The sequence below is a fragment of the Sceloporus occidentalis genome, unplaced genomic scaffold (assembly GCF_023333645.1).
Source record: "Sceloporus occidentalis isolate IW3139 unplaced genomic scaffold, rSceOcc1.0.p SCAF_67, whole genome shotgun sequence".
Classification (NCBI taxonomy): domain Eukaryota; kingdom Metazoa; phylum Chordata; class Lepidosauria; order Squamata; family Phrynosomatidae; genus Sceloporus; species Sceloporus occidentalis.
Genome location: NW_028317047.1, coordinates 5,535,276 through 5,594,960, shown reverse-complemented (window position 1 = coordinate 5,594,960; position 59,685 = coordinate 5,535,276). Strand labels below are relative to the sequence as shown.

The window sequence follows — 59,685 nt, the reverse complement described above, 5'->3', positions numbered from 1 at the left end:
TAGAGATGTTATTATCTGTTTTGCCAACTCCAGAATCAAAGAAGATCTAGTTAAAGAAATGAGAAGGAACCCTACTAAAATTGCAAAATTTGCATCCCTAACTACATATCTCGATCTTTCACGTGCAACCAGAATACACAGAAAAAAATATTTTGATATTACTACTGTCGCTCGTGTATCACTAGAGGAACTCACCGCAGGAGTTATTCTGCCCAGAAAACTGCTGAATAGGGAGAAGCCCCAACAGTGGTAATCCAGGATTTAGATGATCCCAACAGTGAGACACTCTCCGTGAACACAGGTAGCAGGTAAGTACTGAGTATGGCAAACAGGTACAGGTGAGGGTGTCAGACAAGCCGGGTCGGTACACAGGAGCAGGTTAGCAGACAAGCCGGGTCGGTACACAGGAGCAGGTTAGCAGACAAGCCGGGTCGGTACACAGGAGCAGGTTAGCAGACAAGCCGGGTCAGTACACGGGAGCAGGTTAGCAGACAAGCCGGGTCGGTACACAGGAGCAGGTTAGCAGACAGGGCAGCAGGTAAGGGAACCCCTCTGGGAACTCCTGCATAGACGGGCAGCCTTAGATCTGCTCGTCGAGGAGTTCCCGGATCCGACCCTCCTTCTCCCATGTCGGTGGTCGGTCTGTTCGCCGCCGACACGGAGCGAACGTGTACGTCCCTCGGGTGCCCGTGCGCCGCGAGCGGTAGTCCGCTCGCCGACCACGGGTCCGGAGGGAGAAGTATCGGGTCCCCGTGATCTGCGAGCAGACCCCCGCCCGCGGCTAACAGGACCCGAGGACGTGACTGTGACAACTACCTGTTTACGGCAAAATAATATTATTTATTCCTGGGGTTTCCCCACAAAATTGCGAATTAATTATCAAGGGAAAATCTATATTTGCAATGATCCTACACAAGCAAAGGACAATTTACTGAAATGGAATCTTACCATTGTGGAAGTTGAAGAATTTTGCTGATTCTGGATGTCAGTGCAATGATCTTTACCTCATTGCTTATTCTGCTGATAGCAGATAAGATAACACTACAATCACCTGTCTACCTCATTTCTTAGTTTACTTATGTCTTGTTTGTGTCTCGGAAGAATGTGTACATATGGTATGTTTTCGTATGTTTTCTTTGCTCTAAGTGCCTTGTTGCGAAAGAATCAGAGTCCGCCACGACAAAGGACAAGTTGTCCCTTTCTTGACCTTCTGTAAGTAAAGATTGCACATGTCTGGGGGGGGGGGCTATTTTTTTCTTCACCTCTTTAAACCGTGTGTGTCAGCAAATCAAAGTAAATATACCAACAGATGGCTAGACAATATGCTAATAACTGTTTGCGCTTCTTTGCCTATATATTGTTAGAAAATTAAGGAGGGGGAGAGAAGTCTGCGAACTGGACTCTCCCCTGTGCGCACTTGAATAAAGAAGCTCTTGCTTACTCAACTCATTGAACTGGTGTCGTCAGATTTCTTGCCGACATTCACACTTGGGGGCTCGTCCGGGATCCCAACAGTCTCGGAAGCGGTAACCGAAGGAACGGACTAAACCTTGATCCACCTAATCCTTGGCCATAAAAAAGAGGTAAGGCACCTTTTGAAATGCCTATAGTTTAATTATTGGGTGGATGAGGGTAAGGTCGTCCTCGGTATTCCATCCGGGTGACGGGATCCAGAGTTGAGTAAGTAAGACCTATAAGATCTTGAATTGTTTAATTCGAACTATTGTTTACTACATGGTCAGGGACCATTGTAAAGTACCTAGTTGTGAGAGACTAGTGTAACTATTGTTTACTACATGGTCAGGGACCATTGTAAAGTACCTAGTTGTGAGAGACTAGTGTAATTATTGTTTACTACATGGTCAGGGACCATTGTAAAGTACCTAGTTGTGAGAGACTAGTGTAATTATTGTTTACTACATGGTCAGGGACCATTGTAAAGTACCTAGTTGTGAGAGACTAGTGTAATTATTGTTTACTACATGGTCAGGGACCATTGTAAAGTACCTAGTTGTGAGAGACTAGTGTAATTATTGTTTACTACATGGTCAGGGACCATTGTAAAGTACCTAGTTGTGAGAGACTAGTGTAACTATTGTTTACTACATGGTCAGGGACCATTGTAAAGTACCTAGTTGTGAGAGACTAGTGTAGCTATTTGAGTACATAATCACGGGCTATTGTAAAGTACCTAGTGGTGAGAACTAGTGTAAATATTTTGAAGTACATAGTCACGGATTATTGTAGCGGAGGAGATGGGGAGTTTGTTGTCAAAAAATGTGCCTAAGGGGACGCCCTTAGAATATATGATAAGGAAACATGGAAAGGAGGCAGGAAAATATATGTCTCATTGGAAGTGAATATCTGAAGAGGATAATGAAAGCCGTTATGTTTGGCCAGCTGGCGGTAGTTTGAATGTAGAAGTATTAGATAATTTGAAAGAATGTTTGAAAATGTGTGATGTGAAAAGGAATGAGAGAATGATTTTCTTGAAATGGTATCAAGAAGGGTGGGACAATGTTAAAAGACAGAAACAGCAGAAGTTACTAGACCCCACCTGTTCTGCCAATTCCCAATATCCTTGCCGCCCGGCAGGTAACTTTAAGAATCAAAAGGGTGCTCAAACACCTCAACCTGTTGAGACTTCTAGGAAAGCACAGGAGGTGTCTGTAACCCCAGGACCACCTAAGGTCCATAATTTGCTATATCCATCCTTAGATCCATATGATCTATGGACTCAAGAATTATTTGACCCACTCCCATATAATGGACCTCAACCAGCAGATCCTAATATGCCTGGTTCTAATTAACACCCTGCAGGTCCAGAAGCAGAGTTGCCACTTTCTTTGGAGCTTGTCCGATTTGTACCACCAGCTCCTATTTCACCCCTAGACCAAGAAAGGCAATCTGATCCTCCTAAAATATCAAGGTCCAATATTCAGCCCACAGGACCATCATGTAGAACTAGATCCAGAAAGCCCCATTTAGATCCTCATTCAGATTCTGATGCTGAGGAAAAGACATTTGTGCATGCTATGCCCATGAGAGAGGCTGGGGGGGGCTAGAGGTGAGAGAGTGTCCCTCTATCTGTCCATCAACCATGGACACCAGGGGAATTATTGCTGTTGAAAGATCGATTCCCCAGACCTGAAATTGTTGGTCAGTTTGTAAAGAATTACGTAGTGTGTCTACTGCTTATGATCCAGTGAAAAAGGATTTTATGCAATTGTTTGATTTGGTTATGACTGACGCATAGAGTAAAACAGTTAATTGAAGCTTATAACAGAATTCCTGATGTAACACCTTGAGCAAATGAACTGTTTATTGAGAGATTGAATACTGAGAGACAGCAGACAATAGATTGTATAATACAAGCTTGTGAGACTGCATGGCTACAGCGACCTGACTGGGGAAAGATTAACTCTACAATGCAAGGAAAGAATGAATTAGTAAGTTAATTTGCTGACAGAGTAGCGAAAGCTGTAATAGGACACAGAGTTGTGACAGATCCAGAGGAGAATGCAAGACAGTTGATTGTATCTTGTTTTGTAAAAGGGTTGTTACCAGACTTCCATAAGAGTGTCACTAATAATGTTTTAGGATGGGAAGAGAAGCCGCTTTCTGAAATGATAGCAGCTGCTAAACATTTTGAAAAGCAAAAGGAGTGAATAAGGAACGTCAAGAGAAAGTTAGAGAGAAAGAACAGAGAATGTTGATGGAAAGTCAGAGACAGTTCTATTCACAGAACTCTCCGTCTGATGTAGTGGGAGATAACGGACAATCTTCCTCTAGAAAGGAAACTAGAAAGAATGTTATTTGTTTTAATTGTAACAAGCCAGGGCAGTTGGATAGAAATTGTAGATCTGCTAGTAACAATTGCTGGCTCTATTGAACCTAATACTGAAGATGCTGAATTGATTTACCCTTTCAGTTAAAAGAGGCTTTGTGGAGTGCCCCTGCTCTTGGGCTCCCTAACTATGATATGCCATTTACTTTGTTTTGTCATGAAATACAGGGTAATGCCTCTGGAGTACTAAACCAGCGCCACGGAGAGAGATAGAGACCCCTTGCCTACTACAGCACTCCACTTGATTCTGTGGCAGCTGGATTAACCCCTTGTTTGCGGGCTGTGGCGGCGGCTGCTGCCTTAGTAGAATCAGCACAGGCCATAGTTCAGGGACAGGAACTGAAAGTGATGGTTCCTCATGCAGTGAGTGCATTGTTAACCTGTCGATCGACACAGTTTACTAATAGTAGGCGGACTAAATACGAGATTGTTTTGTACCATCCACCGGTGCACAGTGTTAAATCCTACCACTCTTTTGCCAGAACCAGAGGAGGGAACTCCTCATGATTGTGTGATTTTGATAGAACAATTACAAACTACTTGCGACTAATTGTATGAGCGACCTTTGACTGACCCTGATATTGAATACTTTGTAGATGGTTCCTCATTTATGGATATTGACAGCAGGCGTTGTACTGGGTATGCTGTAGTTACATCAGAAGGAGAAGTGGAAGCTAATGCTCTCACACCTCACTGTTCAGCCGAGGTGGAAAGACTCCCTGTCCTTGAGGACACTTCCAAAATTTGCAAATTAATTTTATTGAAATGCCTAAATCTCTACATTATCAATATGTACTAGTGGTGGTGTGTACATATTCCCGCTGGATAGAAGCCTATCCTTGCCAACATGCGGACACTCTAACAGTTGTTGAAAAGTTTCTACAAGAGTTCATTCCTAGGTATGGAATTCCTCAGCATATATACTCTGATCATTTTACTGCTGAAATAGTGCAAGAGATAGCACATAGGCTAGGAATTATGTACCATTTACATTGTACCATTTACATTGTCCCTACCATCCACAAAGCGCAGGAAAAGTAGAACGCGCTAACGGCACCTTAAAGAATAAGATTAGCAAGATATGTGCCGAGACAGGTTTAAAATGGCCAGATGCATTACCTAAAGCCTTAATGTCAATAAGAAATGCCCGACACTCAGCTATTAAAATGTTCTCCTCATGAACTCATAATGGGTCGACCCATGATAGCTGCTAATACTCTAGAGTTACTAAGACATGATCATGCTCTAACTGATGACACAATAGAAATGTATTGTAAAAAACTAATAAAATCTCTTGAGCAATTTAAATCCCAGGTTGCTGCTGTGCGCACGAACACCGAGGACGAAAAACCAATTCATCACATCCAACCAGGTGATTACGTGCTGGTAAAGCATTTCCAACGGAAAAAGACTCTTCAGCCCAGGTGGAAAGGTCCATACCAAGTACTACTGATCACTAAAACAGCTGTAAAGGTAGCTGAAATTACACCGTGGATTCATTGCAGTCATCTTAAATTGGTGCCAAAACCCAATCCACGCTCCTAAGTTAACCATTCCATCGGGCACAATAATCCCAGCTGGTTAACCAACATAAGACGAGATTGGCAAGAGCCCCTCGTGAAGATACGAAGAATGAGGTCATCAGGAGGTGCAAAAATGTTTGAATATATTATGGTTACCTGTTTTATACTAAGTGTATTTGTTATTTGTTTCTTTTTTCTTTGCAGTCCTTTTCAGGTGTTCAGATCAGAACCTACTAAAAATATGGCAGAGAATAAGATACATTCACGAATTAAACGTGATCTGCACGCTTCTCGTTGGGAAAAAGATAATACCTTTGTAGAAATGTTGAGAAAGGTGTATAATGCTTCTAATGTCTCGGAGCCTTGTTGTGTTTGTGGATATATTCCGCATACTCAGCAGAGCCCTGCATAGGAATACCTTTTACAGGGGAAGATTTACATTGTAGACAATAGTGTATCCATAGAACATGATATGGAAAAGGAGAGCGAACTTCAGGAAAGACTTAGATCTAGGGAGACTACTTGGAATCCTTTTGGTCTGGGCGGACTATTTGGTTCACTTGGAGCAAAGCTGATGTCTGGTATGTTTTTGTTGCTTGTGGCTTTTGTATGTGTCTATGTAATTGTTGTTTGTTGCAAAACACTTATTCAAAAATGTCTCGGACCAACAAGAGCAATGCCACAGATACAAGAGGAGAAATATGATTATGACTTCCCACTTGATGAGTTTCCCCTAGAGACTTTGTACAGTGACATGTTGGAAGATCAATATGAGAAGGAGCAAGGCTCATGGAATTGGCCAACTTATAACTCCACTGGACTCTGAAGAAATTGATTCTTACAGTGAGTCCGTAAGAATAAAAAGGGGGGACTGTGGAAGTTGAAGAATTTTGCTGATTCTGGATGTCAGTGCAATGATCTTTACCTCATTGCTTATTCTGCTGATAGCAGATAAGATAACACTACAATCACCTGTCTACCTCATTTCTTAGTTTACTTATGTCTTGTTTGTGTCTCGGAAGAATGTGTACATATGGTATGTTTTCGTATGTTTTCTTTGCTCTAAGTGCCTTGTTGCGAAAGAATCAGAGTCCGCCACGACAAAGGACAAGTTGTCCCTTTCTTGACCTTCTGTAAGTAAAGATTGCACATGTCTGGGGGGGGGGGCTATTTTTTTCTTCACCTCTTTAAACCGTGTGTGTCAGCAAATCAAAGTAAATATACCAACAGATGGCTAGACAATATGCTAATAACTGTTTGCGCTTCTTTGCCTATATATTGTTAGAAAATTAAGGAGGGGGAGAGAAGTCTGCGAACTGGACTCTCCCCTGTGCGCACATTCACACCATATAAGACTCTCTAATCTATAGAAGAAAATTTATGTTGTTTTTTATTTATTTTTTTTATTTTACATTTGTTTGTTTTTTTTTGTTGTTTTTTTTTTATGATATAAAGTATACGATATTACCATATTATTACCTAAAATACTATTCTAATTGGGAAATATTATGATTGGTTTATTCATTGAGTTGGCAATGTACTGGTTGGAAATGATGTGTTATGTGTTATAATTTTAGTCCAGTCACTAAGCTGGCAACGTATTGGTTGGATACGATATAAATGATATAAATGGTTGATAACAATATAAAAGATATAATAGATTACTTAGAATATAGATTATCACAAATTCTTTTTTTTTTTTTTTTTTTTTCTCTTAAAAATATTAGATAAAATTATGGGACTCACAGAGACTCACAGAGATATATAAGTATTGTTAATCTTTAGATAAGATATCTTCACAAAGTTAGAATTGAGATATTAGGATAGGAAAATTTAAAAGACACTAATATATACTCATGACACATTATATATATGGGTGAATAGTAATAGATTTATTAGAATAAATCACTTGAGAAGAAGGAGACTTCTATTATAGCTATTAACATAAATTTCCTTTCTGATATATATATTGACAAAAACCTATGATCATATACTAATATAGGTATATTTATATATATATATATGTATATATTTTTTTTTTCCTTTTTTTTTTTATTTATTTTTTTTTTTAATTACAATATTAGATAAAATTATGGAACTCACAGAGATTCACAGAGATATATGAGTATTGTTAGTCTTTGGATAAGATACTTTCCCAAACTAGAATTGAGATATTAGGATAAGAAAATTTAAAAGACACTAATATATACTCACGACACATTAGATATATGGGTGAATAGTAATAGATTTATTAGAATAAATCACTTGAGAAGAAGGAGACTTCTATTATAGCTATTAATATAAATTTCCTTTCTGATACATATATTGACAAAAACCTATGATCATATACTAATATGGGTATATTTATATATATATATGTATATTATTTCCCCTCCTTTTTTTTTTTTTTTTTTTTTTTCAGGATTAATGATATAAGATATAAGATATTATCACAAGCTATCACCTAAAATACCATCTCAAATGGGAAATATCATGATTGGCTATACTATCATGGTACTGGTTGGAAATGATATATTTTGTGTTATAATCTTGGTCTGGTTATTGAGTTGGTATGTACTGGTTGGAAATGATATATTACTGAGATGGCAATGTATTGACTTGAAATAATATAAATGGTTAATAACAATATAAAAGATGTAGATTATCACATTATTATAAATTATTTTATTTTTTTTGCTTTGCGTAATTTCATTAAATATGATATTTGGATAGATAGATATAGTTTATACTATTTTTATGGAAATAAGAGATGATTGTGCTCCTTACCTTCGTTGGCCTTAAAACACGTCCTCATTCCTTGCTGGTTCAAGGAATTTCTTCACACTAATGGCGGAAATAATGTTTTTCCTGCATAGTGTGTTGGGTTTGATTGTTTTTTTTGTTTATGAATGTTGTTGTCAGGTGTTTTCTAGTTGGAGATTGAGGGATAGGGAGCAGTGCTGGTGGAGGAGGGGAAAACAAATATTCCATGTCCCTTAAATTGATGACAATTAATGCACAGGGTTTAAATTCTCCATATAAGAGATCTTATTTGTATGACACATTAATCAAAGAGGGGATAGATATTGCATTTATTCAAGAGACACACTGGAATCAAATAATAGAAAAATCTGCTTGGAAATATCATAGATACCGACATATTTATGTATCTTCTGAAGCGGGGAGTAGCAGTGGCGTCTCCAGGTTTCATATTTAGGGGGGGCACATGGGGGGCCAGGGACCAAAGTAGGGGGGCCAATTATAAAACGGTACGTATACACTATATATATATATATATATATATATATATATATATATATATACACACACACACGTTAGATGTGCATTTTTAACTACATAATATGCACTTATCTCTTTGAAGTAAAGACTGTGATTAAAATATGATTTCAAAATAACAGCTAAAGTGACAGTTATTTTTCATTCTTTAATATTAGCCCCTGCTGACAATATATATAAATATTAGACCCTGCTGCAGATATATAGAAATATTACACCCTGCTTCCGATATATATTAATATTAACCCCTGCTGCGGATATATATTAATATTAGCCCCTGCTGCGGATACATACTTATATTATACCCTGCTGCCGATATACATACAAATTATACCCTGCTGCCAACATATATTAATATTAGCCCCTACTGCCGATATATAGTATTAGTCCCTGCAGCCAATATATATAAATATTAGCCCCTGCAGCCAATATTTATTGATAATAGGCCCTGCAGCCAATATATATTAATATTAGCCCCTGCTGCCGATATATATAAACATTAGTCCCAGCTTCCGATATATATTAATATTAGCCCCTGCAGCCAATATATATTAATATTAGACCCTGCTGCCAATATATTTGCCACACTGACTGCAGATCAGGGGAAGACAGTGAGAGTCAGTGCAGTGTTCCCTCCTTCTGACTGCACCGTGACATTGAGAGGTCCTCTCCCCTGTAATCATCCCCAGAGTCCCTTTGTCCCCTCATTCACTAAACCATAGCGTTCTTTTACTTACACCCTGTAGTTCAGGTATAGATCAAATAAACAACACATGGAAACAGCACATGCAACTGAATGAGATTAAAAAAAACCTTGTATTTGCAGGTATACATAAATAATGTATGGAAACATAGCATTGCAGGTATAAACCAACAGGACACACAAACCCAGCATTGCAGGTATATATCAACTGGAAATCACATGTACACTCAGCACTGAAGGTTTAGATCAAATAAACAACACATGGAAACAGCACTCCAGGTATTGATCAACTGAATAAGACATACAAATCCTATATTTGCAGGTAAGCATTAATAATGTATGGAAATATAGCCGATACAGATGAACAGAATGACACAAAACCCAGCTTTGCAGATATAAATCAATTGGAAATTACATATAAACTCTGCATTAAAGGTATAGATAAAACCCCCTAAATTACAGGCATAGATCACTGGTCACACACCCCAAAGCCAACCCTGGTGTCCACGCTGCCCACATAGAACCTGACCAGCACCTAAGTTACACATTATGTCAACTTTGTCCCCAAACAGCTGAACGTACACCGTTTTTGTCCCATAAAGACCTCTCCCTCCCAATCTATCCTATCTACCCCCTCTCCCTCCCTATCTACCACAACTGCCTCTCTATCTACCACATCTGCCTCCCAATCTATCCTATGTACCCCCCTCTCCCTCCCAATCTATCCTATGTACCCCCCTCTCCCTCCCAATCTATCCTATCTATCCCCTCTCCCTCCCAATGTATCCCATCCACCCCCATCTCCCTCCCAATCTACACCCTCTCCCTCCCAATCTATCCCATCTACCCCCCTCTCCCTCCCAATCTATCCCATCTACCCCCCTCTCCCTCTCCCTCCCAATCTATCCTATCTACCCCCTCTCCCTCCCAATCTATCCTTATCTACCCCTTCTCACTTCCTACCTCTTCTGACTCTCTAACCCCCTCCTAACTTTCTAACCCCCCCTTTGAAGTTCACTTACCTTGGGCTTGTCCAGCGGTGAGATCGCGAGGTCTCTGTATCCCTGGTTCTGCCGGCTTCACTGCTGGGCGACGGATATGACGACATATACCGGCGCTCGGCTTGAAATGCCGGCACTGCGAACCAGGAAGAGGCCTCGCGGTCGCGGAGAAGAGTGAGAGGCGCCGAACGGTTGCTGAGAACTTATTCCTCAGCAACCGCTCGGCGCCTCTCACTCTCTCCTCCGGGTCTATAAAAAAAAAAAAAAAAGCCGGCGTTTCAATTGGGGGGGCACACCGGGGGGCACAGCATGATGTAGGGGGGGCCATGGCCCCCTCTGGCCCCCCCCTGCCGACGCCACTGGGGAGTAGCCATATTGATATCAATTAAAAATAAATTTGAGTATATACATCATGAAGCTGATAAGGAAGGAAGAAGGATTATACTTGTCTGTAATATAAATGATGTTACCTATACCATGGTTAGCCTATATGCCCCGTCAGAAGGATCGACAAGATTTCTCAATTCAGCTATGGAAACAATAGAAAAAATCTCTAAAGGCTCATTGATTATAGCAGGCGACCTGAATTGCATAATCGATATTGAAAAAGATACTAAGACTTTGAAGAACCGTAAATCAGATGCGTGTTTAAAAACTAGGGCCAAAGCATTTTCCGATTCTCTATTTAAACATGGCCTTTATGATGTGTGGAGGGTGCAACATCCTGAGGAAAGAGACTACTCTTTCTTCTCGAATGTACACCAATCATATTCACGCATTGATTATTTCTTAATGCCTGGTCACTCTTTGGAAATCTCTACTACCTCTCTAATTGGAAATATCTCATGGTCTGACCATGCCCCAGTATTTATTTCTATCAAGGATAACCCTCAATATAGAACAAGAACTCGTTGGAGACTCAACGAATCTCTTTTAAAAACAGAATCCGATAAGATAGATCTGATAAAACAAACAACATCTTTTTTGGAGCATAATGATAATAATGAGACCTCAGATCTAAATTTGTGGTGCACCCTAAAATGTGTTCTTAGGGGACACTTAATAAAAAAGGGTGCTTGGATTAAAAAACAGAGAGGTAAAGAACTTGCCGATCTGTATATTGAGTTGGCAAAACTTGAGAGACTAAATAAACAATATCCATCCAGAGATTTCTCGAAGCAGTTAGAGACTATTAAAGAATCGATAATCATTAAACTTAAAATTAAAACTGAAACAATAATGCAAAGATTGAAATCTAGTTGGCATTATGGAAATAATAGAGTAGGGAAAAATCTTACTAAAAGATTGAAGGCACAAATTGAATCATCTAGAATAAAAAAAATTATACACAATGGAACAACTTGTATATCACCAACACAGATAGGCAATGCCTTTAAACAATATTATGAAACCTTATATAATTTACCCGAACCTAAGATTGCTACTACTGATATAGCTCAATTTTTAGAGACCTTGCATCTTCCAAAACTTTCTGCAGAAAAATTAATACAATTAAATCAACCACTAACAACTCAAGAGACTACTATTGCAATTCTTAATTTGAAAAAAGGGAAAGCTCCAGGCCCTGATGGCTTTTCAGCTATATTTTTTCCAATCTTGAACTCAGTAATTTCTCCCATCCTAACAAAATCTTTTAATTCTATTTCTACTGGAAGAAGTTTTCCAAAAGAGATGTTGGAGGTGAGTATATCGCCAATTCCGAAACCAGGGAAGGATCCTTCACTGGTTGCTAACTACAGGCCAATATCTCTCATCAATTTAGATGTGAAGATATATTCTAAGATCCTGGCCTCTAGATTGGCTCGAATAATACGAGATTTGATACATCCAGATCAGGCAGGATTCATTCCTGGTTCAATGTCATTGAATATATACATAGATATAAAATCTCTTCAGTTATAGTAGCTTTAGATGCCCAAAAGGCATTTGATAGGGTCAATTGGAAGTTCTTAGCTGAAACACTTCAAGCATTTGGTTTAACAGGTCTTTTTCATGACCTAACTATGGCCTTATATACATCTCCGGTCGCAAAGATTAGAGGCCCTTTTTTAGACTCAGATGTGTTTCACATTTATAATGGTACAAGGCAGGGCTGCCCGTTAGCTCCCCTGTTATATGCTCTAACAATTGAGCCTTTAGCTGCCTATATTAGAAACTCTTCTAATATTCATGGTATAAATATTGATAAACATGAATATAGTATTACCTTATATGCAGACAATGTTTTATTAACATTATCTGCACCCTTATTATCTATCCCTGCTTTTTTAAAAGGAATTGAAAAATTTGGATACTATTCTAATTACAAACTTAATTTATCAAAGACTCAGATGATTCCATTTTATCTCTCTGAGTCTCAGATATCTATAGCTCATGGGCATATTCAAAATAATGATCAGACACATCAAATTGATTATTTGGGGATTATAATCGGACCTATACTAGAAGATATCGCCAATATAAATCATAAGAAACTTTTTCTAGAAATAAAATCTTCTTGTCACGCACAGCGTATGGTAGAACCTGTAATCAGGTAGAGCAGTGTGTGCGAGTCCAATAGACAGAAAACCAGAGTCCAGTATAGAATAGCCAATGAGCAAGCCGAGGTCAGGAAGCCAGAAGTCAGGATCGTAGCAGGGTAAGCCGAGGTCAGGAAGCCAGAAGTCAGGATAAACGTGAGGAAAGCCAGAGTCAAACGCCAGGAGTCAGTATCAGGAACAAGCCGGGTCGGTAACGGGAAATCAACAGGAACGCGTACTGAGCAGACACTATACGAGATAGGTACAACCATCAGAAGGCAAGGCTGGAGTGTTTCTGAGGCTCTTAAATAAGCAGAGGAAGTCCAGGCAACAATTACTGAATTCCCGCCAAAAATTCAAAGTGCCGTTACGTCACTTCCGGTTCGCGGCCATCTTGGGATTGGCAGAACGTAAAAATCTAAAAGGAGCCGTAGTACCGGCTGGCGCCACTAGGTGGCGTGCAGCGGACCGCGTGCACGCAGCAGGACCGGACCTGGCTCCAACACAGGACGACCGACGCGTGGATCCGCGAGGTCTTCCCCTCCCTCGCGGCGGCTGAGGCTGTCTCGGAGAGGCGGGAGGTCTCCCTCTTCTCCGCGGCGGTTGCGGCTCCCGCGGCAAGGCGGGAGGTCTCCCCCTCTTCCGCGGCGGCTGCCGTGTAGAGGCGGGAGGTCTCCCCCTTCTTCTCGGCGGCTGCCGGGCCAGGTATGTGACACTTCTCTAGCAAATTGGATGAAACTTGAATTCTCTAGGATGGGTCGTATTAATATTCTTAAAGCTTACATAATTCCCAAAATTTTATATCTTTTTCGATTAATACCTTTTTAAGTTTCGAAAGATGTTATCTTAAAATGGGAAAACTTACTATCTCAATTTGTTTGGGCAGCTAAAATAATAAGATTACCCTCGGAGCTTCTTAAAAGACCTATTGAATCTGGGGGTTTAGGTTATCCTGATATAAAGGAACTATATGAAGCCTCTCAAGTAGCTTTTATGATGGCCTGGGGCTCTATAAAAGAGAAAAGCTCTTTGGGTTGGTATAATATAGAGAAATATAATCTTAAAAATCTCGACCCTTTCTTGTTGTTCTGGCTACCTCAATCCCAATTTCAGAAGAAAAAATTTCCGAGCTTAATAATTGCAGACATATTATCCTCTTTCTATAGAATCAAAAAAAGGTTTGCAAAAGGGATTCCATTTACAAAAAATTGTCCCCTGGATGTTCTATCATTTTACATACCTGATCTTGTACTGGACAATTGGAAAATCTCAGGAATAGAGCAGATAGGGGACCTTTATTTAGAGGGAAATCTGGCCTCTTTCTCTCTTATGACTGATAGATATATATTACCGTCAAGAGAAATCTTTAAATATATCAGATTAAAACATTTCTTAATATCAAACCCACCACCTGAATATAACCCTTGGTTGAAATTTATTACTTCGTGTATTTCTAAGGGAACACTGTCTAAGATTTTGAAATTTTTTAAAGATAATAAGACTCTTGATAAGTCTAAGGCACACAAACAATGGGAGAAAGAATTGGAAATTTCTATTCCCTTAGATTCTTGGTATAAAACATGGCAATTTACTAAAAAAGCAACTCACTGTATAAATCTTCAAGAACTCTTTTTTAAGATTATATATAGATGGTATATACGTATAGTTAAATTTCAACCAAAGAATGGAGACAGGTGCTGGCGATGCCATCTCGAATTAGGATCGCATAAACATATTTGGTGGGATTGTCAAAAACTAACTCAGTTTAAGATAAAAATATCTGAGCTTTATTTGGAATTGTTTGGGTCATATTTGGAACTCTCCCCTCAAAGATTTTTGTTTCATTTAGAGTTTATAGATATTAATAGTAATGAGCAGACCTTATGGGTTAATATACTTTTGGCGTTTAAAATCTGTATTGCTAGATATTGGAGAAAACAGGATTTGCCACATTGGCAAGAGATTAAATTGCAAATAAATTTACAAAGTAATGTAGAAAAATATTTTTTTCTGAAAGAAGCTAACTCAAGAGAGAGGTGTGAGTGCATTTGGCAGAAAAGGTTTCAAATAATAGATTAAAAATTCCCTGTGCAGTAATACAACCACAGCACTGCTCCAACGGCCTTTGTTTTAGATCGATTTTGGCCTTGATAATTTATAATCTCCCTCTCCTCCCAAAGAAACACTGAGCGTTTGAATACTTAAAATTATTATTTTTTAATGCTATGAGCTTTAAGGGAATACAACAAATATTCATATATGAATGTCTATGTATATGTTTCTATGTTGTTATGTACCATATGTATTTTAATGTTTTGTCTAACATCAGTCAGAGGAAGGACAGTGGTCATAAAAAGCATATTGTGGCATGTGAAGTAAAGGAAATATAGTTATGTTTCTCTATGAGAAACGTATCCACACATTTTTTCGCAAACTTTACATGCAGACCGCGTGACCTAATGGATAAGGCGTCTGACTTCGGATCAGAAGATTGAGGGTTCGAGTCCCTTCGTGGTCGGAGTTGCTGGAGCTTTGGTTCTGTTGTTCTTTAAAGTTCTTCCATATCAATGGAGGTCAGGCAAGTGGAAACCAAGATTTCAATAGTTTCTTTCCATGTTACGTGTCACCCAAGATCTTTAGTCTCTCTTGGTATGAAAGGCAGACATGTCAAAACTAAGATTTCAAATGTTTTTTTTCAATGTGCCATATGATCACCGAATGTAACCCCATCTTGGCCTACACGGTACCTCTACGGATAGTGCGTTGTTGCGAGATTTGATTCAATCAAAGTTGTCTGCAATTTACTCTTTCAAAAACTTTCAGCAAACATGAATTATTTTTCCAACTATTGTTATGAAGACTTTGGCTCAAAGCGGCTCCATAAGAGTCACAGGCACCCTTGATTTTCTGTTGTACACTTCCTAATCTCTTTCCCCCAAGAAATCTATGTGACAGCTATTGGAAAGTATCTACACCTGGGTCGTTATTTTCACCTCTTTCGGTATGTCTTGTCTCCAAAGTGCGGAATAAGACTCTCGCGTTCCGTCCAGACCTTGTGGCTTAATGGGTAAGGTGTCTGACTTTGGATTGGAAGATTGCAAATTTGAGTTGTCTTGAGGTTGCTGGTGGTTTAGATCCCCAGGTTACTGTTCTTTTGAGTCTAGAGATTGTACATTGCTGTCTTATGTTATGAAATCAATGTCTTCTGCAATGTACTCTTTCAACGCTTAAATTCAATCTTGGATTTTTTCTCAAAAAATTGTTGAATTAAACGAAGCTCAATGCACAAAAAAAGATGACTGTCAGAAGTGGGATTTGAACCCACACCTCCACATTGAGACCAGAAGACCCTCACAGAGAGAATATAGCATTCTTGTTTTTGGCACCTTTGACCACTCGGCCATCCTGACAAGCTACTGCTGCTACGAAAGAAGATATTTTTTTTACATGGTTTCAAGGCAAGGGACTAGCTCTTAGGGGACCTTTTGCCACTGCATTGGTTTAAAGTGGCTTCATTAGAGTCACAGGGTAAGCAGACTTGAGATCCTGCATGTGAAGGCTAAGATTTCACATGTGTTTTTTGATGTGCCATATGTCCATCAAACATATCGCCCCCTGGGCATGCAGGGTTCTTCTACGTATTGTGCGTTGCCAACACCTTTAATGAAATCAAAGTTGATTGCGATGTACTGTTTCAAACACTTAAAAGCAAACTTTAATTCTTTCTCCAACTATTGTTATGAAGACTTTGGCTCCAAGTGGCTCCATAAGAGTCACAGGGCACCTTTGATTTTCTGTTGTACATTTCCTTATCTTTTTGCCCAAAGAAATCTATGTGATCATCCTTTGTATAATGTGCCACAGGGCCCACTACTGAAACACATATCACACTAGAGTAAAATCTGTAAATTGTATTACAGACATTTTTCAGAGACAATTTGTGGATATTGCAACCTAAAACTAAACAAGCACATCAAATGCAGTCAAACACTGGAAAAAAAACACCACTCTAGTGGGACTCGAACCCACAACCTTTGAATATTGGCATTATTTTCGCATCAAAACTTTAATCTTACAAACGGAGCGCTAAACTGCTTTCCATACTTGTGTTAGATAGTTCTATTGTTTCAGATTACCATAATTTCTCACAGACAAATTGTGGATATTTGGAAATACAATTTAATGCTTCAATTAAAATCTGTCAGATTAAGATCTGTCAATAGTATTACAGAAATTTTTCAGAGACAATTTGTGGATATTGCAACTTACAACTAAACAAGAACATCAAATGCAGTCAACCACTGGAAAAACAACGACTCAGGTGGGACTCGAACCCACAACCTTTGAATGCCATGCTCAAGTGCTAGAAGTCCAATGCGCTATCCATTGCGCCACAGAGCCTAGATATGTAGTCAGAAAACGTCATGAATCCACCTATCTGACTCACGCATAATCCTTCGTACATAGATGTTTCAAATGCATTAGTCGTTTCTGTGTCCTATGTTTGTCTGCGTGTTCTTAATTAACATCAGTCAGAGGAAGGACAGTGGTCATAAAAAGCATATTGTGCCATGTGAAGTAAAGGAAATATAGTTATGTTTCTCTATGAGAAACGTATCCACACATTTTTTCACAAACTTTACATGCAGACAGCGTGGCCTAATGGATAAGGCATCTGACTTCGGATCAGAAGATTGAGGGTTCGAGTCCCTTCATGGTCGGAGTTGATGGAGGTTTGGTTTTGTTGTTCTTTAGAGTTCTTCCATATCAATGAATGTCAGGCAAGTGGAAACTAAGATTTCAACAGTTTCTTTCCATGTTACGTGTCACCCAAGAGTTTTAGTCCCTCTTGGTATGAAAGGCAGACATGTCAAAACTAAGATTTCAAGTGTTTTTTTTCAATGTGCCATATGATCACCGAATGTAACCCCATCTTGGCCTACACGGTACCTCTACGGATAGTGCGTTGTTGCGAGATTTGATTCAATCAAAGTTGTCTGCAATTTACTCTTTCAAAAACTTGTTTTTTTTATTTTTTTTTATTAGACCACATCACATACAATATAAAGAAAAACATATATATAAGCAGAAAGTGCCGATAATAAATATAGCAGCATATGTATACATATATTCATCATTCCACTTATAAATATAGCAGCATATATGTGCAGATATTCATCATTCCACTTACAGAGAATGGAACAAGTTTTCTACTTTGGATATATAAGTTATTGATGCATCTAAAATTGCAATATAAAACATATACAACACAATTAGACCGGGATTACAGCAAAACTTCCCAGTCTATACCCCACAACGAGAAAAAGAAGAAAAACAAAAAAAAAAACAAAAAAAAACAAAAAAAACCACAAGAAAAAAAGAATCACCAACAAACCATCCATACAATACATTCAAACTGTCAAGCCAAGTTGATATAATCAGTATGTTTATACGTTATGTTATAAATTTGGGAGAATGTCAGGGTGCCGAGTCAGCCACGGTCTCCAGATGTTATGGAATTTCTGTAAACACTGGTGAGATAGAAAAAAGCATTCAAACATTGATGGCTGATTTGATTCACCACATGATCCAAAGAAATAGATAATGATTGTAGCCATTGTCTAGCTAAAATTATCTTCATGGCTAGCAAGCATTGTACTATAAAAGCCCTTTGGTTAAATCGAAATCCGTTTAAATCAAAATGTAGTAGGGCTCTTCGCATAGTAGGTGCTATGTTTTGATTTAAAGTATCAGAAATGAGCTTAAATATATCTTGCCAAATACTTTGGATCTGTGGGCATTCCCACCAGATATGGGAGAATGATCCTAAAGAAGAACGGCATCTCCAACAGAGAGGGGACGCATTATAATTAAATTTACACTGTTTCACCGGGGTTATATACCATCTCCACATTATCTTGTAATGCAGTTCAATCATGTTGAGGCAATGCGAAATTTTATTAATTTCAAATAAACTACCAATCCATATATTTAAATCTATCAGACACTTTAAGTCTGATTGCCATGATTTTAATGCAATATGAACAAGGGGAGTTTCTATTTCTTCAAGCAGTATATACCACTTTTTTAGGCTTTTTAGAATAATTTCTGTAGAAAACATATCGCAGATCTTTTGACTCAAAATAGATGAGGACTGCACATACAAATGAGATCTAACATAGAAAGTTATCCTAAAGACATTGAAGGACTCCAGATTGCCGAATTCAAATTCCTCTGAGAGCTGAGAGAACGTTTTTGTTTTATCCTGTATCAAAATATCTATAATCCTTTTATTCCTATAGTTGGTCCAGTTTCTCAAATTTAATTGGGAGATATTATACTGGAGAGTTTCAAGCGGAGCTGTTGAAACTATTTTATTACGGAGGCCTAATCAAGGCTTAATATACTCCCAAAACTCCATAGAACTATGGAGAGTAATTGGTAGGTTATTTCTAATTGATTTAAGCTTAAAATGATGTAGCCAAAGTATGCATTCCAGATTTGAGAAGCCTGTCAGCTCTTGCTCAATCACAAACCAATCTAACAACGGGAGCCTGACCGGAATCATTTGAAGAAGATATAACCATTTGGGGACTATATAGGATCTAATGACATTCATTCTACCAAGCCAAGAAATAAAAAGGCCTTTCCACTCTTTAATTTGCTTAATCAATTCATCTCGTAATTTACTAAAGTTAACTTCTATAATTTCCGAAATCTTGATTGGGATTACAACCCCCAGGTAGTCGATTTTATCGGTCGCCCAAGAGAATTCGAAGGATTCCTCAATGCTAGTTTTTGATGAAGCCGAGATATTCATCATTACAGCTTGTGTTTTTGTGATATTCAATTTATAATTCGAGAAGCTGCTAAATAAATTAATTTCGGCCATCAAATGATCAACTGAATTTAACGGATCATACAGAGATAGTAATATGTCATCCGCGTATAGACAAAGTTTATTTTCCAAATCACCAATTCTTATTCCTTTAATGCTTTTATTGAGTCTAATTCTCGAAGCTAATGGTTCTAATGTGAGAATATATAGCAAAGGTGCCAATGGGCAACCTTGTCGAGTCCCGTTATTTAATCTAAAACGTTCCGATTTAAAGCCTTGACCAACTACCATTGCGGTTGGTGTTGTATACAACGCCATAACAGCTCGAATAAAGCCTTCACCAAAGCCATAAGACCTCAATGTCTGTTCTAAGAAGGTCCAGTTAACCCGGTCAAAGGCCTTTTCCGCGTCCAAAGCCAAGAGGATTGATGGAATTTCATGAGTGGTTACATATTCTACTATGTCAATAATCTTACGGACATTATCACTAGATTGTCTTCCTTTTATAAAGCCAGACTGATCTCTACAAATTAACTGTGGGCACAATGGTTTTAAACGGGCAGCTAGTATTGAAGAGTATATTTTAGTATCCAAATTAATCAAAGAGATTGGCCTATAATCGGCACTCTTTCCCAGCTTTAGGTATAGGAAGAATAATAGCCTCCAACATGCCATTAGGAAAGGACTTATTTGCGCTGATTTCGTTGAACATACTTGTTAGGTGCGGAACTATCAATTTGGACAGTTTTTTATAAAACAGTGCTGTATATCCGTCGGGACCAGGAGCTTTACGTACTTTTAGTTTTTTTATCGCTACATTTACTTCACTCTCCAAAAAGGGAGCGTCCAATTGTTCTATCAATGTATCAGTCAACTTCGGCAATCTGGAGTCCTGCAGATATTGTCTCATCTGTACATCATCTTGGGATTGACCTACAATATTATACAGGGATGTATCAAACTTACCAAAAGATGTCCCAATATTATCAGGACTAGAAATATATTTATCCCCATCTATAAGTTTAAGAATTCGATTTTTTAAATTTCTATTTTTTAATTGGTTGGTAAGCTGTTTCTCTGCCCGGTTCCCAGCGTAGTAGAATTTTTGCTTTAACTTAATCAAATTATAATTTGCTTTACTTATTAAACGGTCCTCAATTTCTTTTTTGATTTTAATCATATTCATAATGTCTTGTTCTCCATGAGATTGACCGCACTTCCTTTTTAAATTACTCAATGAAATATATAGATCAGACAATTTTTCTTTTCCTTTTTTCCTATTATATGCATCTTTTTTAATTAAATATCCTCTCAAGACACATTTATAAGCGCACCAGATATTACCCAGACTCATATTATGCGTCAAATTCTCAAGAAAAAACTGAGTGGTCGTCTGGGAAATGTAATCAAGAGAATCCTTACAGCCTAATGATGATTCATTTATCCAAGGGCGTAAAGTCAAATGAAATTTCTTTTCTATTTCCAGACAAACTGGATCATGATCTGTCCAGGCTGCATTTCCTATACTAATGCGCTTACAATCTGAAATCACGTTCGCTGTAGTTAATATAAGATCTATACGTGAAAAAGTCTTATGTCGACCCGAAAAAAAGGTATAATCTTTGTCTGCCGGTCTCAACGTCCTCCAAATGTCATAGAGTTTATATTTACCAAGAGTAATACTGAAAGCATTAGATAAATTAACTTGATTTCTGTTAGGAGTTCTACCTCGGGGACTGGGAGTGTCCAATACTGCATCAGGAGCACAATTAAAGTCCCCCATACACAAAAAGGTTCCCTGGGTATATTTCTGAATTTTTTGTAGTGTGCCATTTAAGAAATGGTTCTGTTTATAATTAGGTGCATATATATTCAAAATAGAAAATAATCTCTCGTCTAATTTACACACTATGAAAACATATCTAGCGTGAGAATCCTTCTGCTTATAGATCAACTCAACTTTAATTTTATTTGAGATTAGGATAGCTACACCTCGCTTTTTCCTGCTAGGTAACGATGAATGTTCAAGCACCATATATCTTTTATTGTTCAGTCTGTAGATATCTGCATTTTTCAAATGTGTTTCTTGGACGCAACATATGTCTATATGATGATTATTTATATAATTGAATAGCGAATATCTGTTATGAGGCAGATTTAAACCTTGAACATTCAACAAAATAATCTTAAATAGATCTTCCATGTTTCGGATGGTTATTATAACTAACATAAACCTGATAAGGCTTGACACCCTCACAATCCATACATCCTACATCCACACACAAATAACACAATTTACAAAAATTAATGGAAGCCCAAATACTATCCAAACATCGGAGAAAAAACCCAACATTCTCCCAGGACATAGTAACTCCACCTTGTTGAGGAGCTATACGGGAACTAATCTATATTGAGGAAAGAATAATAAATAGACCAAATGGGTGAGGGGGAAAAAAAAAAACAAAAAAAAAAACGAAAAAATAAACAAAAAAAAAAAACTAGTGTATTTGGCAGTTAATCATATTAATCTTGTCTATGCCAAAATTAATCCTAAGTGATCAATAAAGATATCTTAGGGAAATAAGATCCCGTAAAAATATAAAAGATTTAAGTTATAAGTATAATTATGTGTTAAGTGGCATATATCGTGAAATTAGAAACACCATACTCCAAATGGTAAAATGCTTTATATCTAATTACATTTTTTTTTAAAACTAAGTGTGGATTAAATTATATCATTATTGCATATGTACATACCCTTCAAATCCATTAATTCACCAATACCTGTAGTTTAATAATAGCACAAGTGAATATTCCTCCTACACTCCTTCAAAAACCATATAATATGAGATTACACCTATATAATTTTGTATAAATAACACACACTAAAAAAAAAAAAAAAAATCCCCCCCCAGAAGTCGCGCATCCGCGAGATTATTATTGCAAACCATGTACTACATTTCCTTTAAGCCAACTCCTAGCTTCATCAACCGTTGATAGCTTAACTGGTTGATGCTGAGCGGACATAATAAACAATTTTACTGGGAATCCCCACGAGTATCTAATATTTTGCTCTCTCAAAATCTTGGTCACTTCTTTAAATTCAAATCTCTTTTGTCTAGTAAATAGAGAGAGATCTTGAAAGAACATTAAGTTTTGAAATTTATCTACTTTCGGAACATATTTACTTGTTGCCAATAATATTTTGTATCGTATAAAGAAAGTTGAGAAGCGAATAATTATATCTCTGGGTTTTCCTTCAGCAAGATTCTTTGGTTTTAACGTTCTGTGTACACGTTCAATCATATCGTCTCTATCAACATCACGGATGCCCATATCTAAAAACAATTCTTTCAAATACGTTCTGATAGAGTCCTGCTTAATATCCTCCGAAATGCCATGTATCCTTAAGTTCTTCCTGCGTGTGCGATCCTCGGCGTCATTTAATTTTTGTTCCAGGTTTCTTATGATGTTCTCTTTATGGTTAAGGTCATCTTTAATTGATTTTAACTCTAATTCAAGAAACTCATTCTTTTGCATAATTAGATTGAAACATTCTTGCGTTTTTTTAAATTCACTTTTCCACTCCATGTTCACTTTCATGAGTTCATCTTTAAATGAGTTCAGCTGAGATTCCATACATAATTGCAAATATTCTTTGGTAATCATTTGAGTAGATTGTGCTGCAGGACTTAAAGAGTGTCTTCCAATTTCATCAATAGTGGAATCAGATAAGCACACAGATTCCTCCATTTTCCTATGAACCTGGGGTGAAAATAGCATAGAAATCTTTTTTTCTTTTTTTTGGTCTAGATCTCTTTTCTCTCTTTTTTTTGATTTTGGATCCTCTCTTTTTGACGCCATTGTGTCCTCTTTATTATTGTAAATATCGAAATAAACAAATAAAAAGATTATGACTATATTTTTTTTCTTTTTCTTTTTTTTTTTCTTTTTCTTTTTTACTTTTTTTTCCCTCTCCTTTTCCTTGTTTTTTTTTTCTTTCTTTCTTTTTTTTTCTTCTTATAACCACAGTTCAAGTATTGAGTGATAATCAAAATTTTATAAATTCATTAGTGAAGTATGTGTCAAAATTCATTAGTGAAGTATGTGTCAAAATATGAATCAAAATATATGATCCCAAAATCAATAATTTATATATAGACCATGATCCACTAGTTGATTAGAATCACAGAGACAAATCAAATTTCACCTCCTTCCAAGCTTGATTAGATTAAGGTGTCCTATTCCAGCATAATTATAATAATTAATAATTTAAATTAGATTTCAACATGATTAGAAGACGCAAGCCGTATCACGTAGTGGAGATAAACTGGATCAGTTAATTCCATCCAAATCTGAATTCATGTGTATAGATAATGGGTTGATAACATAATTGATAGCATGATTGATAGCATGATTGGTAAAGTTGAATTCATATAAAGGGATCAATTTTCTTACTCCTGTGTAGCTTGATTAAATTATAAAGTCTGTTTTCCAACATGATTAAGTTATAAAGTCTGTTTCCAACATGATTATAGTACTTTCAATATATTAGTATAATCATACATTTTTTCCCTTTTCCTTTTCTTTTTTCAATGGAAATATCCCTAGATCTGTTACCAAATTAGAATCTCCTCCACCATCATGATTGTAATATAGACAGGTTCCAAAAAATAATTCCAATCTTGATCCAAAAATAAATAAATAAATAAATAAATAAATAGAAAGTACTTTTGACGATTTCCAGGAACTCTGAAGATCCCACTCGGACACCTGCCACAGCTCCTCAGGATCAAAAATCTGTAGCGCGTTTCCCCGCCAAATATTAGATTTCTCTCGGTCTCATTCCAGCTTCCAGCATAACGGCAACATAGCCGAGTCCTTCAATATGGAGCATCAATCGGTAGCTGCCACACCTCAGGATGTTCTCCCGGGGTTGCTGCAACCGAAGAACTTCCAAAGAAGCCGGGGGAAGAAACCGTACGCTAGCCACACGCTGAGAGTTCGCAGCAAGATCGTCAGGCATACCGGGGAGGCAGATCGCAGGACGCCATCACCTGAAGTTCATCCCGCACGCTCCAACGCTCCACCCCGTGAGGGTCTCACGTCATCACACCACCGTCCAGTTTTTTTTTATCTTCTTTTTCCAACTATTGTTATGAAGACTTTGGCTCAAAGCGGCTCCATAAGAGTCACAGGCACCCTTGATTTTCTGTTGTACACTGCCTAATCTCTTTCCCCCAAGAAATCTATGTGACAGCTATTGGAAAGTATCTACACCTGGGTCGTTATTTTCACCTCTTTCGGTATGTCTTGTCTCCAAAGTGCGGAATAAGACTCTCGCGTTCCGTCCAGACCTCGTTGCTTAATTGGTAAGGTGTCTGACTTTGGATTGGAAGATTGCGGATTTGAGTTGTCTTGAGGTTGCTGGTGATTTAGATCCCCAGGTTACTGTTCTTTTGAGTCTAGAGATTGTACATTGCTGTCTTATGTTATGAAATCAATGTCTTCTGCAATGTACTCTTTCAACGCTTAAATTCAGTCTTGGATCTCAAAAAATTGTTGAATTAAATGAAGCTCAAAGCACAAAAGAAAGATGACTGTCAGAAGGGGGATTTGATCCCATGCCTCCACATGGAGACTAGGAGACCCTGGCAGAGAGAAGATAGCATTCTTGAGTCTGGAGCCTTAGACCACTCAGGCATCTTGACAAGCTACTGCTGTTAAGAAAGTAGATATTTTTTTACATGGTTTCAAGGCAAGGGACTAGCTCTTAGGGGACCTTTTGCCACTGCATTGGTTTAAAGTGGCTTCATTAGAGTCACAGGGTAAGCAGACTTGAGATCCTGCATGTGAAGGCTAAGATTTCACATGTGTTTTTTGATGTGCCATATGTCCACCAAACTTATCGCCCCCTGGGCATGCAGGGTTCTTCTACGTATTGTGCGTTGCCACCACCTTTAATGAAATCAAAGTTGATTGCGATGTACTGTTTCAAACACTTAAAAGCAAACTTTAATTCTTTCTCCAACTATTGTTATGAAGACTTTGGCTCCAAGTGGCTCCATAAGAGTCACAGGGCACCCTTGATTTTCTTTTGTACATTTCCTAATCTTTTTGCCCAAAGAAATCTATGTGATCATCCTTTGTATAATGTGCCACAGGGCCCACTACTGAAACACATTTCACACTAGAGTAAAATCTGTCAATTGTATTACAGACATTTTTCAGAGACAATTTGTGGATATTGCAACCTAAAACTAAACAAGCACATCAAATGCAGTCAACCACTGGAAAAAAAACACCACTCTAGTGGGACTCGAACCCACAACCTTTGAATATTGGCATTATTTTCGCATCAAAACTTTAATCTTACAAACGGAGCGCTAAACTGCTTTCCATACTTGTGTTAGATAGTTCTATTGTTTCAGATTACCATAATTTCTCACAGACAAATTGTGGATATTTGGAAATACAATTTAATGCTTCAATTAAAATCTGTCAGATTAAGATCTGTCAATAGTATTACAGAAATTTTTCAGAGACAATTTGTGGATATTGCAACTTACAACTAAACAAGAACATCAAATGCAGTCAACCACTGGAAACATAGCAACACTGGTGGGACTTGAACCCACAACCTTTGAATGCCTTGCCAAGTGCTAGAAGTCCAATGCGCCACAGAGCCTCGATATGTAGACGGCAAACGTCATGAAACCACCTATCTGACTCACGCATAATCCTTCGTACATAGATGTTTCAAATGCATTATTCGTTTCTGTGTCCTATGTTTGTCTGCGTGTTCTTAATTAACATCAGTCAGAGGAAGGACAGTGGTCATAAAAAGCATATTGTGGCATGTGAAGTAAAGGAAATATAGTTATGTTGCTCTATGAGAAACGTATCCACACATTTTTTCGCAAATGTTACATGCAGACCACGTGGCCTAATGGATAAGACGTCTGACTTCGGATCAGAAGATTGAGGGTTCGAGTCCCTTCGTGGTCGGAGTTGATGGAGGGTTGGTTTTGTTGTTCTTTAGAGTTCTTCCATATCAATGAATGTCAGGCAAGTGGAAACTAAGATTTCAACAGTTTCTTTCCATGTTACGTGTCACCCAAGATTTTTAGTCCCTCTTGGTATGAAAGGCAGACATGTCAAAACTAAGATTTCAAGTGTTTTTTTTCAATGTGCCATATGATCACCGAATGTAACCCCATCTTGGCCTACACGGTACCTCTACGGATAGTGCGTTGTTGTGAGATTTGATTCAATCAAAGTTGTCTGCAATTTACTCTTTCAAAAACTTTGAGCAAACATTAATTCTTTTTCCAACTATTGTTATGAAGACTTTGGCTCAAAGCGGCTCCATAAGAGTCACAGGCACCCTTGATTTTCTGTTGTACACTTCCTAATCTCTTTCCCCCAAGAAATCTATGTGACAGCTATTGGAAAGTATCTACACCTGGGTCGTTATTTTCAACTCTTTCGGTATGTCTTTTCTCCAAAGTGCGGAATAAGACTATCGCTTTCTGTCTGGACCTCGTGGCTTAATGGGTAAGGTGTCTGACTTGGGATTGGAAGATTGCGGATTTGAGTTGTCTTGAGGTTGCTGGTGGTTTAGATCCCCAGGTTACTGTTCTTTCGAGTCTAGAGATTGTACATTGCTGTCTTATGTTATGAAATCAATGTCTTCTGCAATGTACTCTTTCAACGCTTAAATTCAATCTTGGATTCTTTCTCAAAAAATTGTTGAATTAAACGAAGCTCAAAGCACAAAAAGAGATGACTGTCAGAAGTGGGATTTGAACCCACGCCTCCACATGGAGACCAGAAGACCCTCACAGAGAGAAGATAGCATTACTTGAGTCTGGCGCCTTAGACCACTCGGCCATCCTGACAAGCTACTGCTGCAACGAAAGAAGATATTTTTTTTACATGGTTTCAAGGCAAGGGACTAGCTCTTAGGGGACCTTTTGCCACTGCATTGGTTTAAAGTGGCTTCATTAGAGTCACAGGGTAAGCAGACTTGAGATCCTGCATGTGAAGGCTAAGATTTCACATGTGTTTTTTGATGTGCCATATGACCACCAAACTTATCGCCCTCTGGGCATGCAGGGTTCTTCTACGTATTGTGCGTTGCCAACACCTTTAATGAAATCAAAGTTGATTGCGATGTACTGTTTCAAACACTTAAAGGCAAACTTTAATTCTTTCTCCAACTATTGTTATGAAGACTTTGGCTCCAAGTGGCTCCATAAGAGTCACAGGGCACCCTTGATTTTCTGTTGTACATTTCCTAATCTTTTTGCCCAAAGAAATCTATGTGATCATCTTTTGTATAATGTGCCACAGGGCCCACTACTGAAACACATTTCACACTAGAGTAAAATCTGTCAATTGTATTACAGACATTTTTCAGAGACAATTTGTGGATATTGCAACCTAAAACTAAACAAGCACATCAAATGCAGTCAACCACTGGAAAAAAAACACCACTCTAGTGGGACTCGAACCCACAACCTATGAATATTGGCATTATTTTCGCATCAAAACTTTAATCTTACAAACGGAGCGCTAGAAGTCCAATGCGCTATCCATTGCGCCACAGAGCCTCGATATGTAGACGGAAAACGTCATGAAACCACCTATCTGACTCACGCATAATCCTTCGTACATAGATGTTTCAAATGCATTAGTCGTTTCTGTGTCCTATGTTTGTCTGCGTGTTCTTAATTAACATCAGTCAGAGGAAGGACAGTGGTCATAAAAAGCATATTGTGGCATGTGAAGTAAAGGAAATATAGTTATGTTGCTCTATGAGAAACGTATCCACACATTTTTTCGCAAACGTTACATGCAGACCGCGTGGCCTAATGGATAAGGCGTCTGGCTTCGGATCAGAACATTGAGGGTTCGAGTCCCTTCGTGGTCGGAGTTGATGGAGATTTGGTTTTGTTGTTCTTTAGAGTTCTTCCATATCAATGAATGTCAGGCAAGTGGAAACTAAGATTTCAACAGTTTCTTTCCATGTTACGTGTCACCCAAGATTTTTAGTCCCTCTTGGTATGAAAGGCAGACATGTCAAAACTAAGATTTCAAGTGTTTTTTTTCAATGTGCCATATGATCACCGAATGTAACCCCATCTTGGCCTACACGGTACCTCTACGGATAGTGCGTTGTTGTGAGATTTGATTCAATCAAAGTTGTCTGCAATTTACTCTTTCAAAAACTTTCAGCAAACATTAATTCTTTTTCCAACTATTGTTATGAAGACTTTGGCTCAAAGCGGCTCCATAAGAGTCACAGGCACCCTTGATTTTCTGTTGTACACTTCCTAATCTCTTTCCCCCAAGAAATCTATGTGACAGCTATTGGAAAGTATCTACACCTGGGTCGTTATTTTCACCTCTTTCGGTATGTCTTGTCTCCAAAGTGCGGAATAAGACTCTCGCGTTCCGTCCAGACCTCGTTGCTTAATGGGTAAGGTGTCTGACTTTGGATTGGAAGATTGCGGAGTTGAGTTGTCTTGAGGTTGCTGGTGGTTTAGATCCCCAGGTTACTGTTCTTTTGAGTCTAGAGATTGTACATTGCTGTCTTATGTTATGAAATCAATGTCTTCTGCAATGTACTCTTTCAACGCTTAAATTCAATCTTGGATTCTTTCTCAAAAAATTGTTGAATTAAACGAAGCTCAAAGCACAAAAAGAGATGACTGTCAGAAGTGGGATTTCACCCACGCCTCCACATGGAGACCAGAAGACCCTCACAGAGAGAAGATAGCATTACTTGAGTCTGGCGCCTTAGACCACTCGGCCATCCTGACAAGCTGCTGCTGCTACGCAAGAAGATATTTTTTTTATATGGTTTCAAGGCAAGGGACTAGCTCTTAGGGGACCTTTTGCCACTGCATTGGTTTAAAGTGGCTTCATTAGAGTCACAGGGTAAGCAGACTTGAGATCCTGCATGTGAAGGCTAAGATTTCACATGTGTTTTTTGATGTGCCATATGACCACCAAACTTATCGCCCTCTGGGCATGCAGGGTTCTTCTACGTATTGTGCGTTGCCAACACCTTTAATGAAATCAAAGTTGATTGCGATGTACTGTTTCAAACACTTAAAGGCAAACTTTAATTCTATCTCCAACTATTGTTATGAAGACTTTGGCTCCAAGTGGCTCCATAAGAGTCACAGGGCACCCTTGATTTTCTGTTGTACATTTCCTAATCTTTTTGCCCAAAGAAATCTATGTGATCATCCTTTGTATAATGTGCCACAGGGCCCACTACTGAAACACATTTCACACTAGAGTAAAATCTGTCAATTGTATTACAGACATTTTTCAGAGACAATTTGTGGATATTGCAACCTAAAACTAAACAAGCACATCAAATGCAGTCAACCACTGGAAAAAAAACACCACTCTAGTGGGACTCGAACCCACAACCTTTGAATATTGGCATTATTTTCGCATCAAAACTTTAATCTTACAAACGGAGCGCTAAACTGCTTTCCACACTTGTGTTAGATAGTTCTATTGTTTCAGATTACCATAATTTCTCACAGACAAATTGTGGATATTTGGAAATACAATTTAATGCTTCAATTAAAATCTGTCAGATTAAGACCTGTCAATAGTATTACAGAAATTTTTCAGAGACAATTTGTGGATATTGCAACTTACAACTAAACATGAACATCAAATGCAGTCAACCACTGGAAATTTAATAACTCTGGTGGGACTTGAACCCACAACCTTTGAATGCCTTGCTCAAGTGCTAGAAGTCCAATGGGCTATCCATTGCACCACAGAGCCTAGATATGTAGACAGAAAACGTCATGAATCCACCTATCTGACTCACGCATAATCCTTCGTACATAGATGTTTCAAATGCATTAGTCGTTTCTGTGTCCTATGTTTGTCTGCGTGTTCTTAATTAACATCAGTCAGAGGAAGGACAGTGGTCATAAAAAGCATATTGTGCCATGTGAAGTAAAGGAAATATAGTTATGTTTCTCTATGAGAAACGTATCCACACATTTTTTTCTCAAACTTTACATGCAGACTGCGTGGCCTAATAGAAAAGGCATCTGACTTCGGATCAGAAGATTGAGGGTTCGAGTCCCTTCGTGGTTGGAGTTGCTGGAGGTTTGGTTCTGTTGTTCTTAAAAGTTCTTCGATATCAATGAATGTCAGGGAAGTGGAAACTAAGATTTCAATAGTTTCTTTCCATGTTATGTGTCACCCAAGATCTTTAGTCCCTCTTGGTTTGAAAGGCAGACATGTCAAAACTAAGATTTCAAGTGTTTTTTTTCAATGTGCCATATGATCACCGAATGTAACCCCATCTTGGCCTACACGGTACCTCTACGGATAGTGCGTTGTTGCGAGATTTGATTCAATCAAAGTTGTCTGCAATTTACTCTTTCAAAAACTTTCAGCAAACATGAATTCTTTTTCCAACTATTGTTATGAAGACTTTGGCTCAAAGCGGCTCCATAAGAGTCACAGGCACCCTTGATTTTCTGTTGTACACTTCCTAATCTCTTTCCCCCAAGAAATCTATGTGACAGCTATTGGAAAGTATCCGACCTGGGTCGTTATTTTCAACTCTTTCGGTATGTCTTGTCTCCAAAGTGCGGAATAAGACTATCGCTTTCTGTCCAGACCTCGTGGCTTAATGGGTACGGTGTCTGACTTTGGATTGGAAGATTGCGGATTTGAGTTGTCTTGGGGTTGCTGATGGTTTAGATCCCCAGGTTACTGTGTTTTGAGTCTAGAGATTGTACATTGCTGTCTTATGTTATGAAATCAATGTCTTCTGCAATGTACTCTTTCAACGCTTAAATTCAATCTTGGATTCTTTCTCAAAAAATTGTTGAATTAAACGAAGCTCAAAGCACAAAAAGAGATGATTGTCAGAAGTGGGATTTGAACCCACGCCTCCACATGGAGACGAGAAGACCCTCACAAAGAGAATATAGCATTACTTGAATCTGGCGCCTTAGACCACTCGGCCATCCTGACAAGCTACAGCTGCTCCGAAAGAAGATATTTTTTTTACATGGTTTCAAGGCAAGGGACTAGCTCTTAGGGGACCGTTTGCCACTGCATTGGTTTAAAGTGGCTTCATTAGAGTCACAGGGTAAGCAGACTTGAGATCCTGCATGTGAAGGCTAAGATTTCACATGTGTTTTTTGATGTGCCATATGACCACCAAACTTATCGCCCTCTGGGCATGCAGGGTTCTTCTACGTATTGTGCGTTGCCAACACCTTTAATGAAATCAAAGTTGATTGCGATGTACTGTTTCAAACACTAAAAAAAAAAGGCAAACTTTAATTCTTTCTCCAACTATTGTTATGAAGACTTTGGCTCCAAGTGGCTCCATAAGAGTCACAGGGCACCCTTGATTTTCTGTTGTACATTTCCTAATCTTTTTGCCCAAAGAAATCTATGTGATCATCCTTTGTATAATGTGCCACAGGGCCCACTACTGAAACACATTTCACACTAGAGTAAAATCTGTCAATTGTATTACAGACATTTTTCAGAGACAATTTGTGGATATTGCAACCTAAAACTAAACAAGCACATCAAATGTAGTCAACCACTGGAAAAAAAACACGACTCTAGTGGGTCTCGAACCCACAACCTTTGAATATTGGCATTATTTTCGCATCAAAACTTTAATCTAAACTGCTTTCCACACTTGTGTTAGATCGTTCTATTGTTTCAGATTACCATAATTTCTCACAGACAAATTGTGGATATTTGGAAATACAATTTAATCTTTCAATTAAAATCTGTCATCTTAAGATCTGTCAATAGTATTACAGAAATTTTTCAGAGGCAATTTGTGGATATTGCAACTTATAACTAAACAAGAACATCAAATGCAGTCAACCACTGGAAAAACTACAACTGCTCGACTCGAACCCACAACCTTTGAATGCCTTGTCAAGTGCTAGAAGTCTAATGCACTCTCCATTGCGCCACAGAGCCTAGATATAGAAGCAGAAAACGTCATGAAACCACCTATCTGACTCACGCATAGTCCTTCGTACATAGATGTTTCAAATGCATTAGTCGTTTCTGTGTCCTATGTTTGTCTGCGTGTTCTTATTTAACATCAGTGAGGATAAGAGTGATGACGTAGTGTAAAAGATTCTAATAAACCTCAATTAAGAAATGGACCATATATAATTATTGGTATAGGCAATAGTCAAAGATATGTAATCATTGTTCATAAATAAATGATTATTAAGATATATTAATAGGTTTCAATAATAAGCTTCAGGGTTTCCTTGACCTTAAATATAGAATGAAGGATTTGCTGAACAGGCATTCTATAGATAGGATAGTAGCTTGCTAATGCGTGGTATAGTTGTAACTCTAAAAGGGCATTACAATATACGTACAGCGACCACCTAAAATAGGGTTTCGACGTGCAAAGATCTTAGTGAGCATGTTTACCCAATTAGGTGAAGACCAATACCCTGACATCACTATCCAATCCACATATAAGCTAGGCTTTTGTAAGACATGGAGAGGCATGGGAAGAGAGGTCGAGAGAAGATGTACTTGCCATCCACGGACTCTTCACGTCCCAACACTCCCTCCCTCCATCCTCAGGAATGCATAGGACAGATGTCATGAACTAAATTCCTCTCCAAGTTTTTGTAAGACTTGTTTCGTATTTTTGTTATCTACTTTTTATATTCTTCGTCTATTTTTGTTCGTATTAAATGTTTTACCTTTGTTTGCATCTAAGTGACTCTGCCTATTTTTGACGCACATACATTTATATGTGTTCCAATTATTTGAAGTTTGTATTTGGCCCTATATATATATTTTATTACATATCTGGCGAGCCAGCCCTGCGTATTTCTTCCTGACCTTTGCCCTCCAGCTTGCTCAGGGGGAAGGGCAGATATATCTGTACACTTTTTGCAAACTGTCGGGAGATAATTAAGAAAAGGACTTTTGAGGATACAGACTTTCAGATTTTATTGGAACCACAAGTGCTAAGAGACGCTATTGACGGCAGACGCAAGACAGCCATACAGCGTGAAACAACAGCCACTCACGGAGAGTTCACTAAACAGGGTAAGTCATGGATTTTATAAAAACTTATGCTAACAAAAGTAAAATAACTTTTCAATTTGATAATTGTCCTACTAATGCACAGTTATGGGCTAGTATGTACAAACAATGTGAGCTAGAAAATATGAAATTGGATAAGAAATTGTTTTGTATTGATAAACTTAAGAAGAAACTGCAAAATGCCCTAAGCATGTTTAAAACGTTTAATGACTTGATTGTGGAGGATTTACAGCCTAGACAAAGTATTTGCATGATTAACAAAGTTGTACCAGAATCTAACCCTGATGACAGTACTGACGACTTTAACAGCTGTCCCGACTGTTTTGTTTTAGCTCAGCAATTAGAGAACTTGGAGAGGGATATGGACAGACAAACGGCTAGAATTAACTCAGAATGACTGTCACAAGCCACAAACTAATCCTACTAATTTTGAACGATTTGATAATACTAACCAAAAGATATTCAGACCAAATGTTAGTTGTTATCATTGTGGTAAAAGAGGACATTTGAAGTGGCAGTGTAAACAATTTCTTAAAAATAGAAAATTTGTCCCTAGAACACAAAATTTTGGGAAAGAGAATGGGCTGGTGCCAACAGCCCCACCTACTGGTGAACAGTTTAAGTCAATGTCCCCATACACTCCACTAATAAGACAGGTGCAAGAGCTGACAACAAATAGTACTGCTACTAATGTAACAGGAAAGAATGTCAGGGGGGGTCTGACACCCTCTCAGTGACTAGATAAGAATCAATCACTCTGTAAGTTGACCCATGTAGCTCCAGTGTCAACTGACAACTGTGGCAGACCATATGTCAAGGGAAAATTACAGGGAAAAGAGATTACATTCCTAATTGATACAGGAGCTCAATTAAGTGTGACTAATCAAGCTTTGCCTATAACATCTAATTCACCTGTTTGCACGATTGTAGGTTTTAGTGGTAAAGGTAATACTTCACCAACTTTAGTTACTGGTGTTTTGTTTGAGATTCCTGGCTATTTGTGTACTGAAATTGATATCTGGCATTGTCCTAGCTCAGAAAATATCTTAGGGGCTGATGTAATGAGAGAACGAGGCTGGGTCATTGACTTAGGGAATCAAGTGATTTGGAGAAGTAATAACTTAAAAGGGCCTCTAGTAATTGATCCAAGTGACTACAGTGTAGTGGCCGTTATCAATTTAATTGAGGAGGTATCCCCAAATCATGTATGGCCACAAATGGATTGTAATGACTTGACTCTTGTAGAAATTGTGCAGAAACATCCCTCGTTATGGGCTCAATCTAAGAATGAGGTAGGGACGATGAAAGATGTTGTTGTCAAAGTGGAAGGAACAGATCCCATAGCTCAGAAACAGTACCGATTGCCTCCAGATTCAATTGAGCCTTTGTCCAAAATTATTGAAGAACTACTTCAACAAGGCGTCATACGCAAATCAAATTCGGGGACAAACTATCCGTTATGGGCAGTTAAGTTACCAGATAATTCTTATAGAATGCTTCTAGATCTGCGTATGTTTAATAAATGTACCCCAAATGTGGCACCAATTGTAGCAGATACCCCTGACATCATGTCTCGATTGAATGCTAAGGCAAAGTTTTTCTCGGTACCTCGATATCGATATCAGTAATGGTTTTTTCAGTATTCAGATAAAGGAGTTGTCAATACAAATTTGCTTTTACCTTTCTGAATGAGCAATATGTATTTTGCAGATTACCACAAGGGGCGCACATGTCACCTAGTCTGTTTCATCAGGCATTGGCAAAAGTGTTATCAAAATTCTCAAGGCAAGATTGTATTCTACAGTATGTGGATGATATCTTGTTGGCAACAGAGAGTAGAGAGGAACACCTCACCTTGCTAGCAGAATTGTTTGATCTGTTGTACGAGTCAGGATTGAAATTAAATCCAAGGAAGGTCCAATTACTGAAACAAGAGGTTCAGTACTTGGCAGTTTTGATAAGTCCAGGCCAGAGACGTCCTTTGCAGGAAAGAGTAGCAACAGTAGCAGCTTTGCCTGTACCTACAACTTTCAAAGCTTTAAGACAATTCCTGGGACTTGTAAATTTTTCTAGAGACTTCATAGAGGGCTTTGCTGAAAAAGCTAAACCCTTATATGACTTACTAAAAAGTACTGATGATGACAATTTGTTTGGTCCATGGGGAGATGAGCAGCAGAAAGCGTTTGAACAACTAAAACTTGATTTACAGAGAGCACCAGCTTTGACAACTGTGTATCCATCTAAGCCTTTTGCTTTACAAGTTCATACCTCGGAGACGGCTGTCTCGGCAGTTTTACTGCAGCTACAGGGAAAGGAATGGAGAATAGTTGGCTATTTTTCCAAACTCCTTTCACCTGTGGAAAAAGGGTTTGAAACGTGTGCAAGACATCTGGTGGGTGTACACTTTGCAGTCAAGGCGACTGAACATATTGTTGGGTTTAACAAACTAATTCTGCAGACCCCTCACTCCACCTTGAAATTGCTTCTTGAAAAAAGTATCCCAGGAGTGTCACATCAAAGATTTGCACATTGGTTGTTGTCTTTATCTCCAAAACAGATTGAAGTGGATCATAAAGCTAAATATGTGCTCCCTCAACTAATGCAATATGAGGGTGAATCACATGAGTGTGTTGAGACATTTCAGGGGGATTTTCCATCTCTTTTTAGAAAAGAAGTAGAGGAAACTGATGAACCAGTATTTGTAGATGGTTCTAGATTTTGTTTGAAAGGACAATATTATACCGGATATGCCATTTGGTTTCCAAAGAAAGGCCGAGCTATTCAGCACAGACTACCAGGACATTTTTCTGCACAGAGAGCAGAAATTGAAGCTGTTAAAACAGTATTGGAAATTAATGAGAAAGAAAATAATGATCCTTTGGTAATCTATAGTGATAGTTCATATGTTGTACGTTCACTAACAGACTACTTACCTGTGTGGAAAAAACGAGGTTTTGTGGATTCATCTAACAAAATCTTAAGTCATGTTGATACATTGCAGACTATCTTTGAGCTAGCTTCTAAAAATCCTAACCGATATGCTATTGTCAAAGTACCTGGCCATAGCAGAGGAACTAGTGATTTAGCTTTGGGAAATGAGAAAGCAGATTCTCTAGCCAAGGAAGCAGCTTTGATAGGAGAGAGAGTGATGGAACTAGAACCGTTGGAAGTACTACCAGTAAAGAGTAAGGAAGCAAATTTACCTTCATTTAGTGATGAACAGATGAAAGATCCGTTCATTGTGGAATGTAAGAATAAAATAACACCTCCTTTTGTTTGTGAAAATGGAGTGATTTGTTATGAAATGCAAGGTAATTTACTTCCAGTTGTGCCTAAACACTTGCAGACGGAATTCACCCGCTATAATCATGAAAGTTTAGGTCATGTGGGTCAGCAAAAGTTGCTGGAAATTCTCAAAGAGAAGTTTTATTGGGACAAAATGGAAGACTCTGTACAAAATGTTGTTCAGTCATGTCTCATTTGTGCTCAAGTAAACCCCAGGCCTAAAGGACAAAAGCCACCACTTCTAAGAATTGCACCTGCAGACGGTCCGTGGTCTACATTGCAGATTGACTACATAGGTCCCCTACCTTCAGGTAAACAAGGTCTCAGGTATGCATTAGTCGTGGTAGATGTATTTTCTAAGTGGGTAGAACTGTTGCCTGTCAGGAAAGATGATGCTTTGTCTACGGCAAAAGCATTGGTGAATCATGTTTTTTGTACTTGGGGAATCCCAAGGATGATTTCATCTGACAGGGGGAGCCATTTTACTGGCAAAGTCATGCAGGCTGTTTGTGCAATCCTGGGGGTACGTCAACAATTCCATGTTCCATACCATCCTCAGTCCGCAGGTATTGTAGAAAGAATGAACAGAACGATTAAGTCTAGAATTGCAAAAATGTTACTCGATAAAGGAAATACTTGGGTTGATGCAGTACCTCTGGTATTGATGAGTATTAGGGGAACAAGTTCCTCAACTACCCAGTATACACCTTTTGAATTAATGACAGGGAGGAAAATGCCATTGATCTTTCCTCATGAACCGTTTTTGTCTACTCCACAGAAAGATGCCATTGCAAGAACTAAGTGGTTACAGGTACTTCAGGATAATTTAAAAGCAATCCTTCCACACGCAGCGTCTAGAATGCAGCGTATGGTACCGCCTCACTCTTCTAAATTTGTGAAAGGAGCATCAGTAATGATTAAGACTTTTAGGAAGGCAGGACCTTGGGAAAGTAATTGGGAAGGACCGTTTGAAATAATCGACACAATGGGTCAAGTTATGATCCTTGTTCAAAAACAGAAAAAACTGTGAAAAATACCCGTAGGCAGCAGAAGCTGTGGGTACATGTTGACCAGTGTAAATTATATGTTTCTAACTAAATTCTGTTCTTGCAGGAACACAGTTCTGCAAGAAAATGGAGAAACAAAGCAGTTAACTATTGAAAGGAGAACCTCCAGAGAAACAGCAATACAAGAATCGTGACATCAAGATAGCATAGTTTTTTGATAGCTGTGTTGTTTGAACAGTACCAAAAGCCAATTGAAATTGATGATCAGACAAAGGATTTACCACAGAAGATATTGTTATTGCATAAGATAAGAGAAGTTCGGGTGGATCAACTCCTGATATTGGACATTGATACATCAAGAGACATTGTTGGACAAATTAGATTCGTTATAATTTAAGACATACAGATTTTGTATTTGATGGGAAAATCTGGAACAATTAGATGTTTCAGCTTGTCTTCATTTTGTTTCTAAAGTAATATGTCTTCCAGGGCAAGAAAAGGTTGTCTATCATTCTTGTTTTCACAATCATTCATGTGAGGCCAGGATTGAAAGTGTTACATCTATGCATGAATTAATGACGCAAGGAAAGATAGGGAAAGTTTGTTTTCAAGTAATGAAGGAAGAGTCATTGGTCAGAGCATTCTTTTCAAATTGTATGCATAATGAAACTCTTCATCTTTTATATTGCATAGAAGGAGATTTGAAAAAGTTGGAGATAGATCGGAAAAAGTTTAATGCCTCCACTATAGGCACAGAGCGTTTAAGAACACTACCTCAGCAATTTAATCTGACACAGATAGACCATTTTCCTTGGAAAACATGGACAGAGGAAATAAAGAAAGATAAGGGATTATTGGCCATATTAAAGCAACAATTGAAAGATGCAGAAATTGTTTTCCAACATAAACAAGGTGAATTAGAACAAATTCAACATCAATGGAATGATATGTCTGGAGTTAATTGTTGGTCAAATTTTAAAAAAATCAGTAAATATGTGGTCACAATCTTCGGTAAAATCCGCAGCTGGTAATATATTGTCAAATCCGATTGTTATTATAGCTATACTTGTTTTATTATGTATTGTTTATCAAAGTTTTCTTATGTGTAGAATAAGTAAGATATATAAACATGTTAAGTATGAAGTAGATAAGGGAGATGGAATATTAAGGGAAATGATAAAAAGAGCACAATCCTCTCATTCCATAACAAATGTAGAGAAAAGGGTGTCTCATGCTAATGATTATCATATGGTCCCAAGTAAAGTGTGATGTGATGGTAGTATAAGTGTGATACGAATGTGATATGAATGGTGAGTAAATGTGTGTATTTGAAAATATATGATAAGGATATTATCCTATCATCAGGGGGAATTGTAAAAGATTCTAATAAACCTCAATTAAGAAATGGACCATATATAATTATTGGTATAGGCAATAGTCAAAGATATGTAATCATTGTTCATAAATAAATGATTATTAAGATATATTAATAGGTTTCAATAATAAGCTTCAGGGTTTCCTTGACCTTAAATATAGAATGAAGGATTTGCTGAACAGGCATTCTATAGATAGGATAGTAGCTTGCTAATGCGTGGTATAGTTGTAACTCTAAAAGGGCATTACAATATACGTACAGCGACCACCTAAAATAGGGTTTCGACGTGCAAAGATCTTAGTGAGCAGGTTTACCCAATTAGGTGAAGACCAATACCCTGACATCACTATCCAATCCACATATAAGCTAGGCTTTTGTAAGACATGGAGAGGCATGGGAAGAGAGGTCGAGAGAAGATGTACTTGCCATCCACGGACTCTTCACGTCCCAACACTCCCTCCCTCCATCCTCAGGAATGCATAGGACAGATGTCATGAACTAAATTCCTCTCCAAGTTTTTGTAAGACTTGTTTCGTATTTTTGTTATCTACTTTTTATATTCTTCGTCTATTTTTGTTCGTATTAAATGTTTTACCTTTGTTTGCATCTAAGTGACTCTGCCTATTTTTGACGCACATACATTTATATGTGTTCCAATTATTTGAAGTTTGTATTTGGCCCTATATATATATTTTATTACACGTAGTCACGTAACTACGTACGTTTGAGGCGTGCTGATGGGCCGGCGGATGGTGAAGGGGCAGCATGGCTAGCGCGGAAGTACCATAATCCCAAACGCCGACCGCTGACCGCTGACCGCCGACCGCCGACCGCCGAATGTTAAACGCCGAGCACCGAGCATTAAGCACCGACCGCACGCAGTGACCAGTGCTGAGCCCTGAGCTCGGGACGGCTTCAGACGACGGTGCCTTTTCTTCTCCTCCTTGATGGGGGGTGGAATGGAGACAGAGTGCTGAGTTTTGGATGTGGAGCGGTGGGGATTGCCTGGACTCCGGATGACGAACCTTTGTTTTTTGGGTTCCTGACGGTTTCCTGACGGCGGTGCTTCATCTGTTGTTTTTGTTTTTTTTTGTTTCCTACGTTTTGGCAACCAATTGCGGCGTGAGTGTTAGAAGCTGGACGCGGATGCTAAGCGTGGCAGAGTGCCAATAAAGCTCCAATAAAGTTGGAAGCGGTAACCGTGAGTTTCCTGGCTACTGGCTATTACACTCTTGATATCTCTAAATGAAATTACTAAAACCTGAATTAGCTGGACGCGGATACTAAGCGTGGCAGAGTGCCAATAAAGCTCCAATAAAGTCGGAAGCGGTAACCGTGAGTTTCCTGGCTACTGGCTATTACACTCTTGATATCTCTAAATTAAATTACTAAAACTTGAATTAAACCAACAAGAAATACATGAAACATACGAACTGTGTATATATGTATAAATATATATATATATAAATACTCCCTTTTTTTTTTTTTTTTTTTTTGAAATAACATCCTATATTGCTATTGAAGATTATACCTTTCATTTTTTGAAATCTGATGTGTATGGATTTGCATATAATTTGCACTAATTCGCCTTAAATAGATTCTGGTTTAAAGGCGTAAAGATTTTTAAAGGTCTCTTCTCTATAGATAAAAGCGGGCAACGATAATGCCTCCAAAAGGTGACAAAACTGGCAAGGGTGATAAAGAGGAAAAATCTAAAATGTCTGTGAAAACAAAGAAACCTCCTCCAATTAGTGCCTACTACTCTCCTAAAAGTCAAACGGATACTTCTGTTTTATCATCTAAATCATCTCCAGATCGACTAAGTGAGATTAGTATAACCAACCCGCCAGATTATATTACAAAAACCAATTTGATGATGGCACTAGATTCTTTATATATTAAAATTAAAGCTGATTTGGACCATAATCTTAAAGAATATAAGGAAGAAATGACCCATATGAAGGTCACTTTAGCTGCTCAATCAAAAGAAATTACTATGCTACATTTGAAAATCAAACAGCTTCAATCTCAAAATGAAGTATTAAAAGCAGATTTAACAAGACAAGATCTTAAACTTGCAGACCTAGAAGACAGGTCACGCAGACAAAATCTTAAAATTCGTGGGATATCTGAAGATGTGATCGAACTGGAACCGTACTTGATGGAACTACTTTCAACATATATAGACTGTCCAAAATGCGGTCCGATATTAATTGAAAGAGCCCATAGACTTCCGCTGCCTCCTAATTGGACACAAACAAATACACCTAGAGATGTTATTATTAGACTTGGGCACCAGGGGGCTCTTCGTGTTCGTCTTCGTGCTCGTCTTCGGGGAAAAAAAAATCTTCGTATTCCGCGAATATTCGCCCGTTCCTGTCTTCTCTTCGGGCGAATATTCGCGGACATTCTTCGTGCTCGTTTAATCTTCGTTTTCCTCCTGGTTGCCTAGCAGGGGTTAATACGGGGTTAATAACACATCACAGCAGCAGCAGCTGCCGTGAAGGTACGTGTGTGCAGCTCTATTGGTCGTTTCGGCAGGGGGCTGGTCTGGCATCAACGAGTGAATTGCAGAACTGCAGAATGCACTTCATTCGTTGATGGCAGGCGAGCCCCCTGCCGAAACGACCAATAGAGTTGCACACACATACCGAGGTGTACTGTCCATAGATGTTTAATAAAAGAATAGGGAATATTTTACATTTTTAAATTGATTTTGGACCACTTTACATGCCTAACATTTGCTACCTATTTACAATGGCATACTTTGCAACAACCCAACTTACTTATTGGACAGGACTGGAAAATAGCAGGACTGTCCACCAAAATCTTGGGTGTGTTGGCAGGTATGCTGATGGAAAAATGTTGGACAAGAACTAAAAAATAGCTTAGGGTTAATGTACGGTTATGTTTAAGATTAGTAGCAGTGCACTGGTTTGGTTAAAGATGGATTATGTCTAAATAATAATAATTAAATTTTAATGTTTTTTTTTAAAAAAAAATAGGGGTTTATTTAAATGTATTTTAAAGTTAGATTTATTATTTAGTACTTGATTATATTTATTAAATGTTTATAGTAGCGTTACCTACCGAGCTATAACTACCTATGTGTATTTGCATTTTGCATACCTAGTTTAGCTAAATTAGATGGGACAGGACTGGAAAAAAGCAGGACTGTCCCTGAAAAAGTTGGGTCTGTTGGCAGGTATGTGGATGGAAAAATGTTATAGGGTGAAGTGTGAGTTATAGTGTTAATGTAATGCTATTAGTGAGTGAAGGCCAGGGCAAATAACAAGGAAAAGGTCCTTGTGTTTTGTGCATTGTAAGTGTGTGTGTATGTGTGTTATGTGTGATGTCACTGTGTGTTATATGTGTTATATGTGTTATTGTGTGTGTTATGTTTGGTTGGTTGTGTATCAGAAGGAAAATAATGAAATGGAAAAGGAAATGGGAAAGGCAAATGAGTGGGCAATTGGCGACCCGCTCACCTGTTTCACCCCAGGGCAAAGCACCCAAACACTGTCAGTCTTAGACGTTTGGCAGCAGACTTCCAGAGCTCAGACACAAGGCCCTAGCGTAAGCTGGCCACTCCGGCGGAGGTAGCAGGCGTTGCCACACCGCAAACAGAGGCAGCCAGGGGGGAGAAACTGCCCTTACCATTAGGGACATTTTGGGCATGACTCTAGCCAGGAAGCGAACTGGCAGAGAAGAGATGCTGGCACCACCACCAGCAGCAGCATTGAAAAGGCGAATGAGTGGGCAATTGGCGACCCACTCACCTGTTTCACCCCAGGGCAAAGCACCCAAACACTGTCAGTCTTAGACGTTTGGCAGCAGACTTCCAGAGCTCAGACACAAGGCCCTAGCGTAAGCTGGCCACTCCGGCGGAGGTAGCAGGCGTTGCCACACCGCAGACAGAGGCAGCCAGGGGGGAGAAACTGCCCTTACAATTAGGGACATTTTGGGCATGACTCTAGCCAGGAAGCGAACTGGCAGAGAAGAGATGCTGGCACCACCACCACCACCACCACCACCACCAGCAGCATTGAAAAATTGGAAAGGCGAATGAGAGGGCAATTGGCGACCCGCTCACCTGTTTCACCCCAGGGCAAAGCACCCAAACACTGTCAGTCTTAGACGTTTGGCAGCAGACTTCCAGAGCTCAGACACAAGGCCCTAGCGTAAGCTGGCCACTCCGGCGGAGGTAGCAGGCGTTGCCACACCGCAGACAGAGGCAGCCAGGGGGGAGAAACTGCCCTTACAATTAGGGACATTTGAGGCATGACACTAGCCAGGAAGCGAACTGGCAGAGAAGAGATGCTGGCACCACCACCAGCAGCAGCATTGAAAAGGCGAATGAGTGGGCAATTGGCGACCCACTCACCTGTTTCACCCCAGGGCAAAGCACCCAAACACTGTCAGTCTTAGACGTTTGGCAGCAGACTTCCAGAGCTCAGACACAAGGCCCTAGCGTAAGCTGGCCACTCCGGCGGAGGTAGCAGGCGTTGCCACACCGCAAACAGAGGCAGCCAGGGGGGAGAAACTGCCCTTACCATTAGGGACATTTTGGGCATGACTCTAGCCAGGAAGCGAACTGGCAGAGAAGAGATGCTGGCACCACCACCAGCAGCAGCATTGAAAAGGCGAATGAGTGGGCAATTGGCGACCCACTCACCTGTTTCACCCCAGGGCAAAGCACCCAAACACTGTCAGTCTTAGACGTTTGGCAGCAGACTTCCAGAGCTCAGACACAAGGCCCTAGCGTAAGCTGGCCACTCCGGCGGAGGTAGCAGGCGTTGCCACACCGCAGACAGAGGCAGCCAGGGGGGAGAAACTGCCCTTACAATTAGGGACATTTTGGGCATGACTCTAGCCAGGAAGCGAACTGGCAGAGAAGAGATGCTGGCACCACCACCACCACCACCACCACCACCAGCAGCATTGAAAAATTGGAAAGGCGAATGAGAGGGCAATTGGCGACCCGCTCACCTGTTTCACCCCAGGGCAAAGCACCCAAACACTGTCAGTCTTAGACGTTTGGCAGCAGACTTCCAGAGCTCAGACACAAGGCCCTAGCGTAAGCTGGCCACTCCGGCGGAGGTAGCAGGCGTTGCCACACCGCAGACAGAGGCAGCCAGGGAGGAGAAACTGCCCTTACAATTAGGGACATTTTGGGCATGACTCTAGCCAGGAAGCGAACTGGCAGAGAAGAGATGCTGGCACCACCACCACCACCACCACCACCACCACCAGCAGCATTGAAAAATTGGAAAGGCGAATGAGAGGGCAATTGGCGACCCGCTCACCTGTTTCACCCCAGGGCAAAGCACCCAAACACTGTCAGTCTTAGACGTTTGGCAGCAGACTTCCAGAGCTCAGACACAAGGCCCTAGCGTAAGCTGGCCACTCCGGCGGAGGTAGCAGGCGTTGCCACACCGCAAACAGAGGCAGCCAGGGGGGAGAAACTGCCCTTACCATTAGGGACATTTTGGGCATGACTCTAGCCAGGAAGCGAACTGGCAGAGAAGAGATGCTGGCACCACCACCAGCAGCAGCATTGAAAAGGCGAATGAGTGGGCAATTGACGACCCGCTCACCTGTTTCACCCCAGGGCAAAGCATCCAAAAACTGTCAGTCCTTGGCGTTTGGGAGCGGACTTCCAGAGCTCAGACACAAGGCCCTAGCGTAAGCTGGCTACATTGGCGGAGGTAGCAGGCGTTGCCACACCGCAGCAAGTGCAACCAGGGGGGAGAAACTGCCCTTACCATAAGGGACATTTGAGGCATGACACTAGCCAGGAAGCGAACTGGCAGAGAAGAGACACTGGCACCACCACCAGCAGCAGCAGCAGCAGCATTGGAAAAGGCGAATGAGTGGGCAATTGACGACCCGCTCACCTGTTTCACCCCAGGGCAAAGCATCCAAAAACTGTCAGTCCTTGGCGTTTGGGAGCGGACTTCCAGAACTCAGACACAAGGCCCTAGCGTAAGCTGGCTACACCGGCGGAGGTAGCAGGCGTTGCCACACCGCAACAAGTGCAACCAGGGGGGAGAAACTACCCTTACCATCAGGGACATTCGAGGCATGACACTAGCCAGGAAGCGAACTGGCATTGAAGAGAGACACTGGCACCACCACCAGCAGCAGCAGAATTGGGAAAGGCGAATGAGTGGGCAATTGACGACCCGCTCACCTGTTTCACCCCAGGGCAAAGCATCCAAGCACTGTCAGTCCTTGGCGTTTGGGAGCAGACCTACAGAACTCAGACACAAGGCCCTAGCATAAGCTAGCTACACCGGCGGAGGTAGCAGGCGTTGCCACACCGCAGCAAGTGCAACCAGGGGGGAGAAACTACCCTTTCCATTAGGGACATCTGAGGCATGATTTCAGCCAGGAAGCGAACTGGCAAAAGATACTGGCACCACCACCAGCAGCAGCGTTGGAAACGGAAAAAGGTGAATGAGTGGGCAATTGACGACCCACTCACCTGTTTCACCCCAGGGCAAAGCATCCAAAGACTGTCAGTCCTAGGCGTTTGGGAGCGGACTTACAGAGCTCAGACACTAGGCCCTAGCGTAAATTGGCTACACCAGCGGAGGTAGCAGGCATTGCCACACCGCAGCAAGTGCAACCAGGGGGAGAAACTACCTTAAACATTAGAGAGAAAAAATTTAACTTTCCAAGCTAAGAGCTGGGTAACCCAATTTGGGCAGATTGAATTTAAGAAAGGCAATCTGCTCCATCAGATGAGGTGCCATGCGTGAGCGCTGTGGACTCAGTATGTTTCCAGTCATAGAAAACACGCGCTCACTTTGAACAGTGGTTGGCGGACATGATAGAAGCTGCTGCGCAACCCATGAGAGTGCAGGCCACACACTCTTCTTTTCATCCCAGTAGCTAAGAGGATCAACATTAGGAGCAGAAGGAACTTCACAGAGGTAAAGTTTGACCATTTCAGCAGCACTACTCTCCTTTCTGCTGCTAGCTCTGTCAGATGGTCCAACTATACTGCCAAGTGCCTCTTCCCAAAACGCAGCTGCTCCACTCAGCTGTGTTGTGCTGCTTGTGGCACTGCTGCTGATGCTGCTGCTAGGGGTAGCAGACCACATCATCTCTTCCTCCTCCTGCACCTCACCCTCCTCGGACAGCATTCCCATTTTACGCTGCCAGTCACGCACCTTGTTGACCAATTGCTCCCGGTAGCTACTGAGAACATTGAATTTCAAAGCTAGCTTTCCCTTAATTCTTGGATCACAAAGGCACGCTAGCATCATTTCGGGACTCTCTTCCATTCGCTTGCGAAGGTGTACTTTTAGCAGATCCTTCAGCTTCCTGACTATGGCTGCTACGTCAGGATGTAGAGTGCCACCTTGAACAGCCTCACGGTTTCCAAGGAACACATCCATCTTGCTGCCTAGATGGGAGAACACTGGGATTACCTGGGCCAGACTGGCAGTGTTTGAGCTTAAATTTTCTGTGGCATCCCTGAATGGTTTAAGGACTGCCACTAGCTGGGCGATCACTGTCCAATCCTCCCTATTCAATGGAGAGGTAATCCCAATATTGTGCTCTGAGGCAAGATTATGGATTGCCCTCTGCTGCTCCAAAATCCTCTCTAGCATGTCTAACGTGGAGTTCCACCGTGTACTGACATCCTGACGTAGGCAGTGTACGGGAAGACCTGACCTCTCTTGCTCTTCCCTCAAAAGTTGGCTAGCCTTAACACTATGGTGAAAGTGCCCAGCGATCTTTCTGCAGCGGGACAGAACTACTGCTGCCACATTAGTTCCTTCTGACATTGCTGCCTTCACTACAAGATGGATGATGTGGGCTGCACAGCGCACACCAACAATATGACCATCTCGCAGCGCTTTCACCATATTGGCACCTCCGTCAGTTACCACAAAACCAACTTCAACATTGGTGCCCGCCTCTGCTCCCACCCAAAGGCTAAACATTTTCCTAATCGCATGCAGAATATTTTGGGAAGTGTGCTTTTCATCCATCACTTCTGCATGGAGAAGGAATGATCGGTAGCCTGCTGCAGCAACTTCCTTAGACACACCGGGCTGCCACCAGTGTGCTGTCAAAGAAAGAAAGGCATGCTGGGCGCTAGGTGCACTCCACAAATCTGTAGTGAAATGAACACACTGACCAGCAGCCTTGGAAAGCTCCTCTTTCACTGCTGCAACACAGGACCGATACAGCGAGGGGACAATGTTCCTGCTGAAAGTGGAACGTGACGGAACTGTGTATTGTGGAGCCACAGCCGCCATCAATTGTTTGAAAGGCTCCCCTTCAATCATGGAGAAGGATGCCCCTCCAACAGCAATGAACTGACCAATAAGTCGCGTTACTTTATTGGCCTGCTGTTTGGGCATCGTTCTCTTGGAGTGGAATGCCCCAAATTCTTCCAGGGTGGGCTGGGCATGCAGTGCTCCAACCTGCCTTGGTCTCTGGCTGCCAGCACTAGTTGCTGCTGCTGCTGCTGCTGCTATTGGCTCAGAAGAAGAAGCTGTTGGGGTTTTTCCACGGCCACCAGCTATGCTGCCTGCACTAAGTTTTACCTCTGCATCTTTCCCCAATAGCACAGCGTTGTGTTGAGTGCTGAGGTGATGCTTCATGCTAGCACTGGTAAAATGGCCAGACACTTTCCCTCTGCTTATTAGCTTCCCACAATGTTTGCACTTTCCATAGCGCCCTTCTTCAACATTTTCAAAGTGCTCCCAAATTGGGGCGCGCATAGCCTTGGAGTGTGCCTTGGGTGCTGCTCTTACTGCTCGGGGTGGATGAACAGAGGCAGAACTAGTGGTGGTGGGACTGGTGGTAACAGTACTGGCCATAGTGGGACTGCTAATTGCTTTAGATTTGCTAGGTTTTGCTGCTGCTGCTGGTGGTGGTGATGGTGATGATCGTAGCGGAGAAGGTGGAGGCTCAGGGGAAAATTGTGCACTAGTCATTTGGACACTGCTCCCTGAGGAATCTGATTCCTGACCACTCATCTCCTCTACTTCCTCTGGCTCATAGTCTAGCTCTTCATTAGCCAGATCGAATGGAATTCCTGCTAGGCTGGAGCTAAGACTGATATCGTCGTGAGACTCGTGACTAGTAGTAGTGCGAGCAGGAAGAATAGACTCTGCACTTGGCCTCTCAGTCTCAGGCTCCTCTGCTACCTCGCTAGGTGGAGTTCCACTATGTGTAGCCCTCTCTCTAACTGTCTTTACAAAAATTTTGTAAGGACTTGGTGGCTTGCTAGAGGTACTAGGAGGACATGGCGTGGCGGTACCAGTGGGAACAGTAGGCGCAGCACTAGTGGTGGTAGAGGCGGGGGTGGTGGTGGTGGTGGTTTTCCCTACAAAGGAATGAGATCGCTTTGGTTTGGGACCCCTCTGAGTCTTGCTGCTAATTTGGCTCTGCTTGGTACCTTGCATGCTGCTGGTGGATGGGGAAGATGCTGCTTGGGGCAAAAGGCACTTCTTTTTAGTCACTGGGCTGGTACTACTTGTGCTACCCTTTAACTTTGAACGTGCTTCTGGTGCTTTAGGCTTTCCGTAAAAAACCATAGAGCTTGTGGGCCTAGCCGCACTACTACTGCCTGCTTTTGGTGCCTTTCCTTTACTTGATGATCCTTCAAGCAATGCTTCCCCAAATGATAAGCGAGAGCTTGGCCTACTTGGCCGACTAGACTGACGCAAAGGCTGCATCTTAGAGCTGGTGGTGGTGCTGGTGGTGGTGCTGGTGGTGGTGGTGGTGGTGGTAGATGGAGCTTGTCCCTCCTTAGTCCCAAAAGGAGGATCCATTTCAAATTTTGTGTTGTGTGTGTAGTGTAGTGTAGTGTAGTGTAGTGTAGTGTTTAAAAAACTATAAAAAAAAAAATAAAAAAATAAAAATAAAAAAAAGGAAAAACGAATTAAAGACAAAAAAATTAGAGGAAGTTCTCTTCAGTGCTACTGCTTAAAAAGTAAAACTATGCACTACTGCACTGTGCTGTGTGCAATCTGCCAAAATCCTAAAGTTATTGAAATTATTAACTCAAGATTAACTATTTAATAACTAGCAGTATTTTATTTTTAATTTGAATTTACACGGGCCTAAGAGCTTAGCCTACCACTATGCTAGCCTAAAGCTATATTTCCTTACTATAAGTCTACCTCTAGGCAGACGCTCTCAAACCCACTAAGCTAAAGTGAGGTTAAATCAGATTCAGTATATGATTTATTAATTAATATTAAGTTATATAATATTAATAGATTAGAACTAATTTACTTATATATTATGTATTATAGATAGAAGAATATAGATTATGAATTAGAATTTAGAATTAGAATTACTTATATTATAGATTATGAATTAGAATATTATTATTTATAATATATTATAGATTAAGATTAAAGAAGATTAGAATTATTTTAGTACTACAGCTAGTAGCTTGAAGCTTTGCTTAGTACAGCTCGTCACAGTCAATTTTTCTTGAAAAGAATTAGAAATAAAATAAAATGTCACAGCAAAACAGTTATCTTCACTGCTTGCTGCACTCACTAGCCCAACAAGTTCACTTCACTGATGGACTGAGGTGAGCAAAACACTAAGGGTACTTTTAATAAAATTGAAATAAAATGTAAAATAAATGAGAAAATCTTTGCAAAACAGTTAACGTCACTGCTTGCTGATCAAAAAAAAACACAGCACTTATGCGGCTGCACTCACTAGCCCAACAAGTTCACTTCACTGATGGACTGAGGTGAGCAAAACAAATGAAATAAAATGAAAGATTAATTAAGAAAAATTGACTTGGTCTCTTACTGTTGCTAAAACAAAGCACAAACTATAGAGCTGCAGCACCAGTACTAATAAGATTAGCTGAACTATACGCTAGTAGTAATTAATTAATATTATTACTTTTATTTATAGCTAATTTAATTAACTATTAAGATAAGAAAGAATTAGAGAATTATTGATATTACTGATTTTAGATTAGACACTAGTAGATGTTCTGAATGTCTACAGTACACTCTACACTAGTATACTATTACTAACTATAACTGACAAATATATATATAATTTTATAATGAATTCAATTATTAATTATATTAATTAATATTACTGATTTTAAATTAGACACTAGTAGATGAATGTCTACAGTACACTCTACACTAGTATACTATAGTATATATATATATGACTGACAAATATATATATATATATAATATTATAATGAACTATTAAATTATAGATTCTATTAAATTGTAATTTATAAATTCTATTTAATTTATTTAAGCAGGACAGGCAATAGGCACTAGTGCCAGCCCAGGGCAAGGGCACCCCAGTGCCACTGAGGCACTGGGTGCACTGTCAACTCAACAGCACTTACACTAAAGTTGATGACAAATTAATTTTAAAAAAATTAAATTAATCAAATTATTATTATTAAATATATTAATTAAGTAGCACTGAAGTGAGGATGAAGTACACAGTGAGAAATGGCAGGCTAAGGCTTACCAGTCTCACACAGAACAGAACAATCTCTCTCTGTAACGCTCGGATGCAGCACAGCAGTGTTGCCAAAGCAGTCACAGCGAAAAATGAATGGATCTCTCAGGCAAGCTCTGGTCTTATAAAGGCGCCTTCAGAATTCAAAAAACAGCAGCACAGGCATTGGACGAGACCCTTAGCGTTACGTCACAAGAGTGAGCTGATTGGACAGACGAGGATCAGCTCACTCCTGTTTGAAATTTTGGCGGTTGCGCGGCAAAAACGAAGACGATCACGAAGAATCTTCGAATCTTCGTGATTGTGAGTCTTCGTCTTCGCCTACGGTTTGCCGGCACTGTATTCTGTTCTACGTTCCTTCGGAACGAACAAAAAAACGGCCTCTTCGTGCTCGTTTTCATGTTCGCCCGAAGACGAATGCACAAGTCTAGTTATTATCTGTTTTGCCAACTCCAGAATCAAAGAAGATCTAGTTAAAGAAATGAGAAGGAACCCTACTAAAATTGCAAAATTTGCATCCCTAACTACATATCTCGATCTTTCACGTGCAACCAGAATACACAGAAAAAAATATTTTGATATTACTACTGGACAGCAAGGTTTTTAAATCTGGCGCCAAACAGAAGATCCCGCCCTGAGCAGAGTCAAGGCCACGCCTCCAGACGTCCATCATGTCCACGGCACCAGCCAGAAGGAGTAGCTGCGCCCCTAGTGGACGGACCGGCGTCCGGGCAGCAGGTAAGGGAACCCCTCTGGGAACTCCTGCATAGACGGGCAGCCTTAGATCTGCTCGTCGAGGAGTTCCCGGATCCGACCCTCCTTCTCCCATGTCGGTGGTCGGTCTGTTCGCCGCCGGCACGGAGAGAACGTGTACGTCCCTCGGGTGCCCGTGCGCCGCGAGCGGTAGTCCGCTCGCCGACCACGGGTCCGGAGGGAGAAGTATCGGGTCCCCGTGATCTGCGAGCAGACCCCCGCCCGCGGCTAACAGGACCCGAGGACGTGACTGTGACAACTACCTGTTTACGGCAAAATAATATTATTTATTCCTGGGGTTTCCCCACAAAATTGCGAATTAATTATCAAGGGAAAATCTATATTTGCAATGATCCTACACAAGCAAAGGACAATTTACTGAAATGGAATCTTACCATATAAGACTCTCTAATCTATAGAAGAAAATTTATGTTGTTTTTTTTTTTTTTTTTTATTTTACATTTGTTGTTTTTTTTTTTTTTTTTTTTTATGATATAAAGTATAAGATATTACCATATTATTACCTAAAATACTATTCTAATTGGGAAATATTATGATTGGTTTATTCATTGAGTTGGCAATGTACTGGTTGGAAATGATGTGTTATGTGTTATAATTTTAGTCCAGTCACTAAGCTGGCAACGTATTGGTTGGATACGATATAAATGATATAAATGGTTGATAACAATATAAAAGATATAATAGATTACTTAGAATATAGATTATCACAAATTCTTTTTTTTTTTTTTTTTTTTCTCTTAAAAATATTAGATAAAATTATGGGACTCACAGAGACTCACAGAGATATATAAGTATTGTTAATCTTTAGATAAGATATCTTCACAAAGTTAGAATTGAGATATTAGGATAGGAAAATTTAAAAGACACTAATATATACTCATGACACATTATATATATGGGTGAATAGTAATAGATTTATTAGAATAAATCACTTGAGAAGAAGGAGACTTCTATTATAGCTATTAACATAAATTTCCTTTCTGATATATATATTGACAAAAACCTATGATCATATACTAATATAGGTATATTTATATATATATATATATATATGTATATATTTTTTTTTCCTTTTTTTTTTAAATTTATTTATTTTTTTAATTACAAAATTAGATAAAATTATGGAACTCACAGAGATTCACAGAGATATATGAGTATTGTTAGTCTTTGGATAAGATACTTTCCCAAACTAGAATTGAGATATTAGGATAAGAAAATTTAAAAGACACTAATATATACTCACGACACATTAGATATATGTGTGAATAGTAATAGATTTATTAGAATAAATCACTTGAGAAGAAGGAGACTTCTATTATAGCTATTAATATAAAAAATTCCTTTCTGATACATATATTGACAAAAACCTATGATCATATACTAATATGGGTATATTTATATATATATATGTATATTATTTCCCCTCCTTTTTTTTTTTTTTTTTTTTCAGGATTAATGATATAAGATATAAGATATTATCACAAGCTATCACCTAAAATACCATCTCAAATGGGAAATATCATGATTGGCTATACTATCATGGTACTGGTTGGAAATGATATATTTTGTGTTATAATCTTGGTCTGGTTATTGAGTTGGTATGTACTGGTTGGAAATGATATATTACTGAGATGGCAATGTATTGACTTGAAATAATATAAATGGTTAATAACAATATAAAAGATGTAGATTATCACATTATTATAAATTATTTATTTTTTTTTGCTTTGCGTAATTTCATTAAATATGATATTCGGATAGATAGATATAGTTTATACTATTTTTATGGAAATAAGAGATGATTGTGCTCCTTACCTTCGTTGGCCTTAAAACACATCCTCATTCCTTGCTGGTTCAAGGAATTTCTTCACACTAATGGCAGAAATAATGTTTTTCCTGCATAGTGTGTTGGGTTTGATTGTTTTTTTTGTTTATGAATGTTGTTGTCAGGTGTTTTCTAGTTGGAGATTGAGGGATAGGGAGCAGTGCTGGTGGAGGAGGGGAAAACAAATATTCCATGTCCCTTAAATTGATGACAATTAATGCACAGGGTTTAAATTCTCCATATAAGAGATCTTATTTGTATGACACATTAATCAAAGAGGGGATAGATATTGCATTTATTCAAGAGACACACTGGAATCAAATAATAGAAAAATCTGCTTGGAAATATCATAGATACCGACATATTTATGTATCTTCTGAAGCGGGGAGTAGCAGTGGCGTCTCCAGGTTTCATATTTAGGGGGGGCACATGGGGGGCCAGGGACCAAAGTAGGGGGGCCAATTATAAAACGGTACGTATACACTATATATATATATATATATATATATATATATATATATATACACACACACACGTTAGATGTGCATTTTTAACTACATAATATGCACTTATCTCTTTGAAGTAAAGACTGTGATTAAAATATGATTTCAAAATAACAGCTAAAGTGACAGTTATTTTTCATTCTTTAATATTAGCCCCTGCTGACAATATATATAAATATTAGACCCTGCTGCAGATATATAGAAATATTACACCCTGCTTCCGATATATATTAATATTAACCCCTGCTGCGGATATATATTAATATTAGCCCCTGCTGCGGATACATACTTATATTATACCCTGCTGCCGATATACATACAAATTATACCCTGCTGCCAACATATATTAATATTAGCCCCTACTGCCGATATATAGTATTAGTCCCTGCAGCCAATATATATAAATATTAGCCCCTGCAGCCAATATTTATTGATAATAGGCCCTGCAGCCAATATATATTAATATTAGCCCCTGCTGCCGATATATATAAACATTAGTCCCAGCTTCCGATATATATTAATATTAGCCCCTGCAGCCAATATATATTAATATTAGACCCTGCTGCCAATATATTTGCCACACTGACTGCAGATCAGGGGAAGACAGTGAGAGTCAGTGCAGTGTTCCCTCCTTCTGACTGCACCGTGACATTGAGAGGTCCTCTCCCCTGTAATCATCCCCAGAGTCCCTTTGTCCCCTCATTCACTAAACCATAGCGTTCTTTTACTTACACCCTGTAGTTCAGGTATAGATCAAATAAACAACACATGGAAACAGCACATGCAACTGAATGAGATTAAAAAAAACCTTGTATTTGCAGGTATACATAAATAATGTATGGAAACATAGCATTGCAGGTATAACCCAGCATTGCAGGTATATATCAACTGGAAATCACATGTACACTCAGCACTGAAGGTTTAGATCAAATAAACAACACATGGAAACAGCACTCCAGGTATTGATCAACTGAATAAGACATACAAATCCTATATTTGCAGGTAAGCATTAATAATGTATGGAAATATAGCCGATACAGATGAACAGAATGACACAAAACCCAGCTTTGCAGATATAAATCAATTGGAAATTACATATAAACTCTGCATTAAAGGTATAGATAAAACCCCCTAAATTACAGGCATAGATCACTGGTCACACACCCCAAAGCCAACCCTGGTGTCCACGCTGCCCACATAGAACCTGACCAGCACCTAAGTTACACATTATGTCAACTTTGTCCCCAAACAGCTGAACGTACACCGTTTTTGTCCCATAAAGACCTCTCCCTCCCAATCTATCCTATCTACCCCCTCTCCCTCCCTATCTACCACAACTGCCTCTCTATCTACCACATCTGCCTCCCAATCTATCCTATGTACCCCCCTCTCCCTCCCAATCTATCCTATGTACCCCCCTCTCCCTCCCAATCTATCCTATCTATCCCCTCTCCCTCCCAATGTATCCCATCCACCCCCATCTCCCTCCCAATCTACACCCTCTCCCTCCCAATCTATCCCATCTACCCCCCTCTCCCTCCCAATCTATCCCATCTACCCCCCTCTCCCTCTCCCTCCCAATCTATCCTATCTACCCCCTCTCCCTCCCAATCTATCCTTATCTACCCCTTCTCACTTCCTACCTCTTCTGACTCTCTAACCCCCTCCTAACTTTCTAACCCCCCCTTTGAAGTTCACTTACCTTGGGCTTGTCCAGCGGTGAGATCGCGAGGTCTCTGTATCCCTGGTTCTGCCGGCTTCACTGCTGGGCGCCGGATATGACGACATATACCGGCGCTCGGCTTGAAATGCCGGCACTGCGAACCAGGAAGAGGCCTCGCGGTCGCGGAGAAGAGTGAGAGGCGCCGAACGGTTGCTGAGAACTTATTCCTCAGCAACCGCTCGGCGCCTCTCACTCTCTCCTCCGGGTCTATAAAAAAAAAAAAAAAGCCGGCGTTTCAATTGGGGGGGCACACCGGGGGGCACAGCATGATGTAGGGGGGGCCATGGCCCCCTCTGGCCCCCCCCTGCCGACGCCACTGGGGAGTAGCCATATTGATATCAATTAAAAATAAATTTGAGTATATACATCATGAAGCTGATAAGGAAGGAAGAAGGATTATACTTGTCTGTAATATAAATGATGTTACCTATACCATGGTTAGCCTATATGCCCCATCAGAAGGATCGACAAGATTTCTCAATTCAGCTATGGAAACAATAGAAAAAATCTCTAAAGGCTCATTGATTATAGCAGGCGACCTGAATTGCATAATCGATATTGAAAAAGATACTAAGACTTTGAAGAACCGTAAATCAGATGCGTGTTTAAAAACTAGGGCCAAAGCATTTTCCGATTCTCTATTTAAACATGGCCTTTATGATGTGTGGAGGGTGCAACATCCTGAGGAAAGAGACTACTCTTTCTTCTCGAATGTACACCAATCATATTCACGCATTGATTATTTCTTAATGCCTGGTCACTCTTTGGAAATCTCTACTACCTCTCTAATTGGAAATATCTCATGGTCTGACCATGCCCCAGTATTTATTTCTATCAAGGATAACCCTCAATATAGAACAAGAACTCGTTGGAGACTCAACGAATCTCTTTTAAAAACAGAATCCGATAAGATAGATCTGATAAAACAAACAACATCTTTTTTGGAGCATAATGATAATAATGAGACCTCAGATCTAAATTTGTGGTGCACCCTAAAATGTGTTCTTAGGGGACACTTAATAAAAAAGGGTGCTTGGATTAAAAAACAGAGAGGTAAAGAACTTGCCGATCTGTATATTGAGTTGGCAAAACTTGAGAGACTAAATAAACAATATCCATCCAGAGATTTCTCGAAGCAGTTAGAGACTATTAAAGAATCGATAATCATTAAACTTAAAATTAAAACTGAAACAATAATGCAAAGATTGAAATCTAGTTGGCATTATGGAAATAATAGAGTAGGGAAAAATCTTACTAAAAGATTGAAGGCACAAATTGAATCATCTAGAATAAAAAAAATTATACACAATGGAACAACTTGTATATCACCAACACAGATAGGCAATGCCTTTAACCCCTTCGTGACAAAGGCTGATTTTACTTTTTGTACCCTTCGTGACAATGGCTGTTTTATCGTTTCTGCGGTGTTTGTGTTTAGCTGTAATTTTCTCTTAACCCATTTACTAAACCCACACAAGTTATATATTGTTTTTTTCAGGACAAGAAGGGCTTTCTTCAGACACCAAAATTTTTTTCATATGATGTAATTTCCTATAATAAAAATAATAAAATATGACGAAAAATTGAAAAAAAAAACACATTTTCTCACTTTTATTTGAAAAATCTTTTATTCATCATAAAAAACTACTGAAAAAACCTGCTAAATAGATTCTACTATTTGTCCCGAGTTTAGAAATACCCAATGTTTTTATGTTTTTTTGCTTTCTTCTACACGTTATGGGGCAATAAGTACAAGTAGAGTTTTGCTAATTCAAAACCATTTTTCTCTGAATCTGGTAATTCTGTCTCTATGTGGTATTTGGGGCATCTTTGAAGCCAGCAAATTAAATTTACCCCACCAAACCATATATTTTTGAAAACTAGACACCCCAGGGTATTTTAGATGCTGATAGTTTAACCCTTTCCATGCACTAATCCTACCACCAACCCTTGTCAAAGTTTGGGATAGTAATTGTTTTTGGTGTTTTTTTCACATACTTTGTACTTCAGGTGTGAAATTACAGCTCCTGGTATATGTCACTGTCCCACAACACCCCGATATGTGTTCAGCAACATCTCCTGAGTACATTGATACCCCACATGCATGGGTTTGTCAGATTGTTTGGGGGCAAAAGGGCCACATTTGGAACATGAGCAATTCAAATTCAGTAGGAATTTTACATCTGGGTAAAGAAAAATGCTTGTACCCAACTATCAGTAGGGACAGGTTACAAGAAAGCCTGGCCTATCTCCAAGAAGGGATTTGATCTAGCACCTTAAGTGGTCCCTCATGCCACGGAATGGACACAGGGGTCACTTGACAGTGCAAATAAAAACGCTTAAAAATGGTGGAGCAAATAAAAGCTAAAAAACAGTAAATGTAACAAAAAATAAAAAAAAAATACAAAAATGGAGCAGGAACAAAAAAAAAATTAAAAATGGGAAACTGTGTGATACAGCTTGAAGCAGTCACCGACACAGAGTGCAGGTTTTCCAGGGCAATCTGGACAGTAAAATGTGGTGTCCTTTCTTTGCCCCCTGCTGTAGCATACCCTGCATCTCTTTTGGGGATTCTGCTTCTTTGCTGTAGGGGGGATTTTAAAAATAAAATGGGTAGCCCCAATTCTGTTGGTTCCCATCACTACTTGGGGACCAGGTGCATCACGGTACAAGATACCTGAAATTACTTCGAGCTGAAACTGCAAAAAAGACAGCTTCAGCCCAGTGTCTGCTTTTTTTGTGCAGCAAAAAAGCGTTATAGGTTGCAATTTGCATTAGATAAATTGCAACCTTCTTGTACCAGGCCTTTGTCTTCCTCATAATGAGGTAGGGCTGTAGGAGTTGATCTGACAGATCAACTCCACCCATGTGCTTGTTATAGGCCCTGATGCACACTGGCTTTGTAGTGACCCCAGCTCTGCCACGGACAGAAACCTCCACGGTTCTCTCATCGTGGATGGTGCTCAGCATGCACACCTCTTTTCTGTCCTTGAACTTCAATGCCAAAAGCTCCTCTTGGCGTAGAGCTGAGGTCTCCCCCTTTCCTAGCCGGGTTCGTACCAGGCGTTGTGGGAAACCCAAGCGGTTCTTTTTTATAGAACCGCAAGCTACCGTATCGAAACAATACAGCAGCTTGAACAAAGGGACGCTTGTATAGAAGTTATCTACATACAAGTGGTAGCCTTTGTTCATAAGGGGGAATATTAGGTCCCAAACAATCTTGGCACTGGTGCCCAGATGATCTGGGCAACCTGGAGGGTCAAGGTAGCTATCCTTACCCTCGTATACCCGGAAGGCATGAGTATATCCTGTCTCGCTCTCGCAGAGCTTATACACCTTCACTCCATACCTAGAGCGCTTGGAAGGAATATACTGCTTGAATCCCAACCTTCCTTTATATTTCATTAGGGATTCATCCACGCAGATATTCTTTCCAGGTGTATAAACCTCTGGAAACCTGGCAGCGAGATGGGTAATCAGGGGGCGGATTTTGTACAGCCTATCAAACTGGGGGTCCTCCTTAGGGGGGCACAGGCTGTTGTCGCTAAAATGCATGAAACGAAGAATCATTTCATACCTTTGCCTAGTTATAGTTTGGGCAAAAATGGGGGTACTAAAGATGGGGCTGGTGCTCCAGTAGGAGCGGATGGAGGGCTTTTTTATAATGCCCATTAACATTGTGAGTGCCCAGAATTTAAGAAATTCTGGCACGTCAATGGGAGTCCATGGCTGTTTTGCCCAAAAAGAATTAGGGCTAGCAGCACGGTGCTGCTGGGCATAAATGTTTGTTTGTGTGACAATGTCTCCCAAGACATCGTCTCCCAAAAAAACCTGCACAAATTGCA

At 39.7% G+C, this 59,685-nt stretch overlaps 9 non-coding genes across 9 annotated transcripts; 3 read left to right on the top strand and 6 right to left on the bottom strand.

Annotated features, from left to right (window-relative positions):
- The first annotated feature begins 15,356 nt into the window (after positions 1 to 15,356).
- TRNAR-UCG (transfer RNA arginine (anticodon UCG)) lies at positions 15,357 to 15,429 on the top strand. The gene has a single exon. It is a non-coding gene; the product is annotated as a tRNA-Arg (tRNA).
- Positions 15,430 to 17,224: 1,795 nt separating this feature from the next.
- TRNAR-UCU (transfer RNA arginine (anticodon UCU)) lies at positions 17,225 to 17,312 on the bottom strand. The gene is given in 2 exon segments: positions 17,225 to 17,260; positions 17,276 to 17,312. It is a non-coding gene; the product is annotated as a tRNA-Arg (tRNA).
- Positions 17,313 to 26,684: 9,372 nt separating this feature from the next.
- Positions 26,685 to 26,757, top strand: TRNAR-UCG (transfer RNA arginine (anticodon UCG)). Its single transcript has one exon. It is a non-coding gene; the product is annotated as a tRNA-Arg (tRNA).
- Positions 26,758 to 27,539: 782 nt separating this feature from the next.
- TRNAL-CAA (transfer RNA leucine (anticodon CAA)) lies at positions 27,540 to 27,650 on the bottom strand. The gene is made up of 2 exons: positions 27,613 to 27,650; positions 27,540 to 27,585 (listed from the first exon to the last, which is right to left on the bottom strand). It is a non-coding gene; the product is annotated as a tRNA-Leu (tRNA).
- A 961-nt stretch (positions 27,651 to 28,611) lies between these two features.
- TRNAR-UCG (transfer RNA arginine (anticodon UCG)) lies at positions 28,612 to 28,684 on the top strand. Its single transcript has one exon. It is a non-coding gene; the product is annotated as a tRNA-Arg (tRNA).
- Positions 28,685 to 29,466: 782 nt separating this feature from the next.
- On the bottom strand, positions 29,467 to 29,576 carry TRNAL-CAA (transfer RNA leucine (anticodon CAA)). Its single transcript has 2 exons — positions 29,539 to 29,576; positions 29,467 to 29,511 (listed from the first exon to the last, which is right to left on the bottom strand). It is a non-coding gene; the product is annotated as a tRNA-Leu (tRNA).
- Positions 29,577 to 30,479: 903 nt separating this feature from the next.
- On the bottom strand, positions 30,480 to 30,567 carry TRNAR-UCU (transfer RNA arginine (anticodon UCU)). The gene is given in 2 exon segments: positions 30,480 to 30,515; positions 30,531 to 30,567. It is a non-coding gene; the product is annotated as a tRNA-Arg (tRNA).
- A 1,101-nt stretch (positions 30,568 to 31,668) lies between these two features.
- Positions 31,669 to 31,779, bottom strand: TRNAL-CAA (transfer RNA leucine (anticodon CAA)). The gene is made up of 2 exons: positions 31,742 to 31,779; positions 31,669 to 31,703 (listed from the first exon to the last, which is right to left on the bottom strand). It is a non-coding gene; the product is annotated as a tRNA-Leu (tRNA).
- A 26,260-nt stretch (positions 31,780 to 58,039) lies between these two features.
- Positions 58,040 to 58,169, bottom strand: LOC149286752 (small nucleolar RNA SNORA35). The gene has a single exon (XR_016277594.1). It is a non-coding gene; the product is annotated as a small nucleolar RNA SNORA35 (small nucleolar RNA).
- Positions 58,170 to 59,685: the final 1,516 nt, after the last annotated feature.